The sequence below is a fragment of the Astatotilapia calliptera genome, chromosome 9 (genome assembly GCF_900246225.1).
Source record: "Astatotilapia calliptera chromosome 9, fAstCal1.2, whole genome shotgun sequence".
Taxonomy (NCBI): Eukaryota; Metazoa; Chordata; class Actinopteri; order Cichliformes; family Cichlidae; genus Astatotilapia; species Astatotilapia calliptera.
Window position 1 is genome coordinate 31,942,679 of NC_039310.1, and position 70,441 is coordinate 32,013,119.

The 70,441-nt window shown below is 46.6% G+C and overlaps 5 protein-coding genes across 13 annotated transcripts in view; 2 read left to right on the top strand and 3 right to left on the bottom strand.

Annotated features, from left to right (window-relative positions):
* Positions 1-24,865: 24,865 nt before the first annotated feature.
* On the bottom strand, positions 24,866-44,550 carry c9h18orf63 (chromosome 9 C18orf63 homolog). 7 transcript variants are annotated; one of them, XM_026180492.1, is made up of 15 exons: positions 44,495-44,550; positions 43,953-44,098; positions 42,625-42,760; positions 42,341-42,419; positions 38,774-38,863; positions 38,555-38,666; positions 37,827-37,868; positions 37,666-37,742; positions 37,291-37,403; positions 36,055-36,151; positions 35,111-35,196; positions 34,696-34,882; positions 28,648-29,511; positions 28,310-28,393; positions 24,866-25,542 (listed from the first exon to the last, which is right to left on the bottom strand). In XM_026180492.1, the coding sequence occupies exons 2-15, from the start codon at positions 44,092-44,094 to the stop codon at positions 25,420-25,422; spliced, it is 2,232 nt and encodes a 743-aa protein (XP_026036277.1). In that variant the 5' UTR covers positions 44,095-44,098; positions 44,495-44,550; the 3' UTR covers positions 24,866-25,419. The 7 variants fall into 7 exon arrangements, with proteins under 7 accessions (XP_026036277.1, XP_026036282.1, XP_026036280.1 ...); XM_026180497.1 differs by lacking the exon at positions 44,495-44,550 and having other exon boundaries at positions 42,625-42,757; positions 43,978-44,200; XM_026180495.1 differs by lacking the exon at positions 44,495-44,550 and having other exon boundaries at positions 43,978-44,200.
* Positions 44,551-44,576: 26 nt separating this feature from the next.
* Positions 44,577-54,101, top strand: cyb5a (cytochrome b5 type A (microsomal)). Its single transcript, XM_026180569.1, has 5 exons — positions 44,577-44,850; positions 50,280-50,408; positions 50,534-50,563; positions 52,036-52,070; positions 52,710-54,101. The coding sequence occupies exons 1-5, from the start codon at positions 44,716-44,718 to the stop codon at positions 52,786-52,788; spliced, it is 408 nt and encodes a 135-aa protein (XP_026036354.1). The 5' UTR covers positions 44,577-44,715; the 3' UTR covers positions 52,789-54,101.
* Positions 54,102-54,104: 3 nt separating this feature from the next.
* Positions 54,105-58,714, bottom strand: LOC113029592 (protein phosphatase 1 regulatory subunit 3G-like). Of its 3 annotated transcripts, none has more exons than XR_003273441.1 (2): positions 56,837-58,714; positions 54,105-55,269 (listed from the first exon to the last, which is right to left on the bottom strand). XR_003273441.1 is itself a non-coding variant. In XM_026180561.1 (2 exons), exons 1-2 carry the CDS (start codon positions 58,181-58,183, stop codon positions 55,254-55,256), a joined length of 684 nt encoding a protein of 227 aa, XP_026036346.1. In that variant the 5' UTR covers positions 58,184-58,714; the 3' UTR covers positions 54,105-55,253. The 3 variants fall into 3 exon arrangements, 2 of the variants coding, with proteins under 2 accessions (XP_026036346.1, XP_026036347.1); XM_026180561.1 differs by having other exon boundaries at positions 57,516-58,714; XM_026180562.1 differs by having other exon boundaries at positions 57,463-58,714.
* A 2,523-nt stretch (positions 58,715-61,237) lies between these two features.
* LOC113029591 (protein phosphatase 1 regulatory subunit 3G-like) lies at positions 61,238-62,694 on the top strand. The gene has a single exon (XM_026180560.1). It carries the CDS (start codon positions 61,303-61,305, stop codon positions 62,104-62,106), a length of 804 nt encoding a protein of 267 aa, XP_026036345.1. The 5' UTR covers positions 61,238-61,302; the 3' UTR covers positions 62,107-62,694.
* Positions 62,695-66,468: 3,774 nt separating this feature from the next.
* The window catches only part of lyrm4b (LYR motif containing 4), a 41,488-nt gene continuing 37,515 nt past the window's right edge, over positions 66,469-70,441 (bottom strand). The window contains exon 3 of the mRNA XM_026180571.1: positions 66,469-66,865. Coding sequence (XP_026036356.1) covers positions 66,818-66,865 — 48 coding nt within the window. The 3' untranslated portion in view covers positions 66,469-66,817. The remainder of the gene's footprint in view (positions 66,866-70,441) is intronic.

The following is a 70,441-nucleotide window of genomic DNA, read 5'->3' on the forward strand; positions in this document are numbered from 1 at the left end:
TCACTGGCCCCATATTTTCCTCGTTTAAAGTGTGTGAGCTACAAAGCCACTGATGAAGAGCCTGCAGGCTGAAAAATGATGATCTGGGTAAAACCTCGTGTAGGTTCACAGATGTTAAAGTGTTCTTATGGATTCTGGACTTCATTAGAAAGTTGAGCCGGCTGTTCATATCTGATGGAGCCTGCTGTCGTTTCTACTTTAAGGTGACGGTTCAGAGAGTGGAGAGAAGCATGGTAAGAATGCAAAATAAAGACTAAAGTATGAAGGACAGAAATCTGTAGGATGTGTCTACCTGCACAGGAACACTCAGAGCAGGAGAGCCTCACAGTTACACCTTCACGTTGGCATACATTAACATGCAGTTACACATGCATGTGTAATTCTATGCACCATGAAACACAAGCATGCATCGCGTTCTCCATCACTAATTGATTTTTCCTGCAGCTGACTCAAACCAGCTGCTGCTCCGATTTCACATTCATCCACAGATCCATCCACCATGCAGTACAGCCTGATTCAACCTTCAGTGCAGAAAGTAAAGCCAGGATGAAAAAGACACCAGATCTCCCAAAGCAAACCGACTGTGAGCCACTGTGTCCTGCTTTACTCGGATACTGCGACGATCAGATTTACCCAGAGCGTCGACAGGAGCCGAACAGCTTAGGCAGACTTGATGTCCTCGCACATGCAGAGGTTGTTTCCTGCTACAGGAAACAGGGGTGGGTGTAGCTCAGGTGGCAGAGCAGGTCAGCCACTAATCAGAAGGTCGGTGCTTCGATCCCAGGCTGCCTCCTGGCTGCCAAATATCCTTGGGCAAGATACTAACCCCGTGTTTGCCTACTGGTGGTGGTCAGAGGGCCCGGTGGCGCCAGTGTCCGGCAGCCTCTGTCAGTGCGCCCCAGGGCAGCTGTGGCTACAATGTAGCTGCCATCACGTGTGTGTGAATGTGTGTGTGACTGAATGTAGTGTGAAGCTAAGGACTGCATGCTTTGGGGTCCTTAGGGACTAGAAAAGCACTATACAAATACAGGCCATATACAGTGAGACCTACACTGTTACATGTAGACCGCTGCTCAGCGCTTTAAATGCTTCCTGTCAGATATCTGAGGTGCAGTTTGGGCGATTTCATGTTCAAACATCAGTTTGGAGGTTTTAAAAAGGTTTAACTGAGTCTGCAGTCAGAGCACTACAGTCTGTTTTATTTCAGCCACCTTTGCACGTCATTTCTCATCTGTCCTTCTTCCCTTGATGTCCACGATGCCTCCAGATGTTTCTGAAGTCAGTGCAGGGTGATTGGTGACGCCACGGCGAGGCCTGATGCTAGTACAGACTTCCCAGTGAAGAAATAGGCAATGGTTTCCAGATGTTTGGAGTTTACAGCTGCACGCTCAGCAGTAGGCAGCAGCTTTTGTTTTTATTTCTAATCATTCGGCTCTTCAAGCACATGGATGCCAGTGTCTTGGCCCTCAAAGTTCCCACAGTGGTTTGTCAACCAGTGAGCATAGTGGGGTGATTACTGGTGGGACTCCTGACCCTTTAAAGCCAGAAGGTCAAACTAACAGTTGGTGTAATATTGCAGCCGCCTCGGGCTGTAGCTCACCACCCTGACCCACACCGAGGCCCTGGTGGCCTGAGACAGTCACACTTTACCCCGATGGACTCAACGAGATCCACGACAAGATTTTTATTATTACGAGTTTTCAAGAAGAAAGTTTTGCTAAATTCCTGCTTAAAGCCGTGAACAACAGAGACAGAAACACTGAGTGAGCCACGTGGCTTCAGCCTGCAGAAACATGTGCACGCATCAGAGTTTGTTTCATGAGCTCAGGAGAGACGATTTCAGCTTCATGCCACAGAAACAACCTGATTCTGAAAGGCTTTGAAGAGCTTTTGCTCCGTGTGACGACTTTGTGCTCGTCTATCAGAGGATCCAGTCAGAACAAAGAGAACACCTGAGCCTGGTGGCGCTCGCTCCTCCCTCACAGATCCTTACATCAGACACCATCCACTGATCGGCTCATTTAACCCTGCAGACTACGCCTGCTGCAGAATCAGAATCAGAATCAGAATGGGTTTATTGCCAGATGTTGAGGTTTACAACATTAGGAAATTGCTGCGGTGCTTCAGTGCAGACAATAAGAATTAAAGTGCTATGTAGAAAGAAAGATATGTGCATGAGATATACATGAGATATATACATGAGAATAAGAATTATGAGTGCTACGTAGAAAGATATATACATGAGTGCAGGTGGTGATCAGTGCAAACATGGAATGATGCAGTGAACACAGCGTAGGGTCATGTGTTAGTGGTGGGAACAGTCATATGGTTATTGTTCATGTGTCCAACAGCAGAGGGGAAGAAACTGTTCTTATGGCGAGAGGTTCTGGTGCGAATGGACCGGAGCCTCCTGCCTGAGGGGAGCAGGTCAAACAGACTGTGTCCAGGGTGAGAAGGGTCAGCTGTGATCCGAGCTGCACGCCCCAGTGTCCTGGAGGTGTACAGGTCCTGCAGAGATGGGAGTCTGCAGCCAATCACCTTCTCAGCAGAGCGCACAACACACTGCAGTCTCTGTTTGTCCCTGATAGTGGCTCCAGCGTACCACACGGTGATGGAGGAGGTGAGGATGGACTCGATGATTGCAGTGTAGAATTGCATCATCGTCCGTGTTGGCAGGTTGACTTTCTTCAGCTGCCTCAGGAAGTACATCCTCTGCTGGGCTTTCTTGATGACGGAGGTGATGGTGGGCTCCCACTTCAGGTCCTGGGTGATGGTGGTACCCAGGAAGCGGAACGAGTCCACAGAGGTGATGGGGGTGTCAGTCAGGATGATGGGGGGGAGTGGGGCTGTGTGCTTCCTGAAGTCCACAATAATCTCCACTGTCTTCTGGGCATTCAGCACCAGGTTGTTGTGGCTGCACCAGGACACCAGACGTTCAACCTCCCTCCTGTAGGCAGACTCATCCCCGTCAGAGATGAGTCCAATAACGGTGGTGTCATCTGCAAACTTGATTAGCTTGACAGACTGGTGGGTGGAGGTGCAGCAGTTGGTGTACAGGGAGAAGAGCAGAGGAGAAAGAACACAGCCCTGAGGGGAGCCGGTGCTGATGGTCCGGGAGTCCGAGACAGCGGTTCAGTGCACCAGTGTGTGTGTGTGTGTGTGTGTGTGTGTCTGTGTGTGTGTGTGTGTCTGTGTGTGTGTGTGTGTGTGTGTCTGTGTGTGTGTGTGTGTGTCTGTGTGTGTGTGTGTGTCTGTGTGTGTGTGTCTGTGTGTGTGTGTGTGTGTGTGTGTCTGTGTCTGTGTGTGTGTGTGTGTGTCTGTGTGTGTGTGTGTGTCTGTGTGTGTGTGTCTGTGTCTGTGTGTGTCTGTGTGTCTGTGTGTGTGTGTCTGTGTCTGTGTGTCTGTGTGTCTGTGTGTGTGTGTGTGTCTGTCCGGTGGAAACTTAAGCAGAACTTTTACTTCAGATCAGAAGTCTGGACTCAGTGTTCTGAGTACGTTTTTTTTTCCATGCAGAAGTTAAAGCTTCATTGTTGGACTTAAACTGGATGTTTTTAGGGATTTAACTGCATCGCTGAGAGGAAATAAAACTGAGCCTCACACTGAGGCCAGCTGGACTGAAAACTGAGGCCGGGAGACTCAGCCGGCTTCTGGTGGAGTCAGGATGTCAGATATCTCAGATTAAAATGAAAAGATGGTTTCACAACTACAGTTTGGCAAATGCAATCTCTCTCAGGAGCACGCTGCAGATGGAAACCTTCTTACAGACTTTATAGAGATATATGTTCAGAGATAACTACTTCAGTTAGCTCGGCTCTCGGCCTCCCCTGACATAAAGTTTAAAGCTGTAACACCAACTACACAACTGTACCAAGACTTGTGTTCCTCCCAGATTTATTCTGCTGCAGGATGACGAGACCAAGCATCCAGCCAGAGCAGCAGGGCCCTGCGCCACAGACCAGGAAGTCCTCTGAAGGACTGCCCAGGTCTAAAGGAAGCCTCTTACACACCCAAAGGCTCATGGCGGAGACAAAACGTGTAGGTCAGATGCAGAGACCTGAGGTCAAACCACAGTTTGTGATTTGAAGCACTTCCTGGTGAACGTGGCAGTAATGGTGTCCTCTGAAGGAGGAGAGCGGCGGCTCCTCTGATCCACAGAAAAGGCTAATTGCAGAGGATCCAGAGCAAGCCTCGGGCCTCCACTTTCATCTGCTCGCTCCTCTTAATTAATCAAACTCCAGCAGCAGAGTTCAGCTTCCTGCCGGCTTTTTAATTAATCAGCTGAGCCGGGAACATTCAGCCACACGGCAGACGAGAGAAGAGGAGGACGTTTGTCACGCTGCTGAACCTGCGACGGCCTCCAGATTGTTAGAATTAATCAGTTTTCTCTTTATATCCAATCACACGTGTTGGACGCTTTAGATCCAAGCAGCGGTCAGAAAAGATCGCCGCAGACCAGAGAGCTGACACCTGAATGCAGACGCTGGTTAATTCTGCTCCCTGAGCTCAGCTGTGATGAGTTTAGGTCAGATGTGGAACAGGAAACCAGCACTGTGCTGTTCTCTTCACACATACACAGCATCCTCTGGTGCCTCGGGGAGGCTGTTATCAGTAAAGGGCGAGAGATAACGGCCCAGTCTCCTGAGGTGGAGTAAGTCTCAGGAGACTGTGGTTCATGTGCCGCTCGGGATGGTCGTTTGACTCGTTTTCACTCGCTCGGTTTCATTTGGAGTTTATTCTTTCAGTTCAGGCACATTAAAATCTCCAGTATTAGGACTCGATGCTCCAGCTCTCACCACAGCTTTCTGTCCTCTGTTTAAAATCTAGTCATGAAACTGTAGAACAAATACTTTACCGTAAAAGGAGCCGACCGAGCATGACATCAGCTGGATTTTTCCTTTATTTCCTGATCTGTGTTTGCGCTCGTCCCCGGAGAGGAATTAGTTTTCTATTTGTTTCAGTCCAACGTGTCGAGGCTTGAGAGCAACACAGACGTTCTTTGTAACGACAGACGCTTCAGTCAGGTTTGGTTTCGTATCAGAGCAGATCTGCCCAAAACCCACAAAACCACTGCGTGTGTACGTGCGCGCGTGCATGCGTGCGTGTGTGTGTGTAACCTTTACTTGATGCACTCATTGGCCAGCAGCGGTTTCACATTCCAGAGTGATGAAGGCAGTTATGTCTTCCCATCAGATAAACCACCTGCTCACTGCACATGCTCAGACCGGGTCAGCATATTGTTTCCTTGCTAAGCCGTGATTGGTTCATATAAACAACACAGAGCTGCAGAAACATTTAAAGAAACTCTCATTTGGAAACATTGAAGTTCCAAAATCAGCTTAAACACAATGAAAATGTTCCAACCTCTGGTTTGGAGGCTCCAAACCAGAGGTTCTCACAGAAACGTCAGAGAGTCGTCTGACAGAGATGTAACACAACGCTCAGTCATCTTTGGTGTGTAGAAAAGCAGAGGTCGAGAGACCCGTGTTTTGGCCAGGTGTTACCAGGTGTTACCAGGTGTTTATCAGGACGGCTGAGGCCGAGAGAGCAGGGGGAAGACACGCAGGGCGGTTTTAAACTCGCGCCTCCAGCATCCAAAGATGCAGAATTTCAAAAGAACCAGAGTGAAGCTTGACTTTCCAAAGAAGACAGAGCTGAGCAGCACCGTCACCGCTCCACCCGGAGGTGTGCAGTTAGATGCAGGAGCACCTGTGGACGTGAGATCCTTAGCGCCTGTTTGCCGTTTAATGTGCAGCAGCTGCAGAAACACTTTATCTCTGGAGGGATTCGCACTGGCGGGCATGAAATACGCTTTGGTTTGTCCCGACCTCAGCTTTCTCCTCGTCGGTCAGATCGTTAGTGCTCAGTGATGACAAGCTCAGATGGCATGAAGCATCAGGCAGCATCAGGAGGCAGGCAGACCTCATTGTGCTGCAGAAGTTTAGTCTTTCTGTTATTAAGCTATTATTTCCGGACTATTTTCACTTAAAGCTGAATAAATGACGAACGTTCCCGCTGTGAGGCCATCAGAAGAATTTCATGGGAAATATTGGGATCATTTTCTGCAGCTTTCGGTGGATTTTTGCAGCAGGAACAAATGAATCAAGCAGCAGATGTGTTCCTGCATTTGATTCATAGATCTTGCATAGACAGTGTGACCGGACGAAACAAGCTTACTTGAAAGAACATGACACAAAGGCTTCTCACACTTTCTAAATATCAGACGCAAATGAGTCTGAAACATTCAGGGTACCCTATGGTACCGTTTAGTCTGCTGCTGCGTGTGGCAGTGCCTCGAGCAGCTGCAGCAAAACTGTCCCCAAAAACAAAATCGGCCCGATTAAGCCCTACTGTGACCACGTTAGCAGGTGGAGGGCTGCTGTAACTCCCAGGTGTCATCAAATAAGACACTTTCTTTCATGTGAAGGCTGTGCAGGCAGGAGTGGTGGGCCCAAAGTGCAGACGAACAGAGTAAAAAGGTGAACTCAAATGCAACTTTAATGGTTGATGGCAAAAAAACTGAAACCTGGCTAAACTGGGAATACAGAAACTAAACTTGCAGGCAGACCGAACACAACATGTGAGATGATGGAGACAGACAAAGGAAAACACAGGACTTAAATACAGAGAGGGAGCAATCAGGGAATGAGAGACAGTAAGAAAACATAGCTGGGGCTAACGAGACAAGGGAAGCAAAACCTCATACAATAACACAGAGACACGGACTTCAAAGTAAAACAGGAAACATAACACAGAGACACGGACTTCAAAGTAAAACAGGAAACATAACACAGAGACATGGACTTCAAAGTAAAACAGGAAACATAACACAGAGACACGGACTTGACAAGGGGACACAGCAGGCAGGGGAGACGGAGCAACTATGCAACACAAACAGAAACCAGCAAACAGAACAGTAACAAAGAAACCAAAGGACTAGAAATGATAAATAATATCAAAATCAAAGTTCAATAATAATGCAAAACAGAAAGCTCTGGGTCGACGACCACCCTAACACTTTCAGGCAATAAAAGGTAACCAACTAGTTGCAAATGTAGCTAAAGTTACATGTAATGCCTGACTGTAACTGTGATGGTTACATTTGTAACGAGCTGATCAGATTTGGGGTTAGAGTGAAAGCGTAGGTTAGCATTACACCCCAGAAAGTCCTCAGGCACTGAAACCTACTGAGGTGGAAATGAGACAATAAAAAACGCTCGTTTAGGTTTAACCTTCCAATTAAATCCTTCTGATTGGAGGAGGAAATGATTGTGTGCTGGTGACAATAAGCCCTTCACAGCAGTGACCCTGTACGCTGTAACTGGGTGCTGTGCTGCTGAAGGACACCTGGCGCCTCGATCTTTGATGTTATTTGGATCGGAGCAGGCTGATCAGTTCTCTGTGATGGGAGCTGTGGATCTGAGTACAGCTGGTCGTTAACTACAGCGTGTCCAACACACGAGTGTGACACTGTGGCTGCCATTACGGTGCTAGATAATGTCAGTGAAAGTGTTTCAATCATATCCACACCAATAGGAAGCTTTAGTTAAATCGTGGAGCTCTGAGGACGGCAGGATGAACATCCCTGACAGAGGGGAGGAGACACGGGGGAGGACGGGGGAGGACGGGGACGAAGGATAAGTAAAGGAGACAGACCGTGAGAGCAGACAGAGGACAAAGAGCGTGTGTGGAGAGATATTAAAAATATAGAAACAGAGGAGGAATAATGAGCAAACGGCAGTGAAACCTCAGAGGTTTTCTTTCCAGGAAACAGCAGAGAATCACTGATAAAATAAAACTTCAAAGGGTCCACACAGACGCTTTGATGCTCGGATATAAACTCTGAAGTCTTCTTAGTGACTTTACACAAGTAACACAGTGACTTTAAATCCAAAGCAGCTCAGTAAGTTTGGGATGTGCTTTGGTTTAAATGAGGTCATTAACAGAGCTGACTGCAGTCCCCTGTCTTTGAAGGAACTCAGTAAAACCTGATTGTTTGGTTTGAAAATCCAGCAAAGTTTGAGCCGTAGCAGGAAACAGCTTTTCAAATATGGCTGCACATTTTTAAGCTTCTCCAGCCCAAATGATCTACAGCTGACACGCCAGCTGACATCCAAGGATTACTCACTGCAACAAGCAGTTAGCACGCAGCTAACTTTGTTAGCACTCGGCTGGATTTTGGTCACACTGATCTAAACTCAGGTCCAAACTAGAAAAATTTGCATTTCCTGCGAAAATGCAGTGTGGATGCTTTAAAGCTGAAGCTGTATGCAAAAACTAGCTGAAAACGCTGAAAAGTTGCAGAAAGTGTAAAAACTTTGCAGAAGCAAAAGAACTTTGCTAAAATGGAATAACTTAGCAGAACTGCAATATCTTAGAGGAAACATAATACTTGGCAGAAATACAATAGCATAGCAGAACTTTGCAGAAATATTGTAACTTACCAGAAACATGATAACTTTTCAAAAATACAAGAACTTAGGAGAAATAGTATAAGATAACAGAAAGAATATATTTAGCCAAAAATACCTAAACATTACAGAAACACTATGATTTAGAAAAATAATACAACATAGCAGAAATACTGTGATTTACAGGAGACACTGTGATGAACTATGAATATTGTAATTTTAAATTAATACTATGTTTTAGCACAAATACTATAATTTGACAGAAATACTATCATTTGGCAGAAATACTATGTTTCAGCACAAATACTCTGGTTTAGCACAAATATTATAACATAGCAGAAATACAATTATATAGCAGAAATGCTGTATTTAGAAAGAAAAATATAATATAGTAGAAATAGTATGATTTAGCAGAAATACTGTATTTAGCACAAGTACCAAAAAGTAGCAGAAATACTATGATTTAGCAGAAATACTATGATTGAGCAGAAGTACTAAGATGTAGTAAAAGTACTTTGATTTAACAGAAATACAATTATGGAGGAGTAATACTTTAAAATGGGAGAAATATTGATACACACACAAATACATACACAGAGCCTAAAGGGAAGAGTATTTGTGTCATGGAGTGTTAACAAGAATGTGAGGTCCATATTAGAAAAGCTGGTAAAATCATAAAAGTTTGCAGAATTGTAATAAATGATGAATATGAATTACTGGTCTGTGACAGTGTATTAAACAGAAAAATTGGAAAAGCAAAATGGACAGGTGAAAAAATGCTGAACATGCTGAGGGTCCCTCAAATATACTTGTTAAATGAAAAAATCAGCAAAAAAATCTATGAGTCACACAATCACAAATATGTACACATAAGGAAACACACATGCACAGAGAGACACACACACAAGATCCAATTCAGTCAACCAGTTTAAATATATTGAATTTGAATCTTAGAATGAGGTCATCCCATTAAAAGGCTTCCTCTCTCTCTCTCTCTCTCTCTGTCACACACACACACACACACACACACACACACACACACACACACACACACACACACACACACACACACACACACACACACAGGGAGAGAGAAGTAAGTTTCTAGGTCAGCCTGGGAGCTGCTGAATTTGAATCCACCAATCAGAGTGGCTGTGTACTTTTTCCCGCCAAAACAGGTGCATCTGTTTACACACGCAGCAGCACAGAGAGGCACAGGATTATTGCAGTCTATTTCTCATAGTGACGACTCCCCTCAAACAAATGACCATAATTTCCTAACCGTAGGGGCTAGAGCGGTCATTCTTACACCGTTTTGTTCAGAAGAGATGGGGGAATCTTCCAGTGTTGACAATTTATCATTAAAATGTGAATTTTTAGAGATATATGACATGGATGACTTGTTGACTTAGAAGCCACGAATTCCCCAATATGCAAATTTGAATGCCTCAGACCACATATATGATTGGCTGGCTGGGAAGCCGTGCAGGCCCTGATTTGTGGATTTGAATTCCTCAGCCCTGATATGATTGGCTGGCTTAGAAGCCATGAAGGCCCCAATATGCAAATTTGAATGCCTCAGGACACATATATGATTGGCTGGGAAGCCGTGCAGGCCCTGATTTGAAAATTTGAATGTCTAAGTCCTCACAGAGGATTGGCTGCCTGGGGACCTGGCAGAAATATATAGAAATACTATGATTAAGCATAAATACTACATTTAGTAGAAATACTATGTTTTAGCACAAATACTATAAAAAGCAGAAATACTATAATTTAGCAGAAATACTATATTAAGCACAAATCCTATAAAAAGCAGAAATAGTATGATTAAGCATAAATACTACATTTAGCAGAAATACTATATTAAGCACAAATCCTATAAAAAGCAGAAATACTATATTAAGCACAAATCCTATAAAAAGCAGAAATACTATGATTAAGCATAAATACTACATTTAGTAGAAATACTATGTTTTAGCACAAATCCTATAAAAAGCAGAAATACTATAATTTAGCAGAAATACTATATTAAGCACAAATCCTATAAAAAGCAGAAATACTATGATTAAGCATAAATACTACATTTAGTAGAAATACTATGTTTTAGCACAAATACTATAAAAAGCAGAAATACTATAATTTAGCAGAAATACTATATTAAGCACAAATCCTATAAAAAGCAGAAATACTATATTAGGTACAAATCCTATAAAAAGCAGAAATAGTATGATTAAGCATAAACACTACATTTAGTAGAAATACTATGTTTGAGCAAAAATCCTATAAAAATCAGAAATACTATATTTGGCACAAATACTGTATTTGGCACAAATCTTATAAAATAGCAGAAATAGTATGATTTAGCACAATAGTAATAACTTAAACAGAAAAATTGGAAAAGCAAAATGGACAGGTGAAAAAATGCTGAACATGCTGAGGGTCCCTCAGATAAACTTGTTAAATGATATCACCAACTACTTGGTCCTCCAGACTTCTTACTACACTAGGCAGCAAATGAAAGCTTTCAAGAGTCTGGAGGCGTACAATTTTTTTGTCAGCGGGTGGGTCCACAACCTTGGAACAAAACGTCTCCGTGATGGATACAGTTTGGTGTTTGCAAGGGTGAGTGTTTGTTCTTATATTGCTTTATCTTAAACACGCTAACAGTTAGCGGTAGCGGCTTTAACGTCAACAAACATGCCACATCCTTAGGACTTCGTTAGAGTGACAGTTGTTTGTTTCAAGGTAAACCATTCTCAGCGGTCTAACGAGACACCTCTGAAGACTTGGGTAATTGCAAAGGAGGATGGAGAAGTGATTGCAGCTCATTGCAATTGTATGGCAGGGTTAGTAGCCTGTTCTCCACTGTCACTAGGCTCAAATCCGGGCTCTCAGCCGTCTGTTGCATATCCAAAATCGCCTCTGCACATCGATGCTGTTCTGCCTTAAGCTTCATTCTTTTCTCTCGTTTGAGAACTGATTCCGATCTGGGTTTTCGTTCGTAGCCGAGATTGACCGTCGGAGCCCAGTCCTCCGACTCTTCGTCATCCAAAGCACTTGGGCAGCCTATAGTCCCAATCAAGTCAATATTAGACTACTAACTTAAAAGCACTAAGTAAACGAGAATTTAACGACAACCTAATGCTAATAAGTTCGTTTGCAAACATAACATTACCTCTGACGAAGTGGTCGCTGCAGACACGGGCATTGGCAGACTCTGCTCCTCCCGACTGTAAACGTAAATTTAAAATCCATTTTTTCCTACGTTTTTCAGTTAGAATTTTCCATTTTTCTCCTCTTCGTTGGGCTATTTTTGGTACCCTAAAATACCGTTTATCAGTTTCTCTGGTCGACCTACTGGAGCATCCGTAAACACAACAGGACATAGGCATTTTGCGTACTGTCTGTCTGTGATTTTGCGCTTATCTTTTTCACTTCCGACCGCCAGTCAAATTTCGCGCTTTACGTCGACGTCACGTCTACGTCAAATGAAACCTAGCTATAGTGTGGATGCTTAAAGCATCCACACAATAAAGTAAAACAGTCTCAAATATCTGTAAACATATTGATGAAGGGAGACTCAAAAGTAAAGACATACTTGTTGGGTTTTAGACATTTTGAACACACAATCATATCGTGTTGCTTTGTGAAGGAAGAAGTGACCATTTCAGTGAGAGCGAGAGAGCTCCATCCACAGTGTGAGAGCACCTGCTGACTAGTGCAGCGTAACACTCCCCAAACCTGACCACACATTTAAGAAACACACAAAAAAGTCCAATCGTGACTTTTCAGGCAACTGAACTTTGCATACAAATAAAGGTCTACTGGGAAATTCTTCAGGCCAGTGATGATGTGCACAGCTTCACAGCTGGGAATGGTTGATTAAGAGAAAATAACTGCAAAGATGAAAACGCTTGAATGTCTTTGATTTTCTCCTCTCCGCTTCTCTCTTCCCCAAAATAAAGAGACACGATCGCTGAGAGGAAATCAATCCGAGGAGTCACATGAATAATGAAGAGCCGGATGCTCGTTAGTGAGGCTCACGGCTTTGTTCCACAGTAAAAATCACAGACAATAATGCATCCAAAGGCAAAGCTCATGCAGTGCACTCATGCATCTATTAAAATGTGCTCTAATTCTTCAGCTCGAGTTTCTGCAGGGCGAGCAGGGATTCAGCTTCCAGACAAAGTCAATCGAAGTGAAGAAGTGATTAAATCCATTTTAAACAGGCCTCGGATTAGCAGGTCAGCCTGCCAGCAATTAAAGAGCTTCATCTTTATGCCAGGCGCTTAGCAGACTGAGCACGCTCTGATTGCACCACCTGCACCTGGTATAGAGATATTCTACAGTTCTGCATGCTAATAGAGAGTAACAGCAGACTGGAGCTCCAGCTGAAGATAGTTTAACCAGTCAAATTCAAAGTGCTGACCAGATGGACGATCTTCTTTACACCCACCAACACTCTAAGGAAGATTTCCACCAGGTTTCTCATCTTTCATGCTTTGCCTCTCTAAGTATGAAAAGGACACGCATGCAGAGGCTGCAGTACGCTGCAGCACCAGCAGAGGGAGACATTATTTCAGGTCAACATGAAAATAATCCTAGCTTCACTGCTCCTGAAACATACTTCATATTTTCCTTGCTCATTACTGACTTCTCAGCTTTAAATATTTTTAAATATATTATCTCCCCTGCTGGTAATGCAACATCTGTCCGTTTCAAGCTTTGATGGGCTGGTGTTTATCACACGCTTTGCTCTGATACTGGCTTGTATGGATGCTTCCATGGTTAGTTACGTCCTTACGTGTCTGATCCTGGATGTGCTGTGTTTAGTTTTACTTCCCTTGTCTCGTCTTCCTTGATTGCTTTCAGCTGTGTTCTCCTGGTGTTTTCATACAAGTTTGTATTTGTTAATTTTGTTGGTGTGATTTCTGCTGCAGCATCCTCGTGTCTGACCTGGTGGACTGGCAGTAAGGCTCCATGGTGATAACAGTGGATCTCCTCGATCGCTGTAAAATGATCGGCTGGATGTGAGTGAAGAGTTTGATGGTGAAACCGAACAAACTCCAGCTGCTTTAGATAAAAGAGTGAGTTTAGTTTTAGATGGTTTGAAACGATTGTTCATCATCAGAAACCTCAGCAGACGACAGTCTGATCCCGAGGTGACCGGCTGACTGGGCAGGAATCAGAGAAAAGCTCGTTACTGGGTTTAGAAGCTGGATTCTGCCACTGAAAAATTCAGTTTTCAGTGTTTTAGACAGAGCTCAGCTCTCTGACGGAAACATCGGCCAGATTTCAGGCTTTTATTTTTAATGGGCAAAGTTGGTTTTTAACAACTCCCAGCAACATATAAATAACAGAGCAAAGGTGCTTCAGTCATTTTATATGTTAGTACAATATTTATTGCTAATGTTTTACTTTATGTAATACACACAAACTCCTAGGATGTAGAAAGCGAGCGCACCTTTTAGATCCAAACGTGTGGATCTGTGCACTGAATACCTAAAACAACTGTAGCAGAAGCCTTTAAAGACCTGCCCACGTATACAAACACACTCCTGATATTAAAGGTGCGTCTATCAAAGAGATGACATCCAAACTTCCAGGAAGGCCAAGATATGAATGAGACATGTAGGTGGAGCCCAAGGACACACACAGCGTTGGTGAAAGGAGACGTTTTAGAAGCACCACACAGACTTTTCTCTCTTTGTCCTCAACTGTCAGGGACTCTTTTGTTCGCTTGCTTTCCTTTTCTACGTCTGCATAAACAGAAAGAAAAAAGGAGCAAAAGGGAATAAAAGAGGACGAAGAATCCATTTCAGGCCCGAGGGGGAGGGGGCAGGTCGGCTGTCTGGGAGGAAAGAAAAAGTGCTCTTTGAATAAAAGAAGGAGCAAAGTCATCGCCTGGAGGAAGGACTGAAACGACTCAGACTGAAATGTCAGCGGACAAAAGCAGCAGATTGGCACAGCGAGGAAAACCTGGAAACCAGTCGGGACGTCCCGTCTCCGACCACCTCGGCTCTGTTTCTGGGTCGGGACAGCATTATTATTTATGAGGGACTCTCAGATCTAACCTCAGTTTACAGTAAATATCTGAACACCGTGTCCTGAAAACAAACAACCTGCAGCGACTTTAAAGCATCTACCAGGGAGAGCAAAGTGTTTAGTCTAAGAAATCAAGACGTACACACAAGAATATGCTGCAAAATCAAAGTGATGCTTTCCCTGAACATCAGGGAACATCACTGAGACGAGTGGACGGTAAACGAGGAGATCAAAGTGAAGTGGACCTGATTTTAACGACTGTTTGCTGCTGCGGTGGCAGCGGAGGCCTTCACATCAGAAAGAAGGCAGAAAGTAATGAGCAGCAGGAAAAAGAGTCAGAGCAGAGAGGAAAGATGATAACCGCTGGGCTGTGAAGGAGCTCGGGCTAATCAGCTTCACAGGGAGCCAGAAAGAAAGAAGGGCGGAGGAGGTTTTTAATTAGAGGGTTTTCTGGCGCTGGACAGATATAAACTCTACAGTAAGTCTGCTCCATGTGAGACTTTACATAAATCCAGCTTCATGCCTCTGCACACAGCCTCAGTTTGAACAGTTTGAACCCGTCTCTGAGGAAAGCTCGGATTTCCTCAGAGACGGGTTCAAGTTGCTAACTGTGTGCAGACCCTGTAAAGGTCCTCCGGGCCCCACATGTGCATTAACCTGGATTTGTAGTCTCTATGGTCCTCTGCCAGCGACTGTGTGCTGTCAGTCGTGCGGCGTCAGGGCTGAGACACACAACCTGACATTTACCGTTATTTCACAGCGCACCGTTCAGCCGGGCAGATGTGAAAGAGCCTTGCAGCTAGTTCCCGGAGACATTTCCATCACGGAGGACGGGCTGCTTTCTCGTTCACTTACTCCAGAGTTTATCATATAACAGTAGCACCCAATGCATTTGTTTCACAGGCAGAAAAAGTCTCGAGTATCAAGAACTGCTTCCTCTAACTCAGGGGTGTCGAACTCCAGGCCTCGAGGGCCTGCAGGTTTCAGATCTCACCCTGGGTCAACACACCTGAATCACATGATTAGTTCATTAACAGGCCTCTGGAGAACTTCAGGACATGTTGAGGAGGTCATTTAGCCTTTAAATCAGCTGTGTTGGATCACGGACACATCTAAGACCTGCAGGACACCGGCCCTCGAGGCCTGGAGTTCAACACCTGTGCTCTGACTTCATTTAAGAGTCACAGGATAGATGTGGGTTGCAAAGCAGCTTGCAGGTGACCAACAACTGTGGGCAGCATGGAGGAGCTTAAACAGCAACATCAGTCAGTTTATTCCCTTAAATGCCCACTGAGTACAACACAAACATCAACCTTTTATTACACTTTTTGATGCGATAGAGCTCCTCACACATGGAGATGTGACGTTCTGACGGCTATAGTCAGGTTAAACCGCGGATACAACGGTGCTACAACAACTACATGGTTCTACTTTGGCTCTAGTCTAGCTGAGATCAGGTAACTAACAGTACTTTTAAATAAAAACAGTACCTGTATCTACAGTAAACAAGATAAAATAATTAATAGTTTGGATTTTTACTAGCTGGCCGTGTAGAAGGGAGCCTGCCAGGATGGCGACCTTTACTTCATGGCCCGACTAACGTGTAACTGTAACTGGGAAGAGTAATTACAGACAAACGTCAGGATGGTTTATGTGCTAAGAGCTGATAGCAGGGTTCAACAGTGAGGTGTTAACATCTGTCCCTGTGCAGGTTCCTCTCATATCAGAGTAACTTTTAACGAGCCCGAGTTCACCTCGTCTACTTTTGCTCATTAACCTTCACAGACATTTATGCTTTAATATGCTCAACCTTTTGGATGGAGACACTCTCACTGACCGCTACCTCTGAATAAAAAGCAATAAATCCCCTCCCTCTGCCTCTCACATGGACACTGGGAAGCACAGAGTTATCCATCACTCTGACCCTGTTCTGGTTTCTGTGCTGCAGAAACAGAGCAGTCTTTGTTCTGGATCTGGACTCGGTCTCTCTCCTCTCTGCAGCAAAGATTTAAGGCAAAAGAGGAGGCAGTCCCAGCGTTTACCAATCAAACCTACCACTGCTGAAGCATAGCACAAACTGTGGAGCTGTGTGTGTTTCTGAGGCAGCACAGAGCTACCAGAGCTCAGGTTCTGGGGTAATGTTGATCCACCTGACCTTTGGTACAAAAACCTGAACCTGTTCAGCGTGCCTGCTTCCTCTGCTTACATGCACACGCTGAATCTGACCTTTGTGCAGCTGACCTGCTGATGTCCAATAAGACTGAAGGTTACTAAGTGCAAATGGACTTCACGTATCTCTAGATTCAGACAAATTAGCGTCAGGAGGGCAGGTGCCCAGATTTAAATGAGTTTCTTTATTTTATGGATAGAGACACTAAACTTTACGGCTTTACGACAGAGAGTGCTTACTGTCTTTTGTTCCAAGTCAACCCGAAGAGCTGCTTTTATGTCCCGAACTACACATAACTCTGAGTGAAGGCTGCTTCAGTCGGAGCTCGAGCGCATCGGCCTTCTTATTCTTTACAGGCTTGCAGCCTTGAAAAGATTTCCTGGTAGAAAGAAGCTGCAGTTCTCAGAAAAAGGAGACGATGCTGGATGAAAGCCTTAAAAAGAAAAATCAGTCAGACCTGGAGTCAAACACTGCAGCACCAAGTATGTAGTACAGAGTAATTATCATCATTTATCACCATCATTACCTGAACTCAAACAGCTCAGACAAAAGAGTCATTACAGTGTGTGTGTGTGTGTGTGTGTGTGTGTGTGTGCTCGTATTACTCATGCTGTGGGGACATTCATCTGTTTTGTATATGTAACGCACATCATTGAATCTGAGTGTGAAGGCTTGCTGTGACGTTTGCATTAGACCACATCACTTAGGGCGAGTGTAACAGCTGACGATGATGTGGTTTCAGCTCCAGGTCCATCAGCGAGGTCACTCTCGCTGTAGTTTAGTCTCTCAGACTCAAGAGGCTCTTAAAGCTGGAGAGGTTTCTGTCACACTCTGCTTCAAACTGTCAGCTGATATGTAAACACACAGAGCGTGTGTGTGTGTGTGTGTGTGTGTGTGAGAGTGTGTGTGTGCGTGTGTGTGTGTGTGTGTGAGAGTGTGTGTGTGCGTGTGTGCGCGCGCGCGTGTGTGTGCGTGTCTGTGTGTGTGTGCGTGTGTGTGCGCGTGTGTGTGTGCGAGAGTGTGTGTGTGTGTGAGAGCGTGTGTGTGCGTGTGTGTGTGTGCGCGCGTGTGTGTGTGTGTGTGTGTGTGTGTGTGTTCTCGTATTTACTACCTGGTGGGATCCACAACCTGAGATTTCACTCACCTCGTGGGGTCCAATTTTTCCGGTGGGGACCGAGCGCCGGTCCCCACAGGCACAAGCATTGCAATGGATAGAAAACAGCCTACTGATATGCCTAGTGCGATTTTTTTTGAAAAGTAAAATTGGTCCCCTGGAAGTGACTTTTTCTGACAACGTGTGTAAATGTGTGTGTCGACTTGACGCCCTACTGTTGAAATGTGGTATTGCAAGTGTGTAAAATTGGACCGGTGGGGCCATTTTCCTGACAAAGTGTAAACTTTTAAACTAGGTCTAACTTTATATTTTATGAATGCATTTACATCAAAAGCATTTCTTAATGATTTGGGTGCAGTTTTGAAGGGTTGAGCATTCTGATATGTCACTCCTACGCGAATAGGCCCCCCAAAATGTACTTTCAAACTTCCCTATGCAATTGCATTGCCTTTTCTCCTAACTTTGCGGTCATGCTGTGAGTCACAGGAGGGGCGTAGAGGGTCAGAAATCGGGTCACTTCATCGCCAAATCACCCTCTTCAAGACATAAGTGTTTGCATTCTGATACGTCACTCCTACGCGATTAGGCCCCCCAAAATGTACTTTCAAAGTTCCCTATACATTTGTATTGCCTTTTCCACTAACTTTGCGGTCATGCTGTGAGTCACAGGAGGGGCGTAGAGGGTCAGAAATCGGGTCACTTCATCGCCAAATCACCCTCTTCAAGACATAAGTGTTTGCATTCTGATACGCCACTCCTACGCGATTAGGCCCCCCAAAATGTACTTTCAAACGTCCCTATGCAATTGCATTGCCTTTTCTCCTAACTTTGCGGTCATGCTGTGAGTCACAGGAGGGGCGTAGAGGGTCAGAAATCGGGTCACTTCATCGCCAAATCACCCTCTTCAAGACTTAAGTGTTTGCATTCTGATACGTCACTCCTACGCATATTAGGCCCCCCAAAATGTACTTTCAAAATCCCCTATACATTTGTATTGCCTTTTCCACAAACTTTGCGGTCATGCTGTGAGTCACAGGAGGGGCGTAGAGGGTCAGAAATCGGGTCACTTCATCGCCAAATCACCCTCTTCAAGACATAAGTGTTTGCATTCTGATACGCCACTCCTACGCGATTAGGCCCCCCAAAATGTACTTTCAAAATCCCCTATACATTTGTATTGCCTTTTCTACTAACTTTGCGGTCATGCTGTGAGTCACAGGAGAGGCGTAGAGGGTCAGAAATCGGGTCACTTCTTCGCCAAATCACCCTCTTCAAGACTTAAGTGTTTGCATTCTGATACGCCACTCCTACGCGATTAGGCCCCCCAAAATGTACTTTCAAAATCCCCTATACATTTGTATTGCCTTTTCTACTAACTTTGCGGTCATGCTGTGAGTCACAGGAGGGGCGTAGAGGGTCAGAAATCGGGTCACTTCATCGCCAAATCACCGTCTTCAAGACACAAGTGTTATTAAAAAAAATTTGACAGATTTTTGAGCACCATGTACCAAATAAAATTGTCTCGAGGTCAGTAAGCAAAACCAGAATTCATACATAAGGCACACTGTTGATTTTTGAGAAAATTAAAGGATTTTAAGTGTGCTTTATAGTGTGAAAAATACATTATACAGAAGAAAAGAATATATCTATATATATGGTTACCGCACATGCTTCGAATTATACCGCAATATGGATTTTCGGCCATATCGCCCAGCCCTACTTAGAAGTAATTTTCCTTTATATGTTTACTGTCTTTAGCTTATTAATACTATAAAGATAAAGTTAAAGAGGTAATACCTTTAAAAGTAAGGGGGGAAAAACTCAAGGTTGCATTCAAAAGTGGACTGTGGGGTATTTCATTTAAAAAAAATTTTATATCAATCAATCAATACTTTATTTATATAGCACAATTAAAGACCAGAGGTACACCAAAGTGCTTCTAAATAGTAAAATATGAAATAAAATTAATTGGGTATGATAGCAGAGTATATATACACTTCCCGAAAAAAAACAAAGCAGTTATTAACCTGGGAATACTATGTGAAAATAAATATTTCACTCCTAGTGTAAAAAAAAACTAGTAAGACAATAGGTTGAAATTAGATACAGATGCAATAAAAGTACAAAGTGTACATCCGATAAATCACTAACCGAAAATGCAAGATCAAATAAATACGTTTTCAACCGTGTTTTAAAAGACTGAATAGATTCCGACACGCGAATATCAGCTGGAAGACTGATATTCGCGATGAATTAATGTCATAATTAAAACCTGTCTTTGCATTTTCATATAAAAGAATGACTGCTCTGAAAAAGGTCTACTATAGCTGAAAACCCCCCAACTCAAAATTAACCACTGTCTGGATTCCTGAAACTGGTTTCTCTTCCCTTTTGTTGTTTTTTTTCTCTTCCTGAATTATAGCAACTGTTACACATAAGGTTTGCTGTCACACGTCAATAATACTTTGGTGTAATTAGATTACACCTTGGTACCCCAGATAACTCTCCTAGGTGTTAGTAACAGTCCCATAGAGTCTGAAACTTTAAGTTAAAAGGCACGCAGAAAACTCGTCCTCTGCAAAGGCTCTGACAAATGCAGTTTGAAAGAAAGTGGTTTGGCTTAACAATCATTTTAATATGCTGCCCATGCTGCACCTCTTCACCATGTTCAAATAAAAATTAGCCTCTAGCTTCTATTTAATCTCCCTGAGAGACAAACAGGTGACCCACAATAGTTCATTTATAGTTTATTACTTATTATTTATCCATATCATATAGCACCGGGCATTTCTTTTCTTTTCTTTTCTTTCTTTTTTTTTTTTTTTTACCTAAATGGACTTGCTTAGAAATGTAAGTAAAATGTAGCAACTTCCTCTTCACAAGATTACAGAAAATACAGACAGCCAGAGCGTTCTCACTCCCGAGGCGTAACATGTGGACGTTTTGTCACGTCCCGCGGCGTTCCTGAGGAACGCGAAAGGAGACCTTCGGCGTTCTTATGGTACGCGGCGGGTTATGGCTGGAATCCAGTGCAATGACGCTCCCGCGGTAGTAGACGTTCCAGACCTGTATTCCAGCCCTAAACCTAACCCTTATCCCTAGCCCTGACCATAACCTTATTCCTGACCTTAACCAGGACTTTAATGATGTTAAATAGCGTGTTTCTAAGCGATTTGAAGAAAAAGAGCGAACATGTGTAGGTTCAGTCCAGACGGTTCTCATATTTCCTCTTTTTCCGAGGTCGTCATTTAGGAACGTGGTGGGTAGCCGAAAACGTAATATGGTGACGGTTTGTCACCTAGCGTAAAATGTTACGCTTTGGGAGTGAGAACGGGTTGAGACAGCGGAGTCATTCAGTAGATCTAGTGGGAGTGATGAGGAAATTAGAAAGAAAAATACCTTCTGGCAGCTCACTGGATAGAAGCAATAAGATGTTGCAATAATAATTTAAAGGCAAGTCCAGACTTCAAGGAAGTGCTTCTAAAACACATCATGTGTAGTTGAAACCTAAATCGTGAACAGATTTATTGTACTTGGTATAAAACAGGTATATTTACTATTGTTTTCTAGGGGAAGTGTTATTTCTACTTAAAAGAAAAAGAGGAACTTAGCCCTCATTGAAATGAGTCCACAGACAATTGGAAAAAAAATATGCTCCATCGGTTGAGTATCACTAGTTTCTTGAGCTAGTAAGTTACTTTGCATATTACTGGTAATGAGAAAAAAGGCAGCAGAAGTGAGGTGAAGCTGAAAGAGTAATATGATACTATTATTTACTGCTTGTGCATAACAATGGATTGGCAGCACATTGTGAAAGAGGTTGAGTCTTATGATGGAACCTCATATGACCCCTGGATTAAGGAAGTGCCAGCCATTAGACACCTGTTCATTTATATATTTTTAGTTTTACATCAATAATTCAGTGTATTACAGTGAATGGGGATAGTTCAAACACAGAGGGTTAGCTCCTCTGAGATTATTAAACAACTTTAACGCCAAACGCAAAATCTTGAGGTTATTTCCTGGAGTCCAGCCTTTATTTCTTACTCCTCTGGGTTTCACAAGAGCGTGGATTCCCAGAAAAGTCATGAGGAAAGGAGGGAAAAATGCAAAGTCATGCTACATAAGCGCAAGCTTCACATTCTGTGGGACTGACTGAAGTGGCTTCAGTTCACGTTCTGAGCGCAGTTATCGCGAGATGTGAGTCGTTTTATAAATTTCCCCCCCGAGCCCGAGTCTCTTACCTCCTGCACTCCGTGGGCCGTGACTGTGTGGTGTGAATAAAAAAAGTGAGGTATGTGACACTAACGAACATGTAATTGTGTTCTTTAGAGTCTTAACCTTAAAATGACATTTTTTCTTATTGGTTGTGAAGTTTGCAGTTGTGTAGCCGAAGCTGAAGCGATATTTCAACAAGTGGGTTTTTCCCACATGTGAAAAAAAATCGCTTTCAGAAACTCGGAGAAAAGGATGGCTCGTTGATAATTTGTTTCCGTTTCAGTGAACGAAAGAAAGAGCCCGTGTGTGGCTTATTTTAGAGTCAAGGAAATATTTGAGAGTTTTGCTACAGCTGCAAACCAAACTCACACAGCTAACCCAGGTGGGTTAATCCCTGAAGATGGAAGTTATATGGCAAAAGAAGGGTTAGAAAACAGGTGTGACTATTTATATAAGGAAACACATTAGAGTCGAAGTGGAAGTGCTTTGCGGTTTTATGTTTTTGCCACCTAATGTACTGTGCGCCCAATAATAGGTGTTTGAGCTGAGGTGGTGAGCTGCCATGCGCCTTAAATTATACACTTCACTATAATACAAGCTTATACAGTTAAACGGTTTGCAATGTTGAAATTTTGTATGTTATTGTTCTATCCCACTGTGTTCACAGTGATTTATATCTATCTATCTATCTATCTATCTATCTATCTGTGTGTGTGTGTGTGTGTGTGTGTGTGCGTGTGTGTGTGCATGTGTGCGTGTGTGTGCGCGTGTGTGCGCGCGTGTGTGTGTGCGTGCGTGTGTGCGCGCGTGCGTGTGTGTGTGTGTGTGCGTGCGTGCGTGTGTGTGTGCTGGATCCTTTCGCAGGTCAGGTCTGACTCGGGGGATCGAGCAGAGGCTGAACAGAGTGAAAAATGATGGAACGCCTGACAGCAGTGATTTCACCTCCAGGGAATCTGACTGGACACACACTCACAGCGTGTCTAAAATAATGGAATTCCACCTCGTCCCAAATGTGCCATTGCTCAGGATAGAGTTTCCTGGTGGGGAGAGTATCAGAATGCATTGTGGGAAACAGCAGGCACAGAAATGTGGGGAAGCTCTGGGTTGAGCTGGACGTGGGCTTTTTCACACGATACAAACAGGTGTCTGCTGACGCAACGACAGACAAACACTTTTACAGGAAACATCTATCAACCATGTGACTAACTCACCCTGCAGCCACAGCAGGAAACGAGGTCAGAGGTCACGGCACAGCTAAAACTTCTTGACCTCTGAGCAATGAGTTTTCTACTAAGACACAGACCAGATCTGTGACTGCAGTGCATCGAGATAACAATAAAGCATGGAGACCGTCTGCTATCAGTGCAACTGAATGAGCTCAGGTTGGCAATTACAAGCGATCTGTCAGGCTGTGATTAACGGTGATAAACCAGCTAAAGCTGAAATCAGTTTACAGGACGACAACTGAACCACCAAATAACATACAGGCTCAACAACCTTGCTTCTGTATAGGAAAATAAGCAGAATAGAGTCCTCCACTGCAGACGAGTCACACGAGTCAGTAATCACGATGGGTTGCAGTGTGTTGGCATTTATACATTAGACGGCAATATTTGTATACCGTGAGCCCCGGGACGCATGGATCGGGTCTGTGTAGGTAGGAGCGCCCCGCCTGCAGGCGTGCTTTAGGACGTTCCCACAAACAGTCCAACCCACCGCTCTGGCAGCTCTGGCAGACGGAGGTTTATTTTGACAACCTTACTTTCACTGCACATTTGGAAGCTGATATCCAAAACACAAACACACACCGATCTCCTCCAATAACGAATGCTGCTGTGTTTTATTATTACAGTTTGGAGCAGATTCCATGTCTGCCTCATTACTTGGAGCTTTAAGATGTTTACACTGCGCAAATATTTCCCCTCAATCATCATCAGCCGTCCTCCGAGCTCTGTGTGTTTGTAACTGGAGGACAGAGATTAGTTTAAGTCGTTCCCAGGGATTTATAAAGTATACATGTAAGCACGAACACATCATGTCCGCCTGCAGGAGTCTGCCTTCATCATAGTTCTTGATTCATTCTGCACTGAAACCATTTTTCCCTGTTTTACACGCTGCACAGACCTGAGGAACGAGTGAACGCTCTGCTGTGAGGCCTCAGGCTCAGTGATGGTCATTAACACACACAAACACTCAGATCTCTGCACTTTGCTCACTCATGATGTTGTCAGTATGGACTGTATATAAGAGATGGATGCAGCAAAAACAACTTCAGCTTCAGGCCATTACAACCTTTTTATGATCACATCTGGATGAGGTCATGCCTGCTAGTTTGGACTGTATGAGAGCATCACACACACACACACACACACACACACACACACACACACACACACACACACACACACACAGGTTGGTGCAAAAATAAAATGTCCAAAGCCGCAGCGCAGACTTAAACGGTCTGTTATTAACAAGGCCGTCTATGTGGACTGACTCCCTGCTGGAGCCTCTGGTGGGCGTCAGAGGAACTGCATTATTTTTCCCAGCAGGTTGTTTTTCAGCCCCCATCATGTTGATGTGGTTTCAAACGGTGCAGAAAAGCACAGATGTTTCTCTGCTGGACAGATGTGCACGTGAACGACGCCTGTTTTGTTGTGCAGAAAGTTGTGATGTTGTGTAAAATGCTGACACACAAACAAACGCTGCATATTCTTTACTCTGCAGTCAGAACGAGACCCAGCTCACCACAACGAATCTGACGGCTTTCATACATGATGAGAGAAAAGCCCCAAACATCTTAACTCACACAAGGACGAGCACATCTGTGTGTGTGTGTGTGTGTGTGTGTGTGTGTGCTGCAAACAGCTACAAACCTTTAAAAGACAAAGGTAAAAAACAAACATGCACTCTCGTTAATAATTCGTTTTTATTCTCAAACCTTCAATAAGAATTATTACAGTGCAGTCGTGAACAGTGGTGAGCAGCTCCAGAACAAACACACCTGCTGCAGAACGCTGGTGCTTTCTGTGAAGACATGACCTTTGTGAACAGCTTGTAAAACCTCCCTGTGGCTCTTTAGAGGCTCACAGGTAAAAGACTCAGAACCAGCTGCTGTAGGAACACTGAGGACCTTCCACACAGTGAATGAACAGTTTTACAGTTAATAACCTGAACAATAAAGCAAAGTGAACACGAGTGAAGGCGTCACATGGAAGAGAAAGCTTCCAACAGTGCTTTCATTTAATCAAAGGTCCTCCTCTGGACCCGCTGTGACTTCATCTGACACCAAAATCTAACGTTGGCAAATGTTCAGCATCTCAATTAGCGAGGATGAGAAGCTCTCATCTGTCCCGGCTGATAAGATTTTACATCAAATTCTTAAAAGGAAAGCTTAGCGCAGCGTTAATACTCCAAAGTAACTCTATTAAGTAAATGCAGCGAGGGGTGAGTCAGTGTGTGCTTCAGGCCTCAGCCAGGCAGCTCATGACCTTCATCATCAGCTCCTCCTTCCTGTGTTTGGCGTTGACGTTCACGCCTCGAGCTTTCAGCCACAGCAGCAGAGTCGCAGAGTTCAGCTTGGACAACTGCAGACAGAAAGAAGGAAGAGGTGAACGAGGCGAGAGACACGACGAGGGGCGAGCGACAGAACGAGGAGTGACGGGTGAAGATGAAGAGCGATGAGAGGAGGGGAAGGAAGGAAAACGAGCGTAATGAAGACGGATGTGCCGTCACGTTCCCGTCAGCAGTCATTCCCAGCCAATTCACCAGTTTTCCTTATTTCCCGTCTCCTCCAGTGCCAGAGGTGTTAAAGCTGTCCAGGTGCTCGCTGCACCTCTCAGACACTCCTGGATCTGTCTGAGGTCACACACGTGTCACTAATAAGGTCATCTCTGACAAACTAACCAACAAACTGCGACTGCAAAGTGGCGTATTGTGCCGTGTGCTATGAACGACGCACGCTGTTTGAAAATTTAATTCTAAAATTACAAAACAAGAAATCATCCAGTTATTTATTTCTGCTTCTCAGCAGTGAAGCCGGTAATCTCTGTGTGCCGGGTCTACAACAGGCCCTCCCCCTGGTAGCACAGGCCGGAACCCCCGACCCAGGAGGCGACGGCCTCAGCCGCGTCGTATCGATGTGGAGTAGCTGCACTCTGGACCTCACCCTATCCTAGCCCATTTCAGCCACTTGTATCCACAACCTCCTCCTATCAGGCTGAGACTCTAGGGTGTTTCTCAGCTATGATGCGCCACCTGGTGGCAGATGGCTGCATAACATTTAGGACAGTAATTTACCAGCATTGGGCATCAACTAAAATTTGATTAGTAAGTCTGACACCGACCAGTGACACAGTAACGATTGTCAGAACACTAATGATGTCATTTACTGGGCTAGTCAGCCTGCACACAGAGTAGATCTATTCCCATTTTAATGGTTTAAAACCATTTGGCAACCACAGGGTGCGAGGAACAGCTGGGAGAGGGTCGAGTGCTGAACCTTCGTGGTGATTGCTTTGGTCACTAGCAGGTCAGTCGTTCATGATTTTGTTAAATCTTCAGTTAAACATCAGAATATATGATCAGTGATTTTCTCATGCACACGAGCTCACGTCAGACTGTTTCAGTCTTACAGAGATCTCGGAGCAGTTACTGTTTGAGCAAACGTTTATGTTTCCACATGAATAAAACCATGAGCATTCTATTGTGCTTCTACTGAGCTGGCGTGATCCTTTTTTATGCCAATGTTTGGATTTTGCTTTGTAAAGAAGTGAAGCAGAAAACAGCAAGGACTACAAACATGGAAGAAAAACCCACAAAACCTCAAAAATTGTGCGTTTCGTTCAACAACTCACTGCCTCTTCATCACCTAATCATCACACGTTCATCCCCAGAAAAGTTCAAACTCACAAAAGTTAGATGGAGGGAAGAGGGCACTGATGTGCAGCTCTGTCCTTAAGATCAACACATCTGAAACTGTGTGTGTCCCAGCAGGTCTGAACACCAATAAAACCCTCTCACTCCCCATGGAAAGAGCACAGATCAGATTGATGATCTAATCTAACAGTGTGACCGTGTGCAAAGGCTGAAATATCTTCAGATACTATGAAACATTGATCACTGAAGCCTCTGGACTGGATTTTAAACTGAGTCCAGACTGAAAACAGGTTCAAATGTGTGAAAATCCCCCGTGCTGGTGTAACGGAGCTGTTTTTGTGAACAATGTGCTGGCAGTGTGTAAATAAGAGTGAAAATGTAAGCGGCGTATTGTTCCTGAAAACTTGCAGGTTGGGGCTGTAAAACTGATGAATGTTGTTATTAATGTGCTCGGCGCCCTCCGGGCTCCCACCTCCTCCTGCCCATTCATCACTTTAACAGTCCTCGCCCTCCCGTGAAGCAGCGTTGCTGAGGAAACTGAGGCAGACAGTGCAGGATGCCGTGTTTGCTATTCATCACGCCAACGTACTTTAATACATCACAGTAATGTGCACGGTCCTCCTCAAGGATGTTTATGAGGAAGCTGAAGCTGTACATACAGTACAAGTGGAAATTCATCAGCCTCCTCTTCCTCGCCCTGCAGCTTCATAAACAGCACAGACAGAGGCTGCGAGGTCAGTTAGACGGCAAACTTTACCAGCCCAACATGCCGATGTACGGCAGACAGACCGGAGAAGCAGCTCCAGCTTTAAAACACATGGAGGGCGGTCCAAAACTGGAGCTCACACGTCTGTGGGCACATTAACCTCACAGCAGGTAAAACTAGCATTAGCACAGTTCACAGGTCCACCTATCTCACCATCCAGCTGTCAATCAGCGAAGACACGCCCCCTGACAATGCAAACTTTGAACCATAAGCTGTTATGATGGGGAAAGTAGCTAAACTAGTTAACTGGTTTGTGTTAAACAAGTAGAGGTAGGTAGACACCACCCATGTTTATGTGAGGTAAAATTTGTGTTTTTCTGAATGGAGTCTGGTAGAGAACAGCAAGTAGGTGAAATGCTAAAGCTGTTGTAAATATAGAGTCCACTCCAACCCAAACCGATTGTTGTCGTGTGTAAAATCTGCTCCGGCTTTAGTTTCTGTGCTGGTCTGATGACAGCTTTAAGACTGTGAAGTCTCCTCCACACAGCCCCAACAAATCAAACACCACTAAGAAGAAGACGCTAATTGTTTGTGCTTCACACTTCCCCAATAACAAGAAACGTTTGTATCCAGCTTGTTGTTAACTGGTCACATGTGAGGGTTTGTTCTCATGTTTCAGCTCATGTGTGCACTGGTGAGAAGGTCAGAAAAGAAGGAGAAAGTAAAAACAGAGAAATGGAAATGAGGAAACAGGAAGTTCATCTTCTGACCTGATTGGTTTTGACCATATTCTCCACGTCCACGTCTCCAACTGCGGCTCTGGATTTCTTCGTCTTTAGGTCAAAAGAAACTCTCTGAAACATCAAAGAAGCACAGCAACAGGTGCGTGAGGAAACACCTGAGAGTTCAGTGGAGGGGTGGGGCCTAAAGGTCACACATCACACAGATGTTTGTGGCTTTTTTGTTGGGATCCTCTGAAAGGCGAGAGGTTCAGTGCTGTTTGTCTGTGAGCCAATCAGCAGAATTACTCAAACTCTACTTGAAATTCATCTTCTGTAGGCTCTTTAAAAAAGTGACACCACCATGGTATTTATTCAGGAAGACTCACCTTCGTGCTGCGTTTGGAGGTTTCATTGTTTGAGGTTTCAGAGGACGTCTGTGTTTCATCTCTGCAGCCAGTGACAGCGTCACTTTCAGAGCTGACCTTCAGGGTGGTTTTGGAGCCGGTCTTGATCTCCGGCTTTGGAGGGATGATAATCCTCGGTTTAAACTTTGTTACAGGACTGAGGCTGGAGACGCGCTTGATGTTAGCCGGAGGCGGGTGAGCAGCCGCAGTGCTGCGGCTGAAGTGAGGGATGATGGGCAAAGGAAGAACTGGGGGGGGAGCAGCTGATAAAGAAGAAAGGCGAGGAGCAGTGGCGGGAATCTCCTTCCTATAGGAAGGCACCGTCACCCTCGCTGACCCTTCCACAGCTCCACCCAGCTGCTTCTGATTTTGGGGACGCAGCAGGGAAATGGTGACGCGGTGCGATGGACGCTTAAAGACTGGAACAAGTTTGGGAGAAGGGTTCAATGCCGCTTCAGACAAGGGAGTTGAGGAGGAGGAGTGGGAAGAGATGAAGGAGGAAGCAGGCTGGAAGACTGGGAGAGAAGAGCAGGAGGTGGAGGAGGAGGAGGAGCAGGAAGGTTGTGATTCTTGATCTGAGGAGTCAGAAGAGGAAAAAGCAGCATGTGAGGAGGAGATGGAGGAAGACGGAGGCCAGTCTCTGCCTCCACACCCCTGACTTTGTGTCAGTCTCCCGCTGAAGCCACGTCCTTTGTCCAGAAGCTCCTGAGCTCCTTCCTGCTGGGACAGAGGGGTCCAGGCTGAAGGCTGCAGAGGCTGGGGTGGAGGAGGGGGTGGAGGAAGCTGGGTGAGGACCGGCCTGATGGAGCAGGAGGTGGTCAGGTTGATTTCCAAACCATTCAACATCTGAGGAAGAAGAGGAGACCTCAGTGAAGTGGAATAATCAAAATGTTGGACTGAGAAATGTGTTAATGTTTGAAATATCGAATTAGGTTGATAATGACAGAAATGATCCAATTACAAAAATGGTTCTTCATAGTAAGTGTTGCTGCAGATTTAACATCTTAACACCCCTGATGAAGTCACACCCAAACCTCCATCCTGTTCTCAAATATGAAATTTCAAAGTTCTCAAGCAGCAGAGATGAAGATCTCATTCTCAGTCACTCATACCAGCTTTCAATCTAACAGTCACACCCCGATGAACCAACCCGGAACCACCTGGGGATGAGATGGACGCATGTATGGTTAAATGGGTGGAGGGATGGATGGATGGTTAAATGGGTGGAGGGATGGATGGATGGTTAAATGGGTGGAGGGATGGATGGATGGTTAAATGGGTGGATGGAGGGATGGATGGATGGATGGTTAAATGGGTGGATGGAGGGATGGATGGATGGTTAAATGGATGGAGGGATGGATGGATGGTTAAATGGGTGGATGGAGGGATGGATGGATGGGTGGATGGGATGGATGGATGGATGGATGGTTAAATGGATGGAGGGATGGATGGATGGTTAAATGGATGGAGGGATGGATGGATGGTTAAATGGGTGGAGGGATGGATGGATGGTTAAATGGGTGGAGGGATGGATGGATGGTTAAATGGATGGAGGGATGGATGGTTAAATGGGTGGATGGAGGGATGGATGGTTAAATGGGTGGATGGAGGGATGGATGGATGGATGGAATGTTAAATGGGTGGAGGGATGGATGGATGGTTAAATGGGTGGAGGGATGGAGGGATGGATGGATGGTTAAAAGGATGGAGGGATGGATGGATGGTTAAATGGGTGGATGGAGGGATGGATGGATGGATGGTTAAATGGGTGGATGGAGGGATGGATGGATGGATGGTTAAATGGATGGATGGATGGATGGATGGTTAAATGGATGGAGGGATGGATGTATGGTTAAATGGATGGAGGGATGGATGGATGGTTAAATGGATGGAGGATGGATGGATGGTTAAATGGATGGAGGGATGGATGGATGGTTAAATGGGTGGATGGAGGGATGGATGGATGGATGGTTAAATGGGTGGATGGAGGGATGGATGGATGGATGGATGGTTAAATGGATGGAGGGATGGATGGATGGTTAAATGGATGGAGGGATGGATGGATGGTTAAATGGGTGGAGGGATGGATGGATGGTTAAATGGGTGGATGGAGGGATGGATGGATGGTTAAATGGATGGAGGGATGGATGGATGGTTAAATGGGTGGATGGAGGGATGGATGGATGGATGGTTAAATGGGTGGATGGAGGGATGGATGGATGGATGGATGGTTAAATGGATGGAGGGATGGATGGATGGTTAAATGGATGGAGGGATGGATGGATGGATGGATGGATGGATGGATGGTTAAATGGATGGAGGGATGGATGGATGGTTAAATGGATGGATGGATGGATGGATGGGTGGATGGATGGATGGATGGATGGATGGATGGTTAAATGGGTGGAGGGATGGGTGGATGGAGGGATGGATGGATGGATGGTTAAATGGATGGAGGGATGGATGGATGGTTAAATGGGTGGATGGAGGGATGGATGGATGGATGGTTAAATGGATGGAGGGATGGATGGATGGTTAAATGGATGGATGGATGGAGGGATGGATGGGTGGATGGATGGATGGATGGATGGGATGTATGGTTAAATGGGTGGAGGGATGGATGGATGGAGGGATGGGTGGGTGGTGGATGGATGGATGGATGGATGGAGGGATGGATGGTTAAATGGGTGGATGGAGGGATGGATGGATGGATGGTTAAATGGATGGAGGGATGGATGGATGGTTAAATGGGTGGATGGAGGGATGGATGGATGGATGGTTAAATGGGTGGAGGGATGGATGGATGGTTAAATGGATGGAGGGATGGATGGATGGTTAAATGGATGGATGGATGGAGGGATGGATGGGTGGATGGATGGATGGATGGATGGATGGTTAAATGGGTGGAGGGATGGATGGATGGAGGGATGGGTGGGTGGATGGATGGATGGATGGATGGATGGTTAAATGGGTGGATGGAGGGATGGGTGGGTGGATGGATGGAGGGATGGATGGAGGGATGGATGGTTAAATGGGTGGAGGGATGGGTGGGTGCTGGTCAGGAGAAACCTTTCTAAAGGTGAATAAACGATCCTTTTGAGCGTCAGTTCCAGCCTCGGCTCAGCCTACAGATGGGATCAGTGGTCTTATACATGGAAATAAGAAGCAGCATAAATATTTCAGTTCACCCTGTGAGCGCTGAATCGATCGCTCGCACAGCTGCAGCCTGTGAATAAGAATCATCTGCAGGACAAAATGAGAAATAACTTTAATCCCACCTGCTTTATTGCACTTTATCCCTTCATCTATTGACTTGTGTGAAAGGAAAGAGCTGTGCAGAAAACACATTTATTCAAGCTTAAAGGCAGATATGCTACCTGTTGTACTCCTGTGCATGAAAGGTTTTTCGGGGAGGATTAAAAGATGTTGATTTTTATTTAAAGAAAGTCTTTTAAAAAGATGATGAAACACTTTCTAACTGCTTCGTTACAACAAGGCCTTGGAACGGTGGTTAACAGGTCGAGTTATCTTCTTCCTCTGCAAAGAAAATACATCATTTCTTTGTTCAGGGACACAAAGCCGAACCTTTCAATGGCTGCTGAGTGAAAGCACATTTCTTATATTATATGAGACCTCTGGACTTTTCTTTCTCCTTCTCTCTGACATCTGTATCATGAAAATTTATTCGCAGGATCCGGAGAGACGCTGTTCTCCTCCTCTTTCTCCTCAGCGTTCATAAAACTGCCTGTGGAGAGTTTACAAGGTGGGAACGCTCAGAAATCACTGCTTTGCCCACACCAACACTCACACCTGCTCGCCAGGCCATGACAGAAAGATCTGTGAGGTATACTCTGTTTGGAACACCAGGCTGTCCGAGCTGCTTCAAGTCCTCGTGGCTCAGATTTAACAAGGAGCTGGAAACGTTCCTCAGAGCTTTTGGTCCACGCTGACTCGACAGCATCATGTTGGTGCAGATTTACCGCCCGCATCCATGAGAATGTGAATTCCATCACATCCCGGAGCTGTGACAGGACTGAGATCTGTGGAGACCGTGTGAGGGCAGTGAACTCAGGTTCACGTTTGAGATGCTCTGAGCTCTGACACATGGAGCATTATCCTGATGGAAGAAGCATCACAAGATGGTTCACATGATGAGCAGCAACACTCAGGTTAGCTGTGGGGTTTAAATGATGCTCAGATGGTACCAAGGGTCCCAAAGTGTGCTCAAAACGTATCCCGCACACCATCAGGAGGATGAACTGCTGATAAAGGCAGGATGAGTCCATGCTTTCATGGGGTTTACACTAGAGATGGACCGATCCGATATTACGTATCGGTATCGGTCCGATACTGACCTAAATTACTGGATCGGATATCGGAGAGAAATAAAAAATGTAATCCGATCCATTAAATATTACGAAAGCACCTCACAAAACTTGTGACATGGCGTAACTCAGCTCAGAACCGTAGCACGTCTGAGAAGTATGCGTCACATGATAGAGCGGCTGTGGCGTGCGAGACCTGTCGGCGGTCTGGTGGAGCATTTGGAGCCTCGCTACCAACCCTGCATTTCATCTCCGAGGAAGTTTTCCCAGAGAGAAGTGAAGCAAGTGTGTAAGTTCACCTCTGAATGTTTGTAAAGCATTCCAGCCTAAGGCTTAACAACTAATCTCTCTCCCTCTCCTGCTGCTACTTCAATCATGAAACTGATCAGCTGATCTGCTTTTCTGTCGCGAGTCCGTGTCTCTGGTTTGTTTTTGGCCCACTTTGCACCAGAAAGAGGAAACCAGTGGCTGAACAACAGCAGCACGTTTAAGCTTGATCAGCTGTTGTTAGAATTTATTTAATATTACTTTCTACTCGAGGATCTTTTTCTAGCTGACGGCTGTAACTGTGCAGGGGCGGATCTAGCAGAGTTTAGCCAGGGGGGCCGATAGGGCATGAACAGGGAAAAGGGGGCACAAAGACATACTTTTCTTTCTTATTCTCATTTAAAATGTCGAGCTTTTAATAAATAATTATCTGAATCTGATGTAAAACGAATAGAAGTCCATTACTGTATATAGTAACTGTTAAGTCTAATATACCCCAGTAAGCTATAGTACTTTTTCCATCTGTGCAGTCTGCAGTTCTGTAGAAGAAAGAGGTTGAATCTATTTAATTATTGTGGAAAAATAATTGATTTCTGTGCTTTTTTTTTACATGTGCATTAAATTAAAGTTGATCATGTCGATTAAGCATCACGAGGCGGAGGCTGGGGGTGGTTCCCTTTTTTATTTTGCTGGGAGTTTGCAACCCCATTAGTTTGGTTGCGTAATATTTCTGCTAAGTGCTCTTTAAACTAGCAGAATAGGGAGGATGGTGCAGGTTTAAGTTTATTAGATTGATCAGTATTATTATAAATATTTTGGGAGCAGTGTATTTTACATACAGGTTTAACAGAATAGCAGCAAGATATTAAAAAAACAGTTTTATTGGTTAAAAACACTATATCGGATTCATATCGGTATCGGCAGATATCCAAATGTATGATATCGGTATCGGACATAAAAAAGTGGCATCGTGCCATCTCTACATCTGGATTTCTCCAGATACTCTCCTGTATACTTTGGTTGTAATGACTAGTTACTTGAGTTACTGCTGCCATTCTAATGTGACCTCTGATTTCTCCCAGAGAACCAGAGCTCACTGGATAGTTCCTCATTTTCATACCATCCTCGGTAAACCCCAGACATGGTTCACAGGAAAATCCCAGCAACCACGCCATGCTCATGGTTGGTTTGTGCTACAGCCAGTGCCTACATGCACTGAGTTGTGATATTTCCACTGAAAAGCAGGTGACCAGATGTAGCTTACAAATGTTATTACTGACGTCAGTTTGGATGCAGCAGGGCCAGAAAGTGCTGCACCTACAAGCTGAACAGCTCACGGCTGACCGCCACACGACAGAGCCACGAAGCGTTTGCAGCACAGTGAGATTATCCTCGTAACACACATCTATACACAGTGTGTGTGTGTGTGTGTGTGTACCTGTAAAGATCCAGCGCTGCTCAGCCGGACTGCACGGTAACAGGGCTGTCTGCTCAGATGTGCAGGGAAGCCACACACAGTCTTCAGTGTGTGCCTGACGTCAGACAGGAAGCCGCCCAGCGCCCCCTGCAGGTCGACCCGAGGACAACGCTGCACCGGCTGCAGGCGGATGCAGCTCAGAGGGTAGCTGCTCAGGACAGAGGTGAAAACTTTATCAGATTTGAGATTTTCCTTCTCACTGCAGAGCAGCGATGGTTCATGCTGCTGCTCTGTCCTTGTTGGTAGTAAAACACGAGGCTCATCTTTACTCCTGCATGTAACTCTGAGTATATCGTACTGTTCATCTCTACCTGCCATCTGACAAACACTGTAACAACACTGATTTAAATGTGGTTTAATGCGGCTCTGAGGATACCTGAAGAGTATCTCTCCCAGCAGCCTGAAGTAGACGCTGCAGTACAGCACCTCATCCTCTGCCAGCTCAGGCAGTCTGTAGCCATACTGGAAAACACAGAAACAGATCAAACTTCGTGTCTGCTCCTCAGCATCAGACATGAAGCTCCTGCAGTTTATTCAAACTGTGATATATCCCATCGTACTGATACTGTTGCTCAGAGCTGGTCAAGGAACAAAAACCTGCGTTTGCATTTAGACTGGGACGCTTGCAGTGTCGTAGTAAAGCTGATTTAGTTGGGTTTTTAACTTTATTTAAAAAGCAGTAGGTAATTTGCATCTCCTGATGGAACTGTGATGGCTCAAACACTGCTGAGAAACATCATCAAAAAGAACTTGGAGCCACCTTTATGAACCCTGTAAATATTCCCAGTATGAAGTTAAAGGTTGGAGAGCTCATACTCAGACTGTGGACTGTAATTAACAGTCTCAGACTCAAAAACTGGAACTGTGCTGTTTTTCAGGGTGGAGCAAAGGAGCACATGCAGAGGGTTGGTGTGATGAGGAGGATGTGCGGGGTAAGGTGGACATAAATATCTGTCATTTAATGCTTTATCTACTTTGGTTTAGTAAGCCAGACCATTTATAATGTGCTCGTCTGCAACACAATAATTTATTCAGAAGTCCCAAATTTCTTTGGAGCGTGTTCTGGTCCAAGCAGGTCTTTATGTGAGCAGAACTCTGACTCCAGCAGAGCGGTCTGTGCACCTTTCAGCACTACTGTCATTCCCCTCCGTGTTTCTAAAGCTTTTCTGCTTCCTGCCTCAGAGTAACCTCACATTCAGTCTGAGTCACGTTGCCATGCCAGCCTCATGTGCTCCACAGGAGATCTGTCCACTCAGCTCCTGGGTTTAAGAAGAGGCTGAGACCGTGTGTGTGTGTGTGTGTGTGTGTGTGTGTGTGTACCATGCGGTTCCAGTGCTTCTGCAGGTCTCTGTAGCTCCTGAACGGTCCATGCTTGGGCAGCTGGCGGCTGATGAAGATGACCTGACCTTTCTTCATGCTAGCACAGAGACACAAACCAGCCTGTCAATGAACACTGCAGCCGTCAGAGCCCAGCTGTGATCACACAGAGCTGCAGCTCCACCTGCTGCTCACAGCCAGGATAACACCCACTAACGTTACAGCACCCACAGGTGAAGAGAACGACCGTGACACTAACAGCACACACTGATCTGCTGACTACAGTCAGGTAATCACGGCCTTTAAAATGACGCCCACGTTACATCTGAGTGTGATTAGAAAGTAAAAGCCGTGAGCACGACACCTCAGCGTTGCTGTGTGACCACACACCCACCCTACACCTGCTGCACATACACACTCTCCTGTTTATGTGACTCACATTTCGCTCCATGTAAGTGAAGCTGCGTCTCACTGTGAGCTCATCTGTACCTCGGGACAATCACAACCTAACGTGGCTGCGAGCCGGCAGCTCACAGGTTTGTTGTTTGTTAAACAAGCTGATAAAGATCTGTTTTTTCTGTTCACACCCTCAGCTTCTCCTGCCAGAGCCCAGAGGTGGTCCATCCTCCGACAGCTCAGCTGTTCGGGCAGAATGAGGGCGCGGCATTCATCAGCTGGTTCTAAAGTTGTGGCAATCTCTGAGAGACCAATCAGAGGCCATCTCACGTGGCGCCTACGGTAAACAGAAACTGCTGTAACCTGCTGTGCAGGCAGAAGAAGCTGCTGCAAAGATAAACGATCGTACGGCGTCAGTCAGACCAGCTGTGAACGTCCCTCAGTCTGAGAGCTTCTGCTGCCAGGAGAAGCTGACACTAACGTCACCAAGACAGCTCTAAAGGCCTCCAGAACCAGCGATCTGCAAACAGGCGGCGAGACTGTCGGTTGGACGGTGTGAAAGCATCTCATTAGCTGATGGAGGCGAGGAGGTACGAGCTGAGGACGTGGAGACGCTCACCAGCGTGACGACCTCTCTGACGACATGAAGGATGTCTTCACAAATGTTCCCTTACCCTCTGGTTTGACCCAAAAACGATGATATAAAAGTCTGTGCACGGTTCTGTGATACTATCTTTGAAGAGCAGGAGTTTAATGAGGTCACATTTCATCCAAATCTTTACAGTGATGAGCAGCGGCTGTTCGGTGCTGCCTGAGTTTGTCCAGCAGGTGGCGTCATCGTACCTGGGCAGGACGTGACACCACACGGCTCCTGCGGTGGAGGCCAGGTCGACGACGAAGTCAGGGTCACTGCATAACCTCTGGAGCACCAGCGGGGGCAGGTCGAAGTCCCCCAGCTGAAACACAAACATCCTGCTTCAGTCTCATTTTTCCTCCTTAACAGCACTTCTGTGAAGGAAGACTTGACCTGAGCATTTTATTCTTCTTTAATAAACTTTAACTCAAACTAAGTTTAAGTGTGAGTTTAAATCGCAGCAGTGAGGGTCAAGTTAAAACGTTCAGTGGTTTTTATAAAAGCCACAGAGGCAGCAAACCTCGGTCTGTTCAGCTCGCCATGTTACTCACGACATTTACATAAAGGTGTTCTTGTTGTCTTACGGTGGTCAGGGGCAGTCGGACAGCGCTGGCCTCAATGCTGAAACACATGTGGGCCTCAGTGACACTCAGCTCCACGCCTAACACACACACACACACACACAGTAATGTTTAATGTGTCACTGTGTGCAGGTCACTGGGAGGAGGTAAAGGGTGAAACTTACTGACAGCGTTGAGCCTCCCACTCTCAGTCAGGAAGTCTTTTCCTGGAAACAAACAGAGAGGACAGAGCTCGTCACTGCACGGACTCTCATGTGTGCGAGCTGCAGTTTGACAGGAAACAAAAGGATCACACTTTGCTCGCCTCTATCACAATAACACATGGCAGATATTTGATGAGTTGAACCACAGCAGTACGGTTCAGTCTCAGGTGGTGATGAGCAAAGACTAACACGTGTTATTCAGCAGCTGTTACAACATGCTGCTTTTGCTTCAGTCAGATCTGTGCGCTCCATCATTTCTCTCTGACTTCAAACTCTTTGTTTTATTCAGACTCGTGGAAGGTGAACGTTTGTGTCACTTCAGCCTTGGGCTGCAAACGTGCTGAGTGACAGCAGCGAATACATTGAGGCCAGGTTGTACAAATAACGGCTCGTTTTCCCGGCTCTGCAGGAGACCTGGGCCTGTTTGCATTGGGAGGTGTCAACACCGATAATCACGTCAAGATTATCTCGCTGTCATGACGAGTGATAAGTGAACACTGTGACTGAAATGGATCAAATCAGAAGGCGCCAGAACCAGAACTACACCATGTTGGTGCAACCTGGAAAATGAACCTGATGTGGGACAGTTCATTCTCTCAAAGCCCCATTAGAGATGCAACCTTATCAAACGAGACTGCACTCGCCCAAATTAAACAAGAACAAATCAAGTTGTTCCACACGTGTCGCACCTGAGACGAGGAAGAGACCGACTTTGTTCCAGCTGGGGGACAGTCTGCTGATTAGAGAGTAGGACAGGCAACGCTGGAGGTCCCCTGGAAGCACAGACTGAGGAGAGCCCAGCTACACACACACAGATTACATTTTCATCAAGTACAACAGAGAAAGAACAGCAGGAATAAACATGAACAGTGTCAGTTATGGGACTTCACCCAGGTCTCCAGTCCCACCTGCAGACGGTGTCTGTGTCCAAACACCTGGAGGATGCCGTTCTGTAAGAACGAGGTCTGCAGGAACAGGACAGTGAGGGTGAGGTGGTGCTAGAAAAAAACAGTTTGTCAGTAAAAAAGAAGCCTGGAAGTAACAGAAGTCCCCCGAGGAGGCGGGCTTATGGCAGACTTCTGTAAACCAGCCAGTTCCTCCCTTTGGGTGGGATTTCTGCCCTGGGAGTAGGAGCGATGGGAAGGTGGTGTGTGAGATGGAGAGGTGGGCGTGTGTGTACTGAGACGTTCCAGCCCTCACCTACGGCCATGAGGTCATGACTGCAGGTGTGACGCAGGGATGCAGAGCAGCTCCACTCCAGAGCTGAACTGCTGCTTCTTCAGCTGTTACTGGTCCCAAAGGAGCTGCAGCTCATATTAAAGACCTTTGTAGTGTCCAGCAGGGGGCGACTCCTCTGCTCAAACTGTTTTCTGATGAGTTTATGGTCTCTGTCTACAGTCAGATTTTACTCAGTACGGCACAGGGAGCTTAATTTGATCAGTAAAATCAGTGACAGAGCAGGGTTACGTTGCTCAGCGACAGTTCAAGTCCTCAGCTTGAGACGTTCAGACCTGAGTTCACAAACTAGCCTGTGTTGTTTTATTGGGGTATTTTCATGCAGGTTATGGACAGAATAACACAAATACAAGCTCCGCCCTGAAATATGAATCTCCTGCACGTCTTAATGAAAATATTCATACAAAACATTTTTCATGACTTCATTGAATATATTCAAGTTACTGAATTAAATAAATCAGCTGATTCTGGTTGGACGTTTTTTCACATTTGACTGATTTCATGTCCTTGGGATTTATTTCCCTGCGTACCGGCCCCCACCGTCAGCCAATCAGAACATGAGTTGTCTGAAAAGGGTGGGTAGCCTTAGAGGAGCTGCACCAAAGCCCCTCTTTTAGATAAAGAAGGATTATTTCTGACCTTTGATTCATGCAAAGCTACTCTAGTCAAGTCCAGAATTAAAACATGGAGTAGAGCAGCTCGACTTTAACAGAAACCGAGTTAAAGTGTCATTACTGTTTATTATTTATGATCTACAGTCAGTGAAGCAAGGAGAGCAGAGCGTGAGGCAAGTGTTTATCTTAGCCTGGAACAATCTACGGGCCTGTGTGTCTCAGTGAGGACCGCGCTGAGCTGCTGACTGTGGACAGCTCCCACTGTCACAGTGGGACAGAGCTTTAGGGGCCTGAGTGAGGGTCTCAGGCCTCCGGTTACAACCAGGGTCTGCACGAGCATCCTCACAAAGACAGCACTTTACCGCTCTGTGTGTGTGTGTGTGTGTGTGTGTGTGTGTGTGTGTGTGTGTGTGTGTGCAGCCATACCAGGAATGTCTGGAATTCAGAACAACTATTTAGGTTGCGTGTCACTGCCTGGGAGGTGTCGGCACGCAATCATGTATGTGAGCCACGCACAGAGTGAAAAAGCAAAGAAGGAGACGAGCAGCTGTAACAGTGCTGTCTGTCAGGCATCAGCGTTTCAATCTAATAGATGTGCACGTTCCAACCACAACACTGAGTTTCTCCCGTTTTCTGCTTTTACCATCCACCAGGTCAACAGCGACCCGTCGCTGCTTTTGCAACATGTTTCACATCAGAGGTCTTCTGTTAAAAGCTGCGGGTGTGAAATGTTGCACAGGAAACAGCAACAAGTAAACTGTGTGTCACAGCGTCGAGCAGACCTGTGTGCTACAGGAAACTCTGCTAATAATCACGCACAAGGTAAGAATACGACGTCCAATCATTAACGGTGAGTGGACGAGATAAGGGCACATCGCGCAGTCTTTGGCAGGCTGAAGACCGGCTGACGTCATGTGCACTCACGTGCACGTGGGGAAGCTGAGGCTGCAGAGCATCTCTGACAGCTCGGCTCTGGTGTCACTTTTCCTCGATTGTGTCATTTTGTTAAAGAAAACAGGGCTGATTGGCTGAAGCTGAGCAGCTGTTATCTGTCAGTCACATCTCCTGATTGGCTGCTGCTCTGAGAAACACTCATCACTGCGAGCAGGAGGGACAAATCACATCTGTCAGGACTGATTACTATCTGCTCTGAGAGTGAGTGCCTTTGTTGTGTGTGTGTGTGTGTGTGTGTGTGTGTGTGTGTGTGTGTGTGTGTGTGTGTGTGTAAAGGCCTGTAGCGTGTGTGCGGGCTAAGGTGGCGTGCAGAGCCTGATATGTGCGTGCGGCGTTGAAGCAGCTAACAGAGTCGACTCGTGCAGTCTGTCGAGTTTACGGAGTCAAAATCTATAAAACAGTCAGAAACCTGAAGCTCCCAAAGCTACACCCGCACAAAAACATCACGCACACGCCAAAGGAAACAAAACAACCACTGCTGCTTTTAAAAGAGCTGAGAAACAGCTTCTGCTACATCAAGTCAAACTTCAATCTAACCAGCAAAGACATCGTAGCACCGCAGCTGACCAGAGGAGCGGCTGAAGCTTCACACATAGAAACGACATCAGGAGCTCTGACATAAAAGCAGGAAGTCCCTTTCTTGACCCTGAGCCCCTCCCAACAGGCCAAACTCCTCACAGTCATTTTAATGCTGAGCCCAGAGGCTCATATCTGCGATCTGTTTTGGTCCAAAACCCACAGCTCGTGGTCACAGGTGCCCGTGGAACAGCAGGTATACCCACAGATATGCTTTCACACTCAGCTCTGCATCACTGCATCAATCCCTCTCCCCCTCCACCCTTTCCAGCTGAGAAAAGGGTGGAGTTACAGTTACACCAGTGCGAGCTGGTGGTCGAGCCTCGATGAAGCCACAGAACCACATCATAAGGAAAAAGCAGAGACATTGATCCTGAGCCCATCGAACCCTCCACCAAGAAATGCATCCAGAAATAAGATCAGTTCAACCCTGGAGGGGTCCAAACACCAATAACCAGTCTGCCTTGTGAAGCAAAGTCTGCGGTTGTAGACGGACTGGACAGCGTCCACCAGGGGACACCTGACCTTCTTACCACTTGTCAGCCAGCCAACCCAACGCTGTCGTTCTGTCATCCTGGCTCGAGCTGAACTAACAGTGAGTTTTACAGAGAAGCAAAAGCACACATGAAGGAAAGCAGTGTGTTTACTCTATAAACCCAGTCTATCGTCTTTTCAGTGCTTTGGGGCTCAAATTTTAACTGAAATTAAAACCTGTTTAACTCTCTCACTCAACACCATCAGGAGTGCCGGCTTCCTCTTTAACACGGGGAATGCAGTAGCCAGGATTTACCAATCAGCCGCAGTCCACCTTAAATGAGCTCAGGCTCAGAGAAAGCACAGGCTACTGTGGATCATTGTAGTGTTTTTAACTTCAAATAAGTGAAATTTATTTTATAACTTTTCAGCTAATTACACTATGCAACATTTTCTTAATAATGGCATTTGTGCACTTTCATAAGGGAAACGACAGCAATAAGTGTCTCAGTGTTAGTTTGATATGGCAAACTGACATCAGGGTTTAAAGGTGGATGCTTAAAAGTGTAGGAGTGCGTGTGCATGTGTGCATGTGTGTGTGTGCGTGTGTGTGTTCCTTACAGCTATGACCACTGTGATATCAGCAAAGGAGTCCAGAGCAGGAGCAGCGAGAAGATCAGAGAACAGCAGAACCAGCTCCCTGTGAGAACACACATTCAATGTTATTTACACGTGTGCATCATTTAAGGTTCTACTGGCTCATCAGTGCCTGAACACCTGCGTCACACTTGTCCTCCCTCATCAGATGTGCATAAATGAACCTTTCACATGTTTAAATTAACTTTCAGCTCTGGTTGTTTGCTGTGGTGTAACACTAACGGTGGCCTGTCCTCTGCACCGTTCACCTGCAGGTCCTGATCTGTTTGCTCCTCAGCTCCTCGCCCTCATCCTGCAGAGTCAGGGTGACGCAGACCAGCTGCTTTGGGTCAGGAAGACTGAGGAAATACAGGGACTGGTGGCTGCTGCTCATCCTGCACACTGCTGACACAGGGAAATGACCAGGGTTAGCATCAAAGGGTCATAACATGAGTTCAAAGAGCTTCTGTGAGGTTCATAAGACACAACCAGACAAAATATACTTTAGATAAGCCGACAGTAACTGATTCTCACTCCAAATATGACCAAACAGACACGTTTTAGGTTTTGAAATGACAGTTCTGTCAACGTAATGATCTATTAAGTCCTTTAATTTATATTTACTTGTCAAAAGTTCCTACACAGAAGAAAAATGCTCAGATAGAAAATTTTATAATCTCCAAAAAACTGTTGGATAAAAAAATTGAAGGTAATAGAAGAGGATATAATTATAATTTAAATAAATAATAATAAATAATAGCTTAATGTTGATCCATATTTATAGTTTGAGCTTGAATTACTTAAAATCACCATTATAACCACTTAAAAACTCACTGCAAACACAATAATCATTTTTAAACATTAAGCTGAAGTTTTAAATCAGTCTCTGTCACATTTTTGTGCCTCTGACCTGAAAACTATAAAAGCTAATGCTATCGATAGGCTAGTAGCAGCTAACGCTAAGTTAGAGCTGCGCTTTTTTTTAAAGAATTGTTTTAATTTTAAATTTAAAGTTAATATCTCAGTCACTAACCTTGTTCTAATGCTTACACTACACCAAAATGAAACTTATCTTCTGTTGGAAATAGTTTTGTTAGAAAGAAGCATTTCAAAAAGCGTAAATACAAAATATAAGGTTAGCAAAACTCTCTTTAACAGTAGTCAAAGATGGGTGAGGGAAGAAGAGGAACTCTCACTCTCCTTCGTTTAGTGAAATAAATCTTTTCTATTGAAGATGGGGTGCCGTTTATATGTGTATGTTTACAAGCTGCATATTAATAACTATTTAATAAAATGCATGTTAACGACTCCTTAACAGAACAAGTGGAGCATGATGCCTGATTAATGTTTAGTCTGATTTAACTTTTTTTTTTTTGCTGCATAGTGATGAGTTGTATTAATAGAAGAACTTTGAGTTCGGGTTCGCGTGTTTTCCCGCCGTAGAGCCGCTCCAGTATCAGTCTAAATTTTCTACTCTGAATGCCAACTTATGACATAACATTAACCAAGTTATGCAGGTCAAATGGGATTTGCGACTACAACCGGATGTCCGGCTGCCCGCTGAAACGCTCAGATTAGGGAAAAAAAATCTCAGTACGTGGGCTACGTGAGAAGACCCGAACCGTTGCGTGAGAAGTGAGTTTCCTTGACAGCCGATGAACTCCGGCGAACTTTACCCTCGTCCTCGCCCATAGTCTCACTGATGATTGGCACGGGAAGAGCCAATCACAGACGACCATTATCCTGGAGGAGGGAAGGAAAAGCCAATAGCATATTAGGAGAGCGGTGGGGAGGGCGGTCTCCGCCAGTGTGTCAGGAACTTTGAGACACCATCATAAAGCAACCAGTAATAACTACGAGCACAACGGAAATTACAAAGCAGTATTTCATAATAAAAGCACAATGCAGCATAATAATGATAATAATAACGACATAAATAAATAAAACGCATAGGTTTAGTACACCAGCATATTTGCAATGAAATATATAAGCTATAGATATCAGGGCACTTATTTGAGGAATCATTTGAAGCATTATGTTACTTAACTTTAATGTTATTTTGTAAAGGTTATGAAAATAAAATACTTCAACTTTTTGCTGATAACTGCCATTCTTTCTGAAGAAGTCCGTTTCACTAACCGGAGAAGGCTTTTATTTTGGAGGCAGCAGCAGGAGGCGACACTGAGCTCAGGTGAATTCAGCAGCTGGGGTTTGCTCAACGCTGGAAGTTAGCGTGGACTCTCTCTGGGGTAAATGTCGGTGTGTTTTTGTGGACTCACTGTCTTGACACCCTCGCTGCGATTATATAACCTCGGACAGGCTGCTCAGCCCTCAGAACTCGCTCGCACAGCGTCGCACAGATGGGTGAAGAGAAGAAAAGCTCCGAGGCAGTGAAATACTACAGACTGGCAGAGATAGAGAAGCAGAACTCCTTCAAATCGACGTGGATCATCATCCACAACAAAGTCTACGATGTGACCAAGTTTCTGGAGGAGGTGAGCTCGGTGTCTGGGTGGTGAGGGTGGTGGGAGTGCGGCGGTATTATGTGTGTGTGGAAATCAGCCAAAACAGGAAATGAGGAAACTAGACACCCTGAACTGAGAGGGAGAAAAATCCAACCAAACCGCTTTTGGATGCATCCTTAGCAGCTTGTAGTTTCACAGTACAGACTGGAGCCTTCTCAGAATCGCAGGGGTCCCAGGAAGGGCCCCAGAGGAACCCGGCCAACTTAAACAATAAGTCAAAGGTCAGATGGGAAGTATCCGAATCAGGGCAGGTGTCTCCGCTACAACGGAGACCGGATTTGTTTGGGTTTTGTGGTCTATGGAAGCCCAGAAATACCAAAAGACTCTGGACATAGATGGATAGGATTATTGATTAGAAACTGGATGTCTGTGTTCAGTGGGACTGTCAGGCTGAACGAGTCAATCCTGGATTTTTCATTTTTAAACTGATCGTGTTTTATTGGGAAATTGTCAAAAATGTAATTGATCTTCAACAGTTTCAATTTCTGATCAAAAACGATTTAGTGACAATAAATGATGGTATTGATCTTTGCATTGATTAAAAGCCTTTAAACTGGACAGACACCAGCTTCACTGACCAATGCCTGTCTGTACCTAATGTTTGCTGATGTTGGGACATTTAGTGATGATTTCTTTGTTTCACTGGAACAAAAATGGGAATAAAACAACAAAAACATATTTCATAATAATAAAAAATATAATAAAATAATGTATGTAAAATTTTAATTAAAACATTTTGGCAGATTTACATTTTTAAACATTAAACTATAAACCTGAAAGGACTTTTTTTCCCAGTTGATCAATATATGGCTCAGGGGTTTGGGAAGCGTATCTGTAACCGGAAGGTTGCCGGTTCGATACCCGGGCTCTCTGTCCTGGTCGTTGTGTCCTTGGGCAAGACACTTTACCCTACCACCTACTGGTGTTGGCCAGAGGGGCCGATGGTGCGATATGGCAGCCTGGCTTCTGTCAGTCTGCCCCAGGGCAGCTGTGGCTACAACTGTAGCCTCCACCAGTGTGTGAATGTGAGAGTGAATGAATAGTGGCATTGTAAAGCGCTTTATAAATCCAATCCATTATTATTATTATTAGAATTTTCTGTTCCGATTGTTGAGCTGACTGATTTTGATTAAGTTAAGGTGAAGTTACTCTGGGTACCTGCAACATTTAAATAAAAGTTTTAGACCAGTTTAGTAGTGTTAGAGAGATGACCCTGTATGCAGCACATGGCAACAGTGGGAAGGAAGAACTTCCTTTTAACAGGAAGAAACTTCCAACCAGGCTCAGGCAGGTTTGGCCTCTTTGAACATATGAATGAATAAATGCGTCCGACTGCCTCTGATTGGTCTAGAAAAGGTGTGATGGTTGATATAATGAAGAGGTACCTGGCCGTCTGTGTGCAGGTTTATTGCAGGTTTAACGTGCTGCTCTGAAGCACAGAGCGATCTAAGGCCGTAAACATGGATCGTTTCAGTTTGCATGCAGCAAATGTGACTGCTGCACACAAAGCGTCAGCCCCACGACCCTTCACCTCCACCTCCGCTCAGCTTTACACCGTCCCTCTGCTTTCAGATATCGTCAGGCTTCAGTTTTCTGCTGATTCACTGGATGAACTCTGCCACAGTTTGCTCTCTGGCTTTGTGCTGCAGACTCTGGTGAATCATTGGCAGGCTGCAGTGATGCAGCTATGGGGGGGCTGGGTTTATAACATGTGACTACACAAAGAGAGATAACTGGCTCTGACTCACTTCAGATCTAAACCAGATGTGTTTTCATTGTTAATTTAATCCTGGAGACGTCAGCATATGTGAGGAATTGTTCAATTAAAAATGAACAGCAGGAAGTTTTTGATCCAAATCAGAAATATCCAGGAAACTGGATCCACTGGTGGAAGTGTTCACACCCTTTACATGCAGATATAAGCACTGGATAGCAGAGCTGATTGGAGTTGATGAGGTGAGCATCAGTTACATGCTGCACAGCTGTCCATGTTTGCTTTGAATGATGAGACAATGAGCATGCCCTGGGTGGTCCCTCTTTTTACTTCCTGCAGACTTATGAGGTTTTGTGGTCACATGACAGCTAGTCACATGATGTTAATGATTTGGACATGTAACAGTGTAGAGACTAAAGGTCTAGGGACCAGTCTGCAACCATCTGCCAACCTCAGGTCACTGGGAGAAAATGATTATTCTCCAACTGGTTGGCCAGAGGGTGCTGGCAGACCTGAAGGCCAGACATTGACTGCCTGGAAACTACTGGTTGCTAGGGAAAAAATGTATTCACCAACCACTTACTTGTGATTTCTTTGGTCGCTAGGCTTGCAGACTGCTGTGTCACCTGTAATGTAACAGACGCTGCATCTGGAAACATGACAAACAAACCCTTTGAAACATGGCGGCCGCAGCACTGCAGTGGAGCTTTTACTTTGACAGTAAACGTTCTCAACTTCCAGTTTGTGTCACAGTTTTAGGTTTCAGCAGCGCTCAGCGAGCAGTTAGCCAGTGTTAGCAGAGAAGTCAGTGTCTTCCATGCAAGCTACGGGCAAATGTGACAATCGGCTCACAACCAAAACAATCATCAGCCAGAGAAAGCCAGCTCACGCTTTGTTCTGAGGATCAATAAAAAGCCCAAAAGTGGCTAACTTCCAAACCCTAACAGCCAGCTAGCTAACCTGAGTGTGTTTCCTCTCTTATTAAAAACAATCTCCCCTGAAGTCATTTATTTTTTATTTTTATGGGGAGTTTCCTCCGTTCATTGATGTTAGCGATTAGCAGACTAAGCTAACGTTAGCTAGCGCTAGTCCATGTTGGTGACTAGAACAAAGGAGGCTTCATATCCTCAGGATCTGGTTTTAAATACTGCAAAAGTACAATAATTTATACAATTGAAAGTTTTACCGTAACAAAGCTAACTGCTGCTAATCATTAAGGACTGATCTGTGAATATTGTGTCCATCATTTCATGGGTTGTGGTTAGAAGTCTATTGATTAGCAAATGTCTTCACAAAGGTCAGATTAGTGAGTCACAGTGTTACGCAGAGGCCGCGGTGAGGGAAACATCAGACTTCACTCTATCTTAACTGAAGTAATTGTTTTATTGTCTCTTGCCGACATCATGCACAAATACTCTAAAGACCACGCCTTCTCAATACAGACTGGCCTATAAAAGAGCTGCAATTGAGGCAGGCCTCCTCTTTACTGGGGAAACAAGATGGCCACCACAGAGGGAACCTGCAGACCACTTTGTTACATGAATGCTTCCCAACACGCAGGTTTTTCCTTTTAATTATCCATTACTCATCCCTGGGTAATTAGAGGGATGAGTAATGGCTTCAACTGGTTATAAACTGTTACAATTAATATGAATTTTGTTTTTGGTTTTGTGTAAAGAAAATCTTAAACTGTAAATCAACTAAACCTGTCAGACAAATACAGGGAAACATTTAATACAAGACCCAGATGTGCACTCTAATGTGCACTCTAATGTGCACTCTAATGCCTGCTACAAAACTGAAGTACTTCTCTTTGGACCCAAAAAGACTAAATATCAGTAATCAGCTCAAACTGGTCCAACTAGAAACTACGGACCAGGCCAGAACCTTAGGTGTAATAATGAGAGCTGAACCTCCAGGGCCACATCAAAGTAATAACAACGTCAGCCTTCTGTCACCTGAGGAACGTTTCTAGGATTAAAGGACTGATGACACATCACCTAGAGAAACTCATCCAGGCATTTATCGCCTTGATTACTGTAACAGACAACTGCAGCTGATCCAGAACGCTGCTGCTCGTGTTCTCACTAGAACCAAGAAAACAGAGCACATTACTCCAGTTCTAAAGTCATTGCACTGGCTCCCTGTAGCTCACAGAATAGACTTTATTAGTTTATAAATCTTTGAATGGGTTAGCACCAGAGTGCATTAGAGATCTGCTGTCATGGATCAGTCGGGTCCTCCAGCTCTCGTTTACTGACCGTCCCCAGAACCAGAACTAAACCTGGCGAAGCAGGAGATGCTCCTCACATCTGGAACTATCAGGAGCATGCAAAGCTCTTTTAAGTGTAAAATTAAAACTTACTTATTCAGACTTGCTTATGAGTAACTGATCCTGTTATGGCTCTCTACCTGTTTGTTTTAATTTTCATACAAATGATTTTCTTGGTTATTGGTTTATTACAAATGCTTTCTTTTATCACTTTAATCACGTAATAATAGTGGATTTATATAGCGCTTTTCAAGGCACCCAAAGCGCTTTACAATGCCACTATTCAGTCACTCTCACATTCACACACTGGTGGAGGCAGCTACGGTTGTAGCCACAGCTGCCCTGGGGCAGACTGACAGAAGCCAGGCTGCCATATCGCGCCATTGGCCCCTCTGGCCAACACCAGTAGGCGGTAGGGTAAAATGTCTTGCCCAAGGACACAACAACCAGGACAGAGAGCTCGGGGATCGAACCGGCGACCTTCCGGTTACAGATACGCTTCCCAACCCCCTGAGCCACGGTCGCCCCTAAAGCACTTTGAATTGCCTGGTGCTGAAAGTGTGCTATACAAATAAAGTTGCCTTGCTTGGTTATGACTAACAGCCTGGCCCTCGGGCTGCTCGGCTCCTCCCTGGTCACAGCTTATCTGAATGAATGGCGTCTCCTTGTACAGAGTTCAGGGTGTGTTGGCCAACAGTCAGCGAACAGATCGAGGCCTCTCGACTCGTCTCGCTGCTCCGGTTCACTCAGAGTTCAAAGACATGCTCAGCAGCGATTTCTGGATCCAGCTGTTTTATAGCAGCTGTCCAAAGGTGAGCCGAGTGCCGTGGTTCACTGCAGGTCAGAGCGAACCTGTGAATCATTCATTAATGAGACGCAGGTAAAGACAAAGAGGCGATGGGGAGGACGGTCCAATCACAGGCCGCGGGCGAGTCTCAGTCCATGTCGACGTCTGGTCCCAAACGTAACTCATGTGTAGAGAGGTTTACAGCGTGTCATCAGCTGTGGTCCTGTAAGGCGCCCCGACAGAGGCGAGCTGCACGTCATGTATGCCATGTTTCCCCAGCCTGCATGTGGGCAGCCTGATTGCACCATGCAGCGCTGAAACTGGCTCTGCAGCTGCAGCGGCGTGACTGACTCACAGCCTCTGCGACTGTGACGGCTTCTCGTGGCAGAGAGGGACACGCACGCCTCTGTTTGATGAGGGCGACCAGCATCGGTGTTACTGCGAGCGTGCACGTGGGCCTGTCACAGCGTGTTACCGTGCCGACCGCAACCGGAACCTAAAGCAATGTGAGGATTTGTGTTTAGCCTCGACTTTAACGAGTGACTGGTTAGAAATTGTGTGTTTAAAAGTGTGAATGTGTGCGTGAGGAGGTGAACTGACGGCTCTGTGTGTGTTTGTGGTGTCAGCACCCCGGAGGAGAGGAGGTGCTGAGGGAGCAGGCCGGAGGAAACGCCACGGAGAGCTTCGAGGACGTCGGACACTCCACCGACGCCCGAGAGATGGCCAGCAGCATGGTGATCGGAGAGGTGCACCCGGTGAGTGTGTGTGTGTGTGTGTGTGTGTGTGTCTGTGTGAGTCTGTGTGTGTGTTTGTGTGTGTGTGAGACTTGACTGCACTGTGGGAGGTGCTGCCTGTGTCATCTCTGTGTTTCTGTGTGCAGGAGGACAGACAGAAGCTCTCCCAGCCTGAGGTGAGTGAAGCCGTTTCAGTCGGACTGAGCTGATCGCATGTTTGGGGCGTTTGCAGACGCTCCCACTCTCCTCCCCCTCCGACTGTCACTGTGAACATATAAAGAGTCACAATCACAGCCCAGCACACCTGTTCACCCGCCCCTGCGCCGCCCCGGGAGCTCACTGCGTCACCCCTCCTCTGCAGACGGCCAGAGACCACACCCACACCACACCCACGCCACAACTTTAATCACAGCAGATCACAGAAACATGTCGTTTAAACTGAGACGATGTAAAGAGGTGACGGTCTGAGGAGAGCTGCTCACATACGACAAGAACAAGCTGATTTTCCCCAGAAAGCACCAGGATAACGCTAATGCGTGCTGATTGGTTAGTTAAGGGTTCCATGGCACCGATTTCCAAAGGATTGTTGTGTCCAAATTCATAGGCTGCATCCTCCTGAGGACCCGGCCCACGTAGACCGTGAAGGCCGGGTCCTCAGAAGGTCGGAAGTAAACGGCTGTGAAATGTGACGGTCCAGCCTTCTGATCTGCGTCACCGCTGTCTCGGTGGAGTTAATAAACTCGCCGTCTGCTCCTTGCTGTCTAAAATATAACAGGACACAGGAGTAAACTCTCGACCGTCTCACACTTCTGTTTAATCAGTTTTCTATTTGACGTTTATTCAGCTGTGTGAAAACCACCCGGGAGATTAATAAAGCCAAACAACAACATTTTTAGGTTGTCTAAGTTGTTTAACCCGAGCAGTGAAAGTCCGCGGTGATCTGAACATGATGTGCCGGGAGTTGTGCCGTTCTCGGCGGCTCCAGTGACCCTCGAGCTCCCGGCTAGCTGTCGAGCTGGTGGGTAACAGACGCCTCCGAAAACGTTGAAGCACTTTGGCAAATATGCGATATCTTGATAAACCGAGCAGATATTTGATGTTTACACAGCTACTTTCTCGCCTGAAAATATGTTAAAAGTTTATTTTGTGACCCAGAAAGATTAGTATGAGTAATTTTAAAACTTTTGCTGGGCCGCACTATGAATTCTGGGATATGGTAGGCCACGAAGGACACACCCGACCCATCCTTCAAATTCAGGGAAAAGCAGGATGCATTTGTCGGCTGCATTCGGAGGAGTCTATGAATTTGGACAGCCTTCGGCGCGTCGCTGTGACGTAATCGGTCTACAAATGCGTCCTCAGGAGGATGCAGCCCATGAATTTGGACCGATAACTCTGGCAGATGTTAGGGGGCGTGGCTAAAGCCCAACAGGAAGCTCCACAGGTGCAGACGAAGCAGCGCGTCACGATGTCGAGCTCTTCTTTCAAAAACAAGATGAACACTTGCCAAAGTTCACGTTGTGCAGCTCATTCTGGGCGAGCTCGAGAGCGCCCCCTGGTGTATTTATCACAGTGACCTTTGACCCTTTGATGGGTTTATTGTAAACAGCGATGTAGCCACGGGACTGACTCTTTTTGTGTTTTACAGGAAACACTGGTGACCACTGTGAAGGAAGAGCCCAGGTGAGCCACGCACACACAGACACACACACGCACACAGACACACACAGACACACACACACAGACACACACAGACACGCACAGACACACACACACACACACACACACACAGACACACACAGACACACACACACAGACACACACAGACACGCACACACACACACACACAGACACACACAGACACACACACACACACACAGACACGCACAGACACACACAGACACGCACAGACACACGCACAGAGACACACACACACACACAGACACGCACACAGACACACACACAGACACACACAGACACACACACACACACACACACAGACACACACAGACACACACACAGACACACACAGACACACACAGACACACACAGACACGCACACACACACAGACACACACACAGACACACACAGACACGCACAGACACACACAGACACGCACAGACACACACACACAGACACACACAGACACACGCACAGAGACACACACACACACACAGACACGCACACAGACACACACACACACAGACACACACAGACACACACAGACACACACACAGACACACACAGACGCACACAGACACGCACAGACACACACACAGAGTGGGTTTGTGTGCACCACTAACTGTGCGTCTGTCCTGCAGCTGGTGGTCGAACATGCTGGTCCCCGCTCTGGTTGCAGTCATCGTCACGGTGATATACAACATGTACTCCTCTGAGTGATGTCATCACATACTGATGTGATGTCACCAGTAAGCACCGACGTCTGATTGACAGCCAATAGCAATGAGAGGTTGCCATGGCTCCTCCTCCCAGCGTTGGGTGGCGTTTTTAGAGCAGACGAGCGGCGGCTGCGGACCTCCTGACCAAATAGACACACCCCCGCAGGAGCGTCTGTTCTAGGATCACCGACTCTACGCCAGTAATGACCCTGTAATTCATTTCATCCTGATTAACCTATCAACCAATGATGTGGCATTATGTTAATGAAGTAATTTACATTGTTGAATTCACCGTGACAACGGGCGCCGCAGCGAATCCTCATGCTCTGAAATTGTGTAGAAATGCAGCGGGTGTATAATTTGTTAAACTTTTTATATGTTTGTAACCGAATGTAAATAAAAATTTAAACATGCAGTAAGCAGCTAACGACGCGTCATGTGACTGCGTCATGTGACGTCACAGCCGCCATGACACTCACCTGTTAAAGTGGACCTATTCTGCTCATTTCCACCATTTTTTTCGTAGTCAAATTAAAAAAAACGTGAACACATCCTCTATCTTAACACTGCCCCCTGGTGGTGAAAAATACCTTCAACTAGCTTTATTCTGATTGGCTGGTTTGAACAACAGGTGGGTGGAGCTTCTGTTCCTTAGGTGACCGTATAAGTTCCTCTCTGTGACATCAGAGAGACCCAAAAGTAGAAAAAGTGTGGTAAACGGAGCCTTTGGAGCTCACTCACAGGCGTCATTATTAAAGCTTTTCCAGGACAGGAAGTATGACCCGGCGGACGAGGAGCAGGATGAGTCCACTTAACTGTTGTGTAGCTGGTGCGCAGGAACCAGAGTCCGGTCACAGCGTCCGTGTGCTTGTTTGAGACCACGCACACTTGATCCAGAGAGCAAACGTGGAAGATTAACAACATGATCTCCGAAAATGTTCCACAATTTGCCGTCCAATCGTAACGCCTCTCAGACTGCCTGAAGAGCCTGTACATAAAAGATGGACCCAGCCAACGTGTTGGCGTAAGAAAGAGCTGGTCGCTGTCAATCACAGAGTAGCCACACCCTAAATCATTTGACCCTGAATTGGGACAAAATCTAAACGACTAAAACCTGCGACTGAGACCATCAGGCAGATTTTACTGAGGTTAAAAAGAGAGACTGGCTGCTACACGCAGCCGACTCATTCAGACCGACGCACACGTCCATCTTCTACGTACAGTCTACACGCAGTCAAGGTCAGATTTACTGCCATTTTTTATTTCGTGCTGCTGTGTTTGCAGGAAATTATCGAATAAAAACATTCAGACGTCGAGTTTGTCCAGCTGAGATTTATTCAAAGTGCCTTTGCGAGGCCAGATGACGAACACGAGGCCTTGTTTAAAGAAAAGCAGCAGCTGTGATGGATGTGACGGAGTCAAGGATCTCCAGACGAGCAGCAGCGTCCGTGGGATCGCGCAGCTTCTGCTCGTCCAGTCGTAGTCACGGCCGTTTGAGTCCTGATTTACAGAGACATGATCGGGTCATGTGACCGGCACTAAATGGCAGAAAAAACACCAGGATTCCCCAAAAGTTCTGTGTTTATCTGGACGTTGTGTTCAGTAGAGAAAAGTTTCATCATCATCCTCAAGCTCGTCGTCTGGAGCAAAAAACATCCAACTGTAAATCAGCAGAGGAGAAGCACGCAGTTATTGTCACACAAACATTCGACTCTCCGTCACCTCGTGGGCGACGGGTCACAGAAAGCCGTTCCAGCTCGGGGTGTTTCAGGTCTGCTGCTTTCGTGGTTTTCACTGAAGTTCAGAGAGCAGAGTCATCGCCGCACTCTTCTTCTCTACGATCCCATCCGTCTGCTTCTTCCTCGGCTTCCTCTTGTACAGGTACGTCTCCGGTCAGCGTCGGTGCTTCAGCTCGTGGATCACTCTCAGAAACAGCGCCCGCTGTGGTCTCAGCTGAAGCCGATTGACCGAGCGCAGCGACCTGGAAGGATGGGTGTGGCTCCAATCCTAACCTGGGAGTGTCAGACCTGTTCTCCATCATGGGAACAAACAACCAGATGCTCGTTGATCGTCTTACACCTGCTGTACTTGTTCATTAAATCGTGGTGGGAACACATCAGAAGGTCACACGAGGTCACAGGAAAGAGTTGTTTGAGGGTTTTGTGGAATGTGGGAAATGGTGGATGCAGGATAATCGAAACAGAAACATATTTAAATGGTTTGGAGGATGAACGTGTAGAAATACAGGTAAGGTCAGAAAACACAACTTTAAATCATTCTCAGTTATAAAAGGCTGCGGCTTTTATTTTGAAGTGTCGCTTCCTGTTGAAATGCTGGGATTCCTCTGGGCTGAAGCAGAGAGGTTGGAGCTCATCAGCGTTCAGAGATGGAGGCTGAGAGGAAGCAGCTGCACTGATAAACTGACAGCTCTGCAGCGCCACATGGAGGACGCGCAGCCACACGCCGTCACGCGCTCGGGAACCTAAAAACAACACAAGAAGGACACGAGGAGATCATTTGGACAGAAACTAAATGTGTGCCATGAAAATAAAAACAGTTTATGGAAGTGAATGCGCCCACAGAGGGAGGTGAAAAGGACAAATGCTGCCACCTAGAGGCGAAATAGACCAACTACAGGCTGCGCCGCTCAGAGGCTGCAGGTTTAAAGGTAAACGAGATGCTCATGAAACGCACACACACACACACACACGTGCTGTCGTGCTGTAAAACAGAGGTGTCAAACATAAGGTCTGGGAGCAGGGAATGGCCTGGTAATGGCTCCAGTCTGGTCCACTGGAGGATGTGAAGGGTTGTTACAGCTTTCTGTGCAGACGCAGACTTCATGTGCTCCAGACTCACTGAGGTGTAGAGAAACCATCCAATGACAGAAACACTTGTCGGCTTGTACAGTGGAGCCAAAGTGAGAAAATGGCTACAGGACAGTCTGGCCAATCAGCTACCAGAACCTTGTATGTGACCAGGATATAAAATAACGCTATAAAACATGCTTGCTTTAAAAGTACGTGTCGTACGGCAGCTGAGGCGCAGCTGCTGCTGAGCGGCTTGTGTGGACGCTGCGGTGATGGAGGGTTGGGGACTTCCACTCACTGTGCTGCACCTTCATGTCTCCACTTTGCAGTGATACTGCTGACGGTTGGTTGTGGAAAATCTGGCAGTGAAGAAATTTCACAACCTGTTGCAACGAGGGCTTCCTGTTACAGCGTCGCACCCGGATCCGTGAGCTCTTTCAAAAATCATTTCACAAATCTGTGACAAAACAGCTGAAAGCAAAGATTAATACTTGCTTCAGTCAGTGCGGCTGCACCTGCTGATTTCAGTTTGCAGACTCTGCTGCAGGAGCTACACAGCGACGTGCACGCCTCGCTCTACCATCACCAGACTGTGTGACATCATTTAGCATGTAGCTGCAGGCTCAGCTGTGACCTCTGTGATGAGCCTGAACCCCGGGCTCGTCCATACACCCCCACCCTCCAGCTGAAAGTACCTGCAGTTCCTCTAACATCCAGCAGAGGCTCAGCACAGGACCTCTGGGCCGTGTTTGTGCTATTGGAGCCTTTTTAATGACATCATGTGACCAATAACATGGCTGCTGTGAGGTTGCTGTAGCAACAGAGCGTCTGAGAGCTCCAGCTTTACTCTGAGAAACTCAAGGAGGTCATTGTAGTGCTCCTCAGCTCCTCTTTCATTCATGCTCACAGGTCCTGAGGTCACAGAGGTCAAACAACCATTGACTACAACAGGAGTATTTGTTCCTGCGTCAGGTAACAAAGACCCAGCTTAAGCTTATAAATATCTTTTGCATAATTATTGCATAAATGTTGATATTTTACTGATTTTAAACTTTTAAAAAGTTCAGTAAGAGAAAAGAGAAGCAGTGATGAGCTCCTCACTGACATGCTGCTGTAGAAAAATCCTCCCAGAGTGGAGGCGGAGACAGGTTCTTCACCTCTGCCCAGCAACGTGAGAACGGTTCCCATAAAATGATAAAGAACTTGTTGTTCCTCTTATTAGAAGAACCCAGTACTGACCGCTGCTGGTGTTCAGGCAGCGCTGCTCTACAGTCGGACCTGGTTCTGTGGTTGATGGGCTCAGGAGGGAACCTCCTCTCTGCATCCACGCCACCACCCTCCAATCAGACCAATCCAGGCTGAAGAGGACACGGCATCACCACTGAAAACATCTGGAGCTTTAAAAACACCACAGAGGAAACATCTGGCTTCGAAGGCAGAGGACAGGCTCACTCCTCTCACACTCCTTCAACATGTCAGAATCTGCTTCCTGTTCGGCTCAGCATCGTTTTACAGTGCGGCGCGTGATGACGTCACGAGAAGCAGGCAAACAGCCAAAGTGATTCAGTTACTTTTACTAAACATGAATCATGTGACAACATTCAGGAATCTTTACTGTCCATCAGTGAGCAGTGTCCACGTCACAGTTAAAAAGAAAAGTTGAAACTTCTCTGCCAGGATTTCATTTTTCCTGCTGTGACATCTGAAACTTTGACGCGTCCTGACCTCAGGAACTGAGCACAGTGAGCCAGAGAGAGCAGGACACCAGAGCTGAAGGTCAGAGACAGAAGCGAGGAAGGAGCTTTGCGACGAACGGACAGCTTTAAATACAGAGGTTTTACTCAGGATGGAGAGGTTTTACGCACGGCTCAGGGGACGTGGAAGGCGGCGCTGACAAAGGCCGGGCACTCAGCGGTACCTGACGGTGTAGTTCTGCCCCTCGTTGTTGTCCCAGAACTCCCCCTCCTCGCACTTCAGGTAAACGGCGAGGTGCACGGCGGAGCCGGGGTCTGCGAGGGGCGGGATGTACACGGTGAAGGCGAAGCGCTCCCCCACCAAACCCGGCTCGACGGCAGCCACGGGCACCGCCTGCGCGTCCATGTGGGACAGCCAGCCGTTGAAGGTGTACCTCACTCCGACCTCCCTCCCGGTGGCGCAGCCGCTCAGGACCCGCACGTGCCCCCGCACGTCCAGCTGCGTCGCGACGAGCCGTTCCAGACAGACCCGGAGCCGCCGGACTCTCCGCTCCGTGTCCCGGAGCTCCGGGAGGTCCGCGTGCAAGCCGGCGGCGAAGTTGTGGCACAGGCTGCTCAGGAGGTCCTGCTGCTCCAGGGGGAAGCTCTTGTGCCGGGACAGGACCTTGCTGGGGATCTGCGGCTCTTCCAGGGAGCTGAAGTGCTTCACTCGGGCCAGGCTCAGCCCCATGGAGTCCGCGAACTTCACGCGCTTCCTGCCCTCCTCCGCTCCGTGGGCTCCTCCCGGGCAGGCCGGCAGGGACTTTGCTCTCCTCCCGTCCTTCAAGAACCTCTCTAGCTGAGACGCGTCCAGCTCGTCCTCCAGGTCTTCCTCCTCCTCCTGCTCCTCCATCCCTCTCTCCGTGGCACTTTCACGGGTCTGTGGAGGAGAGCTGTTGCCCGGGTGCCGAGGCTCGTATCCGGTAGGAGTCCTCGCGCTGGTCTTGTCTCCACCTGTCTTCAGACTCCCGCCCCACGATGACAGCAGAGCGCGTGCGCTGTTCTCACATCAGCTGCTGTCGCGTAAACACCTGCGTGCGCACAACAACAACAACAGAGCCACGCGCCGGTGTGACTGCGCGAGCTCAGTCAGACTCCATTATGTAACAGCTGCGTCACTCCTGGGGATAGTAAACAAACCGGTGACGCAGTCCTGCAGTCGGGAAAACGTGGGGGAGTATGTCACAGCGCTAAATACACCTGTACTAGTGATGGGATTTCCGGCTCTTTTTAGAGAATCGACTCTTTCGGCTCGACTCACTAAATAGAGCCGGCTATTTCGGCTCCCAACCGGCTCTTCAGGTTGTTTTGTTGCTTTAATTAAGCAATTAAGCAAAAGTTCATCTACCTGTTACTACCACACACCATATCCGGTCATTGGTACTTGCTGGCTTGTGTAGCCATGAGGTAACAAAAGCTCACCACTGCCCCCTAGCATCCTGGAGCACTTCTGTTGTCTTTTGTACGTGTTTTGAGTTTGTATGTGCTTTGTCTGTAGGGGCCACCGTAAATATACTTTTATTTATTCACTCCACATAAAATGTAATAAATAAATCATATAATACAAAAACCAACTAGTCACAGTTCAACTTTTAACTATTTACATTTTCAGCTTTTTCCTTTTCAACAAATTTAAAGTGAAACAACACAAAACACTGCAAACCACAACACAATTAAATATAAATTAAACTATGAAAACAAAAAGAAGATGCACATTCTCTGTCATATGGACCTGCATGAATAAACTTTCTGAATCTTTCATCATCTGCTACTGAAAATAGTTGTGGATGATTACTATACCTTTCTAATGTGACGTTGTTGTCCCTGGCTCTCTCTCTCTCTCTCTGGCTCTGTTCCTGTGCTACTCAGTGTAACTACCGCCCCTCCCCCCTCTGCCCAGTGTAAAGCACAAGGCTCAGGTGCGGAGTGAAGCGGGAAAAAAAGTGCGAGAGAGAGAGAGGCTGAGAGAAAGAAAAAAAAAACCACGGCTCGCGATAAGGAGCCGGCTCGCGTCGTTCACGTCAAAGATCCGGCTCTAAGAGCCGTTTCGTTCGCGACCGACACATCACTAACCTGTGCAGCTGTGAGGAAGTCGTTCTGAATCTGTTTACCTGAGTTGATCCGAAAACTGAAGCATTATTTAAAGTTTCTAAACATCCTGACAGGAGAAGAGTCTGCAGCTCCGTCTGACCTCTGAGCTGTGAGGATCTCCGGGCCTCTGGAAGGACACTCGGAGCTCTTCTTTGGATGTTTCTGTTGTTCTGTTCTCTGTGAGGATGATCCCACAGTCATGCTGAGGTCCGGGCTCGGACAGAGTTTCTATCCAGGTGAGCGTTTACTGCCCCGGCAGCGTGTAGACTCGAGTGAAGCCATGACAGAGCCTCCGTCGTGCTTCACAGATGGCTGCAGACTCTCACTATTGGACCTCCTTCTACACACTGAGCATGATGTGGGTCCATCAGACCTGTTCCTCTGATCAGTTCTTGTGTCATCTTCATACCTCTCTTTAAAATCTCTCATCCATTCATAAATACTGTCTGTTCTTAAACTATGGTTGATCTTAAGCTTACTGTCACTCTAACTCTGAAATATGAAGGAACTGATGACTCTGTGATGAACAACAGGACCTCTGCTGTCTCTGCCACCCAGTCCACAGCACACCAAACTGGACACTCAGCCTCGAGCCCCCACCTGACCCCGTTAACCTCATCCCAAGCGGGAACCGAGCCCTGGCTTTGTCAGCGTTTCTGCAGAGCTGCAGGATGACCTGGTGACCTCCTGTGAGGTAAAGAGGCTCAGAGCATTAAAAACCCTCAGGAGCTCATCTGAACACAGAAAGATCCAGTTAATGATCTGACCGTCTAATGTCAATCGAAGCGTGTAACGCTATAGAAACAGACGTGATCACTTCCACAGGCTCCTCCTCCTGCAGCCTGTGGAAATGATCAGAGAGATTTGTGGCGAAGCTAAACACGAGGTTAAATCCTCCATGTTTGCTCTTCCTAATAAGGTAACGATGGGATGATGTCAGGATGATGGTGGTGATGATGTCACGTGTTTGTTTTGGCCGTCTGGATGACGCAGCTGTGGAGTCACGTGGAGCGTCGTTACATAACAGAGCGGGACTGGCTGGACTTCAGCTCTCCGTGACCTCATCGAGCAGCTTTCACCTCTTTTAAACTTTATGGTGTCAAACATGTGGCTCTGGGGCCACAACTGGCCGCCACAGAGGATTCAGGCAACTCCACTGTTTTTTCTGTCCCTGGTCAGGTGACCTCAGCCTTCCGGCAACTGTGATTGGTTCGTTTGGAGACCGAACCTCCGGCACCAGCCAGAGTTCTGCTGGAGCAGCACCATCACACCAGGATCTGCCTCAGAGCTCAGAGGGTTCGATCAGGACACACAGCTAATGAAGAAATGACCGGTCAGGTGTTCCTCACCTCCCACCGGCTTTTCCCCTGTGCCTGTAACGCTCACACACATCCAGGGTTCAGAGCGGAGGAGCCGGGGATCGAATCATCGACCTGCCAAGTGATGATGACCCGCTCTGCCCCAGAGAGCTGCCCCACTCATCGTGACCTCCACCACTTCCACGAACCTCTGAGGTCTGCCTGTGGTCCAATAATATCCTCTGCGCACGCTCACAACTGTTATGTAACAGTGCTGCTGACTGAGCCACATGACGTCAGACAGGTATGTGTGTGTGTGTGTGTGTGTGTCCAGAGACTGCTGGATAAGGTGTTTGTGGGCGGAGCCTCGCGCGTCAGAGGGTCTGTGTTGTTGTTTTGTTCTTTGTGCACAAACAGGTGAAGGTTGACGGTCTGTTACGTGACGTCGCGCCCGTCTCTGTGACAGCTGCTACGCCCCGAGGACTGCACGCGCTCTGCTGTCACAGGGGGCGGGGGGCTCTATACAAGCTGCCGGACTCTGGACCCGCCCGCAGCTCACAGGCCGCCTGGCTGCCGGGCACCCATGTCCCGCTCACCCCCTCAGATCCACGCCGGCGGAGAGCCCACGGAGAACGGAATGAAGCAGGAGGAGGAGGAGGAGGAGGGGGCGGATGAGGAAGACCTGGACGACGAGCTGGACGCGTCTCAGCTGGAGAGGTTCATTCGGGACCGGAGGAGAGCAAAGTCCCTGCCGGCGTACCCGGCGCTGCTGAACGGACCCCACGGAGCGGAGGAGGGCAGGAAGCGCGTGAAGTTCGCGGACTCCATGGGGCTGAGCCTGGCCCGAGTGAAGCACTTCAGCTCCCTGGAAGAGCCGCAGATCCCCAGCAAGGTCCTGTCCCGGCACAGGAGCTTCCCCCTGGAGCAGCAGGACCTCCTGAGCAGCCTGTGCCACAGCTTCGCCGCCGGCCTGCGCGCGGACCTCCCGGAGCTCCGGGACACGGAGCGGAGAGTCCAGCGGCACCGGGTCTGCCTAGAGAGGCTCGCCGCCACGCAGCTGGACGTGCGGGGGCACGTGCGGGTCTTGAGCGGCTGCGCCGGCAAGGAGGTCGGAGTGAGGTACACCTTCAACGGCTGGCTGTCCCACATGGACGCGCAAGCGGTGCCCGTGGCTGCGAACGAGCCGGGTTTGGTGGGGGAGCGCTTCGCCTTCACCGTGTACATCCCGCCCCTCGCAGACCCCGGCTCCGCCGTGCACCTCGCCGTTTACCTGAAGTGCGAGGAGGGGGAGTTCTGGGACAACAACGAGGGGCAGAACTACACCGTCAGGTACCGCTGCGTGCCCGGCCACGCGCCCTTTGTCAGCGCCGCCTTCCACGCCACCTGAGCCGTGCATAAACCTCTCCATCTCTGCGTAAACCTCTCCATCTCTGCGTAAACCTCTCCATCTCTGCGTAAAACCTCTCCATCTCTGCGTAAAACCTCTCCATCTCTGCGTAAAACCTCTCCACCCCTGCGTAAACCAGCTGCTGGGCACCTGTCTCTCTCTGTCCCGTGCTCAGATCAGTGAAGCTGAGTTAGTCTCAGGCTGCAGGCCCAGCACGCCTCACCTCTGTTTCCTTGGTTTTAAACCTTTAGTGCCTTTTTTTAAACCGACCTCTGACACTGAGCCTTTGATGTGTTTAGAGACAGTTCCAGATGTTTCTCTCAGAGGACGCTTTAAACTGCTGACAGTTTTTACAGGTAACCCAACTATCCGCTCTTGGACTCCAGCTCTTGATTTGAAGAATAGATGGATTAACTGCTGAGTGCATTTTCTGTCACGCTTGGGCTTGGTGTGACGTCACAGTGTAATGAAACTGTTTGATTTTTGTGACCTGATTAAAAATGAAGCTGCTCATGTTCAGGACGTCAAGTTTTGTCGTTTTACTCGATGTGTCCTTTGAAACAAATAAAAGTGACGCTGGAAGCCGAAGTCTTTCTGTTTTTCTTCAGTGTGAGATTCATCCTGATTTATTTCAGCAGGACTTTTGTGCTTTGGTTGCATTTAGAGTTTCTTTCATACATAAATGTTTCATCGTGCTTTATTTGGACCCAACAACCTTTGTTGAGGCCGTTATTTCTGTTTCCATGTGTGTTAGTTTTGTGTTGTGTGTGTTTGTGTGCAGATCGTCCACAGAGAAGCTTCTCCATCAGAATCAGAATCAGAATACTTTATTCATCCCGAGGGAAATTAGCTGCAGGAGGCGGTTCAGACTCTCAAACGCACCGTCTGTCGCGCTCACATTAAAGTGGGCGTTGCCTGCATCATTTCAGTCTTCTTCTACACAGATTGGACCAATCAAGAGCCGCCTGCTTCAGTCAGGGTCATCATCAGAGCAGATCAGTTTGAGGCTCTGAGCAGAGGTTGAAGGTTCAAATCCAGCTTTCAGCTTCTTGTTTCTAGAAAGTGAGTTTGTAATGGTTCCCACCACTGCCACAGTGGGACCTCCACACCGCTGTGGACACAGGCGAGCGGCTCAGCAGGTTTGGAGAAGGGTCACAGCTATGAGGGTCTGAGGTTCAAGTTCAGCTTAAGTAAACTCCCCCTTATCTGTTGGTCTGGATTCAGAGTTTCACTGAGTCATTTTTCTGTGTTTGAGCTCAAACACGCAGCCATGTTTCACACTTCAGAGTCAGATCAGCTCTTCATTAGTGCGCGACAGGCTCGGTCGGCGTGAGCCGGCTCAGCTGGGTAACTCTGGGCCTCCTCTCAGAGGTTCAGATCCCACTTGAAGCTGGTGTTTGGCTTCAGTTCCTCCTACAACCAGATGTTCTCCGTGACGGAGCTGCAGGTCTGGGCTTCAGTTCCTCGTGTCACAGATCAGTGGCGTGGTCAGACTGCAGGGTTGATGTGCGCAGCTCTGAAAGTTTCCTTTTTCCATGAAATGATTCCAGTTTGCTCCCGGTTACAGTCCAGCTGCAGGATTTTGGAGCGGCTCGTTTTTATGGCAAAAAGCTTGAATGTTTATAATGAATGCAGTCAGCTTTTAATTTCATTTATCAAATACTTTCCCAACATATATCTAGAGGATAACTGTGATTAGTGCATTTTAACCTGAAGCATCAGCCTCTGCCAGAGCAGCGGGTCTTGAAATGAACATGAATCCGAGCACCATCTGCAGACTCGAGTTCAAACTTCTGATATTTTTGTGTTTGTGCTGCAGCCTGTGAGATTCACTCAGTCCAGCATGAAAATGACATGAAAACAACATTTTCTATATTTTAGTGTTAAAGGTTTTCTGCATGCTTTATGTTGCAGTGAAATTCAAACAAATAACATTCTGATAATCTTCTGCCGTAACAGGACGTCTTTACTGTCTTTATATTTGAACTGGTCAGTACTCGGATACTTACACAGGCCTGAGTTCACATAGTTAAACAATGATCACTGATTTTGATGTGTGAGACAAAAATCCTGAAAACAGGTTGATGGACTGAGACATAGTTATAAACTTCTCGGTATATAAACACGGCGGTCGAGCAGCAGACCCACGCTGACAGAATGACTCAGCAGCGTTTCCACAGTCCTGACCTCGACCCCGTAAACTTATCATGGCGCTCGCTGAAGGTTGAAGTCAGCCAGAGGAGAGAAACTCCATTCGATAAGTTCAAATAAGAGTTTTTCTCCTCTCTCCGCTGCCTGAAGAGGGCCGATGTCCAGCCAGACTGGAGCTTTGTGCACGTTTCACTAAACATCAGCACGCTGGAAAATTTACTCAGCATGCATCATTTTCATTATCACTGTTACAGGCTGGAGATTTAAAATCAGATATTAAAATACGCCATTGATGGAGAGCACTTCAGATATCAGAGGAAGGTCCAAGAACAAATTCAGAGCTGGCTCTTTTTCACCGCTCTGATGAGAACACAGCAACGCTGCACAAACATGCAGCGTCTGATGCTCGCCGTGGCCTCGAGGGTCAAAGTCCAGAGGTCCTCCCGAACTGCTGCTGTTGACCAACCTGAGCACATCTGTTTGGTCTGTCAACACGGACGGAGGCGCCCAGCGATGGAGGAAGGTTTCAGTCGAAGCTGGATCTGCTGCTGCCAGAGTCCACTGGAAAATCAGCGAATTTAAGAATTTAGTCTCAGTCTGTCAGGCTGGCAAGGCCCCAAACACTACAGTACCCATGAGCCTCTGCTGCAGCCTGTGGACACGAGGCTTCAACTTTAAACTCAAACGTTACCTTTACGACTTTTTTGGCATCCAAAATATTTCAAGTCCTGCTTCCTTCAGTTAGGACAGCTGGCCAAGGCAAAGCCGGACCTCCCAGCTAACGTCTGCGAACGTGTCATTCACCTTTTCCTTACCTGCAGATTGCACTGCTGCAATTCATTGTACTTTGGTCTCGACCAGGCCTCCATCCATCGTCTTCAGATGGTCTAAAATGCAGCTGCTCGCCTGCTAACTGGTACCAAACAGAGAGCCTATAACCCCAGTGTTCGCTTCTGTCTCCTACAGGAAACAATTTAAACTTTTACTTTTTGTTTTTAAGTCTCTTAACGCTCGAGCTCTTCGTACCTGTCTGAGCTCCTCTCTGTTCGTGCTCCAGGAAAAACCACGAGGTCCAGCTCGGACTGATCTCAGATCTCGTGGTGATAGAGCCTTCTGTGTGGCAGGGCCCAGACTTTGGAACAGTCTCTCTTTAAATATCAGATCTGCACAAACACTTGATCACTTTATTAAATCACTACTAAAGAGACATTTTTATGCTCTGGCTTTTAACACACTGACCCAGACATTTTGGTCTTATTTTAATAGTCTTAGTTATTGTTTTCATTCTTTTCGTGTCCTATCACTGTTTTATATTGTTTCCTTTTAATCACATTTTTATGTTGTTAAGCACTTTGTGCAGCATCGTCCGTCTGGAAATGTGCTACAGAAATACATGTGACCTTGACGCCCCTAATAATGCTAACGTTGAGCCTTAATGATCACTAGAGACCAAAACAGTTTATCAGGATGTAAACGTGTATATTTTAACCTGGGAGTCTGTGGGGCTGACCCACTGCTGGAGCCTCTAGTGGTCATTAGAGGAAGTGCCGTTGATGCTGCTTGCTCTCTCAGGCTGAGAGGTGATTGGTTGGCTAATCATGGCTGCTTTTTTGTCTTTAGCAGAGTGAGTATGTGAATCCTGAGCTTGAGGTGGAGGATGACAGAGGTGGTGCTGGGCTCTGATGTGTATATTTTGGCTGAACGTGCCGTGGGTCTGAGGTCCTGTGTGTGGAAGCAGCTCGTGCACGTGGCGTCTCTGCAGAACCGCCGCGGAGCGTCCTGTGCTCGTCTGATGAAACGGCGGCCTCAGATTGAGCAACGTGATCGCTCACACCACGTTTCTGTGGAACTGGGTCACTCTTAAACCAACAAGGCTCTATTATTAGCAGCGCTCCACCTCCTCCTCCCACTGACCACGCTTCAGCTCACAGCTGGACTCAGGTGTGTTCAAACATGCTCATTGGCCGGTTCCAGCGGTGTGTTAGCATCATTAACCTCGCAGCAGCTGAAGAGGTGCGATGGTGCAGAGGTTAGCACCATCACCTCCCAGCAGGTGGAGGCCTCTCTGTGTGGAGCATGTCCTCCCTGCTGCAGCCTGCAGACATGCAGGACGACCTGTCCAGGTGTACCGCCTCTCACCTGCGACAGCTGGCATAGAACCAGCAACCTGCTGAGCGTCAGTGCACACAGTGATTCAGACTCAAACACTCGAACGCTTCATTCATCTTTATTTCATCTGGAGGCTTTTAAACTGAAAATCTGCTCCAACTCTGATTAAAGTGAATTTATTTACCAATGTTTCAGTTTCTCAGTGAACGCATCATCGCTGACCCGTGACTCATCAAACGTTCTGATTGGTGTGTCCCAGAAAACAAAACTCAAGCACTAAACTCCACCTCTACCCTCCTACATCTCCCATAATGCATCTCCCCTCTCCCACCCGTTCACAGTGACATTAAAGAGTTTAAATCCAGACGAGGAGCTGCTGGGCGTTCTTGCTTTTGGAGGTCGGGGCAGTGATCTGCTCGCTGATGTCAATTCTGTCTGACTCCGCCTCCTGTTAATCGACCACAGTCTTCTGGGCCTCGTACATCTTCCCTATGGAGACCTGCGCACACACAAACATCAAAGGATTTTAACTTGTTAATGGTTATTAACCTCGTCTGAATCATCGACGCAGACGTGGAAATATCCCCTCAGGGTCAGACCCACAGACCGAGCTCTGCGAGCCTGTGTGTCTGTGTGTGTGTGTGTGTGTGTGTGTGTGTCTGTGTGTGTCTGTGTGTGTGTCTGTGTGTGTCTGTGTGTGTGTCTGTGTGTGTGTGTGTGTGTGTGTCTGTGTGTGTCTGTGTGTGTGTCTGTGTGTGTCTGTGTGTGTGTCTGTGTGTGTGTCTGTCTGTGTGTCTGTGTGTGTGTGTGTGTGTGTGTGTGTGTGTGTGTGTCTGTGTGTCTGTGTGTGTGTCTGTGTGTGTGTCTGTGTGTGTCTGTGTGTGTGTCTGTGTGTGTGTCTGTGTGTGTGTTTCTCATGCCCAGAGAGCCTCATTGCTGTGTTATGTCAACAGTGCTGAGCTGAACTCTGTTGTCAAATAGAAGAGCCAATTATAGAGTGTGGACAGCTGGACTGTCTGTACAAATGCAGTGTGTGTGTGTGTGTGTGTGTGTGTGTGTGTGTGTGTGTGTGTGTGTGTGTGTGTGTGTGTGTGTGTGTGTGTGTTGGAGGCACAGCTCATGATTGATTTTGTGTTTATCTGAAGCACGGCGGAGCGGCACAGCGTGGCCCAGAACACTCGGACGTTCTCGCTGCCTCCGCCTGAACGCTGAGTTCACTGGACGCTCGAGGACAGCAGATCCTGAGCGACAGCTGGACCGCAGTGAGGCTGAGCGCTGAACGCTGTAACGGTTTGCATTTGATCAGCGCCGTGACCTGTCGCAGTCACCGAGCTCACACACACTCCCCGTGCACTGAAGAGCGAGTGCAGCGCAGGAAAGACGGGCTGCAGATTTATGAAACGACAAAAATATTTCTCTGATTCACTTTGTTTGAATGTTAGAATCACTCAGTTTATTCCACGTTATTCTTTCTTTCAGGTTTTTATTCTTTAAGTCATTTCTTCATTTACATGGTTTCATTTTATTTAGTTTATATTTTATAAATGATCTATTTATAGATTAATTATATAATCTATAATACTGATCACTTAAGATTTTAATTAAAACTGATGTGAAACTTTGATGTTTCACCTTCTGACTGACTTTAAATTGATTATCAGGACATGTTGTGTCTGCCATCTGTGAAGGTGCTGCTGATTGATTAATTGATTGATTGATTAAAGAGCTCATGGATCGTCGTCTCGTGTTTAAAGCTTACAGGATCAACGACGTTCCCGTGATGGGATCGTTTATGTGTGTGGTTATTTCTCTGCAGCACCACCAGGGGGCACAATCACTCCACAGACAACTGTCCCCTGCACCTCCTTCCAGCTCATCTATTAGCCCCCCCCCCCCTCGCATACACCACAAATAAAAAAAAACCTCTTTTACTTTCTCTCCATCAGAGGAGCCCCTCGCTCGCCCGGTCAGAGTGTGTGAGGTCCTGATTGGCTGAAGCGTGGTGTAGGAGGGAGGGAGGGTAGTGTGGTGGTGGTGGTGAGGCGAGATGAGGCGGGAGGCTCTGTGAGCCAATCGGCTGCGAGGAGGCTTGGCTCTCATGTAAATTGTTGCGGCTGAGCTCGAACAAAGGGACGGCCTTGCTCGCTCTCGTCGTGTCTGAGCCGCTCGCTCTCCTGCGTTTCACATCTGCTCACATCCGTCTCTCTGCTCCAGCTGCCGTCACTTCATGAATAGTAGAAGGAGAGCAGCTCCAAATAAACACCAGTAAACCCAGTAATGCTTCACCGTTGTCTCCCAGTTCAAACTGCAGGGTTCATGAAAGCAGAGCATGCTGGGAAATTCAGGCTCCGAGTCAAACAGGTTCACGATTGAGTTCAGAGGCTGCTGGTGAGGGAAAGGCCATCAGGCCACACCTCCACTGATCTTAACCTCACATCAGAAATGACATTTATGGCTGATTGCCACTTTATTAGGAACACTACAGTAACTCTGGGTCTCGACTTTTCAACATTTCAGAGATCAGAGTTACACACCACTGTTAATCTGCCGTTAACCAGCGTTAATCTGCTCTTAACCAACGTTAATCTGCTTTTAACCAACGTTAATCTGCTCTTAACCAACGTTAATCTGCTTTTAACCAGCGTTAATCTGCCGTTAACCAGCGTTAATCTGCTCTTAACTAACGTTAATCTGCCGTTAACCAACGTTAATCTGCCGTTAACCGTCATCCTGAGATGTTATGACACGATGTGCCGCGGCGCTCTGTCTGTAACAGGAAGTGTTTCACGAGCAGAACATTTCAGCTTCTGCGTGAAACTAAACTGTTCAGAGAAATGTAACTACACATCACAGCGATGCAGACCACAGCGCCTGTGATTGGCCTGTTCAGACCCATCATCTCCTCCAATCCCAATGTTCTCTGGGAGGTTGATGGTTCGATCTGTTGCTGCTCCAGATTACAGTATCCTCGGCCTGACAGCGAAGCCTGAGAGTGAATGAGTCACTGAGATGTATTTAATATATTTCCTAAGGACATGAAAGTGTTTCTGTTGTCAGACACTGATGTGAGGGTCCCGCTGTAATCAGGACCGCTCACACCTGCACCTTTAACTACCAAGGAGCTCAGCTTGGTTCCCAGAGGTGTGCACGGCTGCACTTTTGTATGTTTCCTCTTCCTGTTCCCGGACTTGGTGCTGTTCGAACCACAGCTCCAGCTCCGATATCTATGATATCTGTCCACTATGATAAGCTCCTCGTCTTCCCCCCTGACCTGCCACAGCGGCCTCAGTGGAAGGCCGCCCCTCCCTGAGCTCGGTTCTGTTGGAGGTCTACTCCTGTTAACGAGGCTCGTCTGATCATCGGGGTTCTGTCTCTGATGCTTCAGGGTCTTTGTCTCACTGTGAAGCACCACATTTAAATAAAACTGAACTCGAGTTTTCATTATCATTCATTTAGAAAGATATGAGGATTCTGTAAAACATATGCAGCGAGGCTTGGCACGCCGAAGCCTCCTGAGAGCTCTCTCCTACATAAAGACAATCACAGTGATGAGAGTTATAATGGGAAGCTAAACTTAGCCTTCCTCATATACCTTCAAATCCATCGGCTCAGCTTCAAACCCGCTCACACAGAACAAGTGGGAGCTGTATGGAAACCATGAGCACGCACTCCTCTCTCCCTGCTGAGTCGTGACTGGCTGACCTTCAGTCCCACTCCCACCAGGCAGGAGGTGTAAGATTAACATCACACTGCTGCACTCGATCCAGCTCGCACGGCAGACTGAGGAGGACTGAATGAAGAGCCTCCTTATGCCAAGTCTGAAATATCACAGCTGCTGCTCTGACAGCGTCTCTGCAATCCAGACATGTGCTCTAAACTTAATCGAGCCTCGTCAAGTCAAATGGAACCACATCCATATTCATAACGGTCTATGAAAGGTGCAGTTAACCATCAAAGCTGCACACAGGGACAAATGTGCAACAAATCTCTCTCATTCGTATTCAACGAAAAAGGCTCAGAGTGAGAAATCTCAAACGCACCGACAAACATCATTCAGTAAAACTAAATAAAATAT

Excerpts from the sequence above, each read along its gene's own strand:
- c9h18orf63 (XM_026180492.1), bottom strand. The coding sequence starts at position 44,094 with ATGGTCGTCTGTGATTGGCTCTTCCCGTGCCAATCATCAGTGAGACTA. Across the intron at positions 37,404-37,665 it reads TCCGACTGCCCCTGACCACC|CTGGGGGACTTCGACCTGCC; the intron begins GTAAGACAACAA and ends TTTGTGTTTCAG. Across the intron at positions 34,883-35,110 it reads CTGGGAGAGATACTCTTCAG|CTACCCTCTGAGCTGCATCC; the intron begins GTATCCTCAGAG and ends TGTCCTGAGCAG.
- cyb5a (XM_026180569.1), top strand. The coding sequence starts at position 44,716 with ATGGGTGAAGAGAAGAAAAGCTCCGAGGCAGTGAAATACTACAGACTG. Across the intron at positions 50,409-50,533 it reads TGATCGGAGAGGTGCACCCG|GAGGACAGACAGAAGCTCTC; the intron begins GTGAGTGTGTGT and ends TTCTGTGTGCAG. Across the intron at positions 52,071-52,709 it reads ACTGTGAAGGAAGAGCCCAG|CTGGTGGTCGAACATGCTGG; the intron begins GTGAGCCACGCA and ends TCTGTCCTGCAG.
- LOC113029592 (XM_026180561.1), bottom strand. The coding sequence starts at position 58,183 with ATGGAGGAGCAGGAGGAGGAGGAAGACCTGGAGGACGAGCTGGACGCG.
- LOC113029591 (XM_026180560.1), top strand. The coding sequence starts at position 61,303 with ATGTCCCGCTCACCCCCTCAGATCCACGCCGGCGGAGAGCCCACGGAG.